Below are 72,089 nucleotides of genomic sequence, written 5' to 3' on the forward strand. Positions count from 1 at the left end.
TAGTTGTTGGAGTAGAGGACCTTGTGCATTTCAGGTAAAATAACAACTCAATGTTTATATCCCAGGACAAATTAGCTAGTAACAGCAAGCTAGCTAGCTAAATTGGCATAAATGTTTAATGCTTTTCGACCTGTTCCCAAAATCAATGTAATTGGTTCAGATTTTGTTTTGATATTTTAACCTGCGAGTCGTGATCAAAATGGGGGAACAAAATAAATTTATGCACGATGGCGCACACGTGCAGACGGTTTGGGTTCCGTGTTAGGATCGGGGTATTTTTATCAATTTTCGCCTAGAATGACATACCCAAATCCAACTGCTTGTAGCTCAGGACCTGAAGCAAGGATATGCATATTCTTGATATAATTTAAAAGGAAACACTTTGAAGATTGTGGAAATTTGAATTTAATGTAAGAGAATTTAACACATTAGATCAACTAAAAGATAACACAAACAAAAGAACCATGTGTTTTCTATTATTATTTGTTTTTCATCATCTTTGAAATGCAAGAGAAAGGCCATACATTCTGATAGGATTTTGGGTGTAATTTAGATGTTGTCCACAAGATGGCAACCGTGTGTGTGGAAGGTTTCAGGCTGATCCAGTGAAGAATTACATCACTACACAAAATGTTGTATCAAGTCTGCCAAAAGCTTGCCCAAATGTGCCGAACTGGTCAATTTATAATCTCTCAAGTACATAAGTACATAAAATGCTATGGTAATAAAACATTTACGTTTACACACTCCCAGGAATGTAATACATGATGGATAATTAGCTTACTTACAGAAAATACATTAACCTTTACAAATCTAGAAGGCCGGGAGGGGGGGGGGGGGGGCAGAGACAGCAGTAGGGTCAAACTGTAGAACCCAGTTTCTACATTTGAATATAAACATTTATTTTTTTTAAACAGAACTAAAGTACACTACATTTTATCTCTGGGACCCTCAGGATGACAAATCAGATCAAGATTACTGAATATAAGTACATTATTTACCTTCACAGGTGAATGTATCAAAACAGTTGCCATGATAAAAGTGTTGTGTTGTTGTGCACTATCCTCCAACAATAGCATGGTCTTTGTTTATGTAATAGCTAGTGTAAAATGGACACTGCAGTTAGATTAACAAGAATGTAAGATTTCTGCCAATATAAGACATGTGGTTGCTCAACTAAAAGTTTTGAGATTATGCTGCGGGATTTAGAGTTAATTTATGGTTTAGTACGGTACCCTGCGTCACTTCTTCATTGCTCCAGACCAGCGCAAGGGGGACCTAACTGTCAATGAATTGGCAGCATAAACCAAATAGAAACTGATAATTGTGCACGACTTCAAAATTAAATTTCAATAAACTGAATGAGGATGAAGGTGATTGAATTTAGAACAATAGTGTAAGAATTGCTATTCCTCTGTCTTGCATGCGCACACCCTGAAAAATACACTCAATTGTTTGTTTCTACTCATCAGTATTACTTACTAAAACGGTTGTTACACTACGGTTTTTATTCTAAGAGAAATAAAATGTTAAATTCTTTTCCATGATATTCTTAAGATATGTGTTGATTGAATATAAGCAAGTGATGCCTGCTAAATAATCAAGTTAATGGCGCAGTCATATATCCTCAGCACCTACATAAAGCTGAGTGACTCACTCATACATGGCATTGGATCAAAATAAATAAGTACCAACATTCTTTCTGATAGTCTTTAATAAAGAAATGTTTTGGTTATCCTGACCTGGACACCATGTATTATAATAGCCCGTTATGGACTATTAAACACGACAATAGACTCTTGCATTTTGATACTTTGTGCAAGGCAATTGATCAGCATTAAAAACTTTCTGGATAGAGCGCTGTGCCACTCGAGAGGCCCTAAGACACTGTATCACAGTGCAAACTGCATTGCTACAGATGCTGGTTCAATAACCGTGCCGGCCGCAACCGGGAGACCCGTGAGGAGACGGTGGGCTTTTGGTTTCTCTCTCTAAAAACAGAAATAAATCATTCTAAATAACAAACTGCCTTTTATTTACAAATTAATAAGAATGCCTCAGTCCATGTTCAAGAATGGCCTTTTTTCCTCGCTCAATTTAGGTTATTTGAAAACAAAATCTCCAAAATATAGTTATTTTTTAACCTTTCTGATCTCCCCATCCCGGATCCGGGATCGTGAATACAGACTCAAGCTCATTACCATAACGCAACGTTAACTATTTAATGAAAATCGCAAATGAAATGAAATAAATATGCTAGCTCTCAAGCTTAGCCTTTTGTTAACAACACTGTCATCTCAGATTTTCAAAATATGCTTCTCAACCATTGCAAAACAAGCATTTGTGTAACAGTATTGATGGCTAACGTAGCATTTAGCATTAGCATTCAGCTGGCAACATTTACACAAAAAAACAGAAAAGCATTCAAATAAAATCATTTACCTTTGAAGAACTTCAGATGTTTTCAATGAGGAGACTCTCAGATAGCAAATGTTCAGTTTTTCCTGAAAGATTATTTGTTTAGGACAAATCGCTCCGTTTTCTGCGTCACGTTTAGCTATGAAAAAACCCCTGTATCCAGGATTGTGTAAATCTATCAGCAAGCTCATTAGCTTAACACAACGTTAACTATTCATGAAAATCGCAAATGAAATGAAATAAATATGCCATCTCTCAAGCTTAGCCTTTTGTAAACAACACTGTCATCTCAGATTTTCAAAATATGCTTCTCAACCATAGGAAAACAATCATTTGTGTAAAAGTAGCTAGCTAGCGTTAGCATTTAGCGTTAGCATTTAGCGTTAGCATTTAGCGTTAGCATCCAGCATGCAACATTTCAACAAAAACATAAAAGCCTTCAAATAAAATAATTTACCTTTGAAGAACTTCTGATGTTTTCAATGAGGATACTCTCAGTTAGATAGCAGATGCTCAGTTTTTCCAAAAAGATTCTTTGTGTATTAGAAATAGCTCCGTTTTATACATCACATTTGGCTACCAAAAAAAATCTGAAAATTCAGTCCTCAAAACGCGAACTTTTTTCCAAATTAACTCCATAATATCGACTGAAAACATGGCAAACGTTGTTTAGAATCAATCATCAAGGTGTTTTTCACATATCTCTTCATTGATACATCGTTCTTGGACACATGGTTTCTGCCCTATATCAAATGGAAAAGTACGAGCAGCTGGCAATTGCGCACCGAATTCCACGCAGGACACCAGGCGGACACTTGGAAAATGTAGTCTCTTATGGTCAATCTTCCAATGATATGCCTACAAATACGTCACAATGCTGCTAAGACCTTGGGCGAACGACAGAAAGTGTAGGCTCATTCCTTGCGCAATCACAGCCATATAAGGAGACAATGGAAAACAGAGCTTCAGAAATTCTGCTAATTCCTGGTTGATGCATCATCTTGGTTTCGCCTGTAGAATGAGTTCTGGGGCACTTACAGACAAAATCTTTGCAGATTCTGAAACTTCAGTGTTTTCTTTCCAAAACTGTCAAGAATATGCATAGTCGAGCATCTTTTCGTGACAAAATATCGGGAACGTTTTTTATCCAAAAATGAAATAGCGCCCCTAGAGATCTAACAGAGCCAACAGCCAATCTAACGAGCCAACATCACCGGATGTTTTGGAATCAAAACATTACTGCACGTAAGGCGCCAAAGTAAACTGAGATTGTGTAAACTGTGTAAACCAATGTAAACTGGATATAAATATGAACATTATCGAACAAAACATGCATGTATTGTGTAACATGATGTCCTATGAGTGTCATCTGATGACAATCATCAAAGGTTAATGATTCATTTTATCTGTATTTCTGCTTTTGTGACTCCTCTCTCTGGCTGGAAAAATGGCTGTGTTTTTTCGACTTGCCGGTGATCTAACAATCATATGTTGTGCTTTAGCTGTAAACCATTTTTAAAATCGGACACGATGGGTAGATTAACAAGATGTTTATCTTTCATTTGCTGTATTGGACTTGTTAATGTGTGAAAGTTACATATTTCTAAAAAATATCTTTGAATTTCGCGGAATGTTGTCGAGGTGTTCCGCTAGCGGAACCCCTGCGCTAGAAAGGTTAAACTTGGAACATTCCATTGTTCCAGTATATTATCTGAGGAGTGAAAGACTGTTTTTTACATCAGAAGATAATGGTTATCTGTAGGAGCCAGATGGCTTTGGAAATTGTTGGGTGGAAGGGAGGAAGTCACAGGATTGCTATAGGGGATATGGGTGGAGATCTTTGGATTCGGCATCAAGGGGGTTGAGGTCAGGTCAGATCCCCTTAAGGGAGAAACAATGGTGTATTACCCTACCACTTCATCTTCCTGTTGAACCATAAAAGATGTAAGGATTGGAGAAAAGGAGGAGTACCTAAATTGGAATATATACAGTGGCTTGCAAAAGTATTCACCCCCCTGGTATTTTTTCCTATTTTGTTGCCTTACAACTTGGAATTCAAATTGATTTTTGGGGGTTTGTATCATTTGAAGATTAACATTTTTTGGGGGTTGAAACAAACAAGAAATAAGACAAAAAAACTGGACTTGAGCGTGTATAACTATTCACCCCCCAAAGTCAATACTTTGTAGAGCTACCTTTGCAGCAATTACAGCTGCATGTCTCTTGGGGTATGTCTCTATAAGCTTGGCACATCTAGCCACTGGGATTTTTGCACAATCTTCAAGGCAAAACTGCTCCATCTCCTTCAAGTTGGATGGGTTCCGCTGGTGTACAGCCATCCACAAAAATATCAATTAGATTGAGGTCTGAACTTTGACTGGGCCATTCCAAGACATCTAAATGTTTCCCCTTAAACCACAAGTATTGCTTTAGCAGTATGCTTAGGGTCATTGTCCTGCTGGAAGGTGAACATCCATCTCAGTCTCAAATCTCTTGAAGACTGAAACAGGTTTCCCTCAAAAATGTCACAGTATTTAGAGCCATCCATCATTCCCTCAATTCTGACCAGTTTCCCAGTCTCTGCTAATGAAAAACATCCCCACAGCATGATGCTGCCACCACCATGCTTCACTGTGGGGATGGTGTTCTCGGGATGATGAGAGGTGTTGGGTTTGTGCCAGGCATTTTCCTTGATGGCCAAAAAGCAACATTTTTGTCTCATCTGACCAGAGTACCTTCTCCATATGTTTGGGGAGTCTCCCAAATGCATTTTGGCGAACCCCAAATGTGTTTGCTTATTTTTTTCTTTAAAACTTGTTCAGGATAGGGTGCAGTATTTCCCCTTTGGATGAATTGCATGCCCATAGTGAACTGCATCAAAATCTGTCCTAAATTGCTAATATATGCATATTATTATTATTATTGGATAGAAAACACTCTGAATCTTCTAAAACCATTTGAATTATGTCTGTGAGTATAACAGAACTCACAGGGCAGGCAATCTTCCAAACTAGTTTTGGAATCCTGAAAGTTGGGGCAACTTTCTGGAAACACTTCCTATGTCTTCCACTAGATGTCCCCATTCAGTAGAAAGTGTAATCGAGCATTTGCTGTGAACTTTGACCTAATGGGGAGGAATTTGCTACGGTGTCACAAAAGATTCATGTGCTTGAGGGTGCATATATGCGTTAGAGGGCTTTGTCTGTTCCAGTCAGCCCCAGATGAACTAGGATTGTCCGGTTGGAATGCCATTCGTTTTGTACGTTTATAACAAGCTGAAGATTGATTCTGCACTTAGTTTGACCAGTTTCGTCGACCTGTAATATGTAATTTCGAAGTTTTGATGCAAAATTATCCTGGACCAGAAGTCATTTTTTGGGCATTTGAGCTGAAAGTTGTAGCAGGTGCTGCTACATGGACACTAGAATTGAACATTATGAAACAAAACAATTTATTGTTGAAGTAGGACTCCTTGCAGTACATTCTGATCGAAGACCATCAAAGGTAAGGGAATGTTTATGTTGTAATTTTGTATTTCTGTTGACTCCAACATAGCGGAGAAATATTGTTACGTCTGAGCGCCGTCTCAGATTATTGCCGTATTTTCGCCGTAAAACATGTTAAAAATCTGACATGCTGGGTAGATGAACAAGGTGTTTATCTTTCATTTGAGGTATTGGACTTGTTAATGTGTGGAGGTTAAATATTTCTAAGAATATTTTTGCATTCCCTGCGCAACCGTTTCAGCTGAACGGGTGGGGGGAGTGGGGGGGGGGGGGGGGGGGAGTTCCTGTAGGGGAACCCATAGTCTTAACACGTCCCTGATCACTCTTTTGAAGCAAAAAAAACACTGTTCACTTTCAATATAAAATGCGACCCCTGTCAATACACAATGGTGTATTATAGTTTAGGGTTAGGGTTACCCTAACCCTAACCCTAACCCAAACTATAGTTTTCCTTTACAAAAAATACATTAGTCCAGAAAAAAAAGCTTCATTTTCTTCAGATGACAACAGAAGTGCAACACTATTTGGCTGGCAGCCACACAAGTAAATTAGCTTACAATGAAAAAGCAAGGTCTTGTTCGCAAAAACGGTACCGGTACCCTCTGTATATAGCCCCGCTATTGTTATTTAATGCTGCTCTTTAAATGATTTGTTATTCTTATCACTTACTTTTTTAGGGATTTTCTTAAAACTGCATTGTTGGTTAAGGGCTTGTAAAGTAAGCCTTTCACTATAAGGTCGACACCGATTGTATTCGGCGCATGTCACAAATAACATTTGATTCGTCTGCTGATAGAAATAACGAACTGGATTCTCATCCGACTTTAGAAGTGCAACTGAAGCACAAAATTTGTCTGATGCTGAGCAGAAACGACAATAAAAAGCATTTTAGATCTGCGTTTACAAAACGCAGCAAGATATTTATTTTGCGTTTCATCTTTTTTTTACTGCGTGAAAAACACAGAATTCTGCATTAACATGACCCTAAATTGAACTTACTAAGTACGTGGCTGAATTAATAAGGTGAAGGGGCATTATATTGTGATATCTTTCTTCCATGTTTCAGAAGTCAAAAAGCCCTTTGGATGAGTTATTTGAATAGCTGACACTGCTCTCTCTATTTCCTTGCATTTTTTCTCCTCTCCGTTCTCGCCTGTCTGCCCCTCCCCCTCTTTTCCACGCAGGGTAGGCAGGCCTGTTGCCTTAGTGACTCCACACAGACACAGCGTGTAGACTTGCTGCTGGAGAGCCAGTACTTTTCTTCCTTCAGACAAGCATGTTTCAAAACTTTGTTAATTTGCACAATGTCTCTCATTCACATCCGCTTGTAAATGTCTAAACTCACCAACAATGACATTCGGTAGCTCCTACCTATATATGTATAACTTTATGTGCTGCATTGTCTATCTTTACAATTACTTTATTTTTGTTTACACTCATTAGCATATTTAGCTAGCAGCCTCCATGGAAATTCGCTATGACTTGTGCACATTTTGTGAGCATTCTGGTAATAGACATCCAATGGGTATGTTTGCATTTTTTGTGTACTAAACCGGTAATACCGTAAATCCCAGGGTGAGCGATTTTTATATCATCATACCATCCTTCTATCATTCGAATATCATTGCTTTATATCAGTGCACGCGCGAGCACTCTCTCGGTCTGTCTCCCTCAACTCCACTTCCTACCATTGTGTGGCTGAATCATCATAATGCTTTAGCAAATGCACATTATACCAGGGGCATTGGTAGACACAATGTAAGTAACCTAATTTGCCCCTCTAACTGCCCTGAATGCCTCTGCTGATCCTACAGCTATTACATGCCGCAATCATGTGTTTATGAACCAGATTTATGATATTAGGGCACACCGCCTCAATACTAACAAGAAATCCACTATGTGCAGCTCACCCTGCACTAACATAAATAACATGAGCATATCTACTTCTGCTAAAGCTTTGCAGTAAAGCAAGGAAAACAAGCAAGCATCCCAGAAAAAGTACTCAAAATAGCATACGTTAACATATGTAGCTTAAACCTTAACCTCAACTAAATCTTGTAATAAATCATGTGGAAATTGAGCAAGTTGAGGTGACTAAACTGCTAAACTGTCATGGTCAAACAATACTGATACAACAGTAGCTAAGATGGGGAGAAGTCTGTCCATAATAAAGTGTTGTTCTACCTTCTTAGCAGCACTATCAACAAGGCAGGTCCTAGACTCTAGTTTTGTTTTCTGGACTACTGTTCAGTTGTCTGGTCAGGTCCCACAAAGAGGGACTTAGGAAAATTGCAATTGGCTCAGAACAGGGTAGCACGGCTGGCCCCTTGGATGTACACAGAGAATAATAAGCATTTCAATCTCTCCTGGCTCAAAGTAGAGGTGAGATTGACATCATCAGTACTTGTATTTGTGAGAGGTATTGACATGTTGAAAGCACCGTATTGTCTGTTTACATTACTAACACACAGCTCAGACATCCATGGATACACCACAGGAAATGCCACAAGAGGTCTCATCACAGTCCAGAACAGACTATGGGAGGTGCACAGCACCACATAGAGCCATGACTACATGGAACTCTTTCCACATCAGGTAACTGATGCAAGCATTAGATTCAGAAAAACAGATAAAAATATACCTTAAGGAACAGTGGGGCCTGTGAAGCAACAAACATAGGCACAGACACATACATACACACATGATAACATACACACATGTGGATTTTGTGTTTTAGATATGTGGTAGTGGAGTATAGGCCTGAGGGCACACAGTGTGATGGGAATTATGTAATGAATGTATTGTAATGTTTTAAAAATTGTGTAACTGCCTTAATTTTTCCGGGCGGACGGCAGGAAGAGTGGCTGCTGCCTTGGCCTGTAGACCTGCACAAGGCTGGGATGGGCTACAGGGCAATAGTTAAGCAGCTTGGTGAGAAGGCAACAACTGTTGGCGCAATTATTAGAAAATGGAAGAAGTTCAAGATGACGGTCAATCACCCTCGGTCTGGGGCTCCATGCAAGATCTCACCTCGTGGGGCATCAATGATCATGAGGAAGGTGAGGGATGAGCCCAGAACTACATGGCAGGACCTGGTCAATGACCTGAAGAGAGCTGGGACCACAGTCTCAAAGAAAACCATTAGTAACACACTACGCCGTCATGGATTAAAATCCTGCAGCGCATGCAAGGTCCCCCTGCTCATGCCAGCGCATGTCCAGGCCCGTCTAAAGTTTGCCAATGACCATCTGGATGATCCAGAGGAGGAATGGGAGATGAGACAAAAATAGAGCTTTTTGGCCTAAACTCCACACGCCGTGTTTGGAGGAAGAAGAAGGATGAGTACAACCCCAAGAGCACCATCCCAGCATGGAGGTGGAAACATCATTCTTTGGGGATGCTTTTCTGCAAAGGGGACAGGACGAATGCACCGTATTGAGGGGAGGATGGATGGGGCCATGTATCGCGAGATCTTGGCCAACAACCTCCTTCCCTTAGAAAGAACATTGAAGATGGGTCGAGGCTGGGTCTTCCAGCATGACAAAGACCCGAAACACACAGCCAGGGCAACTAAGGAGTGGCTCCGTAAGAAGCATCTCAAGGTCCTGGAGTGGCCTAGCCAGTCTCCAGACCTGAACCCAATAGAAAATATTTGGAGGGAGCTGAAAGTCCGTATTGCCCAGCGACAAAATCCCTGCTGCAGTGTGTGCAAACCTGGTCAAGAACTACAGGAAACGTAAGATCTCTGTAATTGGAAACAAAGGTTTCCGTACCAAATATTAAGTTCTGCTTTTCTGATGTATCAAATACTTATGTCATGCAATAAAATGCAAATTAATTACTTAAAAACCATGCAATGTGATTTTCTGGATTCTTGTTTTAGATTCCGTCTCTCACAGTTGAAGTGTACCTATGATAAAAAATTGCAGACCTCTACATGCTTTGTAAGTAGGAAACAGTAGGAAGGTTATCAAATACTTGTTGTCCCCACTGTATATTGATGTCCTAGCCTACCTCTTTCAGGTAATAAATTAAATTCAGTATTAGCCTTATAATTAGCCAATTAATGATGGGTTATGCATAATTACCTTATAACTTATAGCCTCGGTCTCTTGCGCAATATGCAAGCACCTGTGTTCTGCTGGCCTCTCCTTAAAAAAAGTTTAGCTCTTGGAGTCCCATGTAGTAAAAGCTAGACTAGAATAGCTCTAAAATAGCTTGCTGTACCTTATTACTTTTTTTGTTGCATTTCTTATACCAATTGACTATTTGAAGAGGAACTTAACCTCTTTTTTTCTGAATGTTAAATATAGCAGCCAATAGAACTCACGGGCAGTTTGAAAGAAGAGCGAACACGCTATGGGGGTAAGCTATACATAGCAGTTATTTATTCAGACCCATAACCACTCAATCAATCTTCGTGAAGACAAGTGAAAGTATTCTGCATCTAAATCTAGTCCTTTATTATTCAAGGATATCATTAGAATGATGAAGATAAGGAAAACTAAACGTATTTTGTTGAATGCGAGGAAGGAATGAAGCAACAAGAGAGAGAAAGAAGAGGTACACTAATAACATTAGGGGAAATATACACTATATTTAGAAAGTATTCAGGCCCTTGGATTTTTCCACATTTTGTTACGTTACAGCCATAATCTAAAGTGGATTACAATGTTTGTTTTCCTCATCAATTTACACACAATACCCCATAATGACAAAGCGTAAACAGATTTTTGGAAATTTTTGCAAATATATTAAAATAAAAAAACAAATACCTTATTTACATAAGTAGAAATTGAGCAAACACCGAGCCATGAGATCAAAGGAATTGTCCAGAGAGCTCCAAGACAGGATTGTGCCGAGGCACAGATCTGGGGAAGGGTACCAAAACATTTCTGCAGCACTCTGATAGAGCTCTAGAGTTCCTCTGTGCAGATGGGAGAACCTTCCAGAAGAACAACCATCTCTGCAGCAATCTACCAATTAGGCCTTTATGGTAGAGTGGCCAGATGGAAGCCACTCCTCAGTAAAAGGCGCATGACAGCCCACTTAGAGTTTCCCAAAAGCCACCTAAAGAATCTCAGAACATAAGGAACAAGATGCTTTGGTCTGATTAATCCAAGATTGAACTCTTTGGCCTGAATGCCAAGCGTCATATCTGTAGGAAACCTGGCACCATTCTTACGGTGAACCATGGTGGTGACAGCATCATGCTGTGGGGATGTTTTTCAGTGGCAGGGACTGGGAGACTAGTCAGGATCAAGGGAAAGATGAGCGGAGCAAAGTAGAGAGATCCTTGATGAAAACCTGCTCCTGCGCACTCAAGATCTCAAACTGGGTCGAAGGTTCACCTTCCAACAGTTCAACAACCCAACAAGCACAAAGCCAAGACAACGCAGGAGTGGCTTTGGGTCAAGTCTCTGAATTTCCTTGAGTGGCCTAGCCAGAGCCTGGACTTGATCCCGATAGAACATCTCTGAAGAGACCTGTGCAGCAACCGTGTTATGCCAGGTTCTTGAATTATACATTGAGAATGCCGCAGAAGGTGCACTGAAAATAACAGCACTGGCCTGCCTACAAATCTAAATAACAAGGGATAGAGTACCACATTATGAGTCATAATAACCATAAAGCCTAGGGGTCAAACAAGGAAATGGCTCCAATCGCTTGTCCACCGCACATTTTTCCCATAGGGGATTTTAGAAATACTTAAAATAAGGACTGGCATGACATTTTGATAACTGTGTAAATCTCTCTAGGACAAGGTGACTTTTATCAATATATTCGACTGTATTTACTCCCTAAAAATTCAATGCTAACTAGCTGCTAATGTGGCTATCATAAAGAACTACAAATGCCTTGATGATCTGGACAAGACTGCCGAAACGAGCCAAAGGTTAAGACTCTGGATCTAATGTTAGCTAAATGTATTAATTCATTAATTGGCTGCATTTCTTTAAATGGACAATTCTGTGAACTGTCTTGTGCAAGTTTTAAATTGCCACAATACCTGTTAGCAAAGGTGTCAACTAGAAATTATGTGCAGGAACCAACAGCCTTGCATGTCTACTTTGATGCCAATTAGCATTCTGAGAGAAATAGAGCTGAATATGTTGATGAAGCCACCTTGTCCGATAGAGATTTACATGGTTATCAAAATGTCACGCCAGGGAAAGCCTACAAGAAACACAGCCCTTATTTTAAGTGTTTCTAAAATGTATTATGGGAAAAATGAATGGTGGAAAACCATTGGAACCATTTCCCTGTTTGACCGCTAGGTTTTATGGGTATTATGACACCTCCACTGGGACTCTATTGCTCTTATACTGTATCATTCATTGTACTTTGTCACCCTATCAACAACTAATATGTTTGTCCAGGTCAGAGTCATCAGTGCGTGTCCACTTTCCACCAAGATATTACAAGTACCCCTCTCGGGAAGACATCCCCAAAATAGTTCCATATCCCTAAATTACATTATTCTATTTAGAGCAGCATTGCCTTCTGCCTGGATTGCACCCAAGCATGTCTAAGGTGAAGGCAACTGTTTGAGTTCCTAGGCAAAACCTTGAAGAGTTTTACAGGTTATGCTACTCCTGAAAGTTCTCTGGATGTAAAATAAACATGGAAAATCAATCAGGTCCATTTGAAAAAAAAAAAAAAAAAAAAAATGTTATTTATATAGCCCTTCATACATCAGCTGATATCTCAAAGTGCTGTACAGAAACCCAGCCTAAACCCCCAAACAGCAAGCAATGCAGGTGTAGAAGCACGGTGGCTAGGAAAAACTCCCTAGAAAGGCCAAAACCTAGGAAGAAACCTAGAGAGGAACCAGGCTATGTGGGGTGGCCAGTCCTCTTCTGGCTGTGCAGGGTGGAGATTATAACAGAACATGGCCAAGACGTTCAAATGTTCATAAATGACCAGCATGGTCCAATAATAATAAGGCAGAACAGTTGAAACTGGAGCAGCAGCACGGCCAGGTGGACTGGGGACAGCAAGGAGTCATCATGTCAGGTAGTCCTGAGGCATGGTCCTAGGGCTCAGGTCCTCCGAGAGAGAGAAAAAAAGAGAGAAAGAGAGAATTAGAGAGAGCACACTTAAATTCACACAGGACACCGAATAGGACAGGAGAAGTACTCCAGATATAACAAACTGACCCTAGCCCCCCGACACATAAACCACTGCAGCATAAATACTGGAGGCTGAGACAGGAGGGGTCAGGAGACACTGTGGCCCCATCCGAGGACACCCCCGGACAGGGCCAAACAGGAAGGATATAACCCCACCCACTTTGCCAAAGCACAGCCCCCACACCACTAGAGGGATATCTTCAACCACCAACTTACCATCCTGAGACAAGGCCGAGTATAGCCCACAAAGATCTCCGCCACGGCACAACCCAAGGGGGGGCGCCAACCCAGACAGGAAGATCACATCAGTGACTCAACCCACTCAAATGACACACCCCTCCTAGGGATGGTATGAAAGAGCCCCAGTAAAGCCAGTGACTCAGCCCCTGTAATAGGGTTAGAGGCAGAGAATCCCAGTGGAATAACTTTGGCAGTGCACGAATCACTCTCAGATGACAGAGCAAATAATTGGATAATGTAAACACAGTTTGTAGCGGTCCTTGACAGGGGAAAGGATAGCACCATATTTTATCACCTATGCAGTATGATAACAGAGGTTGCGGAAACGGTCCTACTATTCTATTAAAATCTTGAGAAGCCCACTGATCTAATTGTCTTCTGAGGGGAACTACTGCACCACAACTGTCTGTTGGCTCTATCAGCACAGATTTACATTGGTAGTGGTTTGTGTTTTCTTAATCTTCCTCTTTCCCATAACTTTGACTCCTTAAACTATTTAAAAGACAGCACTAAAATGTATTACATTTCTCCTAAACAGTCGCAGGACATTCATGCAAAAAACATTTTAGTTTTCTTCATACTGTGTGTACCATTCCAGATGTATGACGACGTTAGTTTGTAGCGAAATTACATGCTGGATTATTATTGTACACCTGCTATTTGACTTTTGATGCTAATACTATTGCATGATCAAAGTCATGCTCCAAAAACGCAAATGATAGCTTGTCGTCGACACAAGCCCACAGTATAGCCTACTAAACCGCATCGATGATGCAGCAAGATGTCCCCACCATATGAGTCATTTGGTAAAACAGTGGATGTTTTTATACTCACGTTAACAACCTTGACTGCACTGGTCCAACCGCGGTACCTCTCCACGACTTGTTATACATCCATAAATACCGCTACCTGGTTGACTTGCGAATGTCCGCCGGCCCGTTTCACAAAATCCCTGTTTAAATTTAAAGAGCCTTCGAAAGGCAGCGCCTTGGTCTGTATCCGGCATTGGGATGTTTAAAAAGCTGGTGAGTCGAGAGGCTCGGTGAAGATGACCTGCTTTGCTGAATCTGCACTGCTAGCGGAAGCCACACACCACCCGCCAAGTGATGATTGAATCAAGCCATGTAAAGTATATACAGTGCCTTGCGAAAGTATTCGGCCCCCTTGAACTTTGCGACCTTTTGCCACATTTCAGGCTTCAAACATAAAGATATAAAACTGTATTTTTTGTGAAGAATCAACAACAAGTGGGACACAATCATGAAGTGGAACGACATTAATTGGATATTTCAAACTTTTTTAACAAATCAAAAACTGAAAAATTGGGCGTGCAAAATTATTCAGCCCCCTTAAGTTAATACTTTGTAGCGCAACCTTTTGCTGCGATTACAGCTGTAAGTCGCTTGGGGTATGTCTCTATCAGTTTTGCACATCGAGAGACTGACATTTTTTCCCATTCCTCCTTGCAAAACAGCTCGAGCTCAGTGAGGTTGGATGGAGAGCATTTGTGAACAGCAGTTTTCAGTTCTTTCCACAGATTCTCGATTGGATTCAGGTCTGGACTTTGACTTGGCCATTCTAACACCTGGATATGTTTATTTTTTAACCATTCCATTGTAGATTTTGCTTTACGTTTTGGATTATTGTCTTGTTGGAAGACAAATCTCCGTCCCAGTCTCAGGTCTTTGGCAGACTCCATCAGGTTTTCTTCCAGAATGGTCCTGTATTTGGCTCCATCCATCTTCCCATCAATTTTAACCATCTTCCCTGTCCCTGCTGAAGAAAAGCAGGCCCAAACCATGATGCTGCCACCACCATGTTTGACAGTGGGGATGGTGTGTTCAGGGTGATGAGCTGTGTTGCTTTTACGCCAAACATAACGTTTTGCATTGTTGCCAAGAAGTTCAATTTTGGTTTCATCTGACCAGAGCACCTTCTTCCACATGTTTGGTGTGTCTCCCAGGTGGCTTGTGGCAAACTTTAAACAACACTTTTTATGGATATCTCGAAGAAATGGCTTTCTTGCCACTCTTCCATAAAGGCCAGATTTGTGCAATATACGACTGATTGTTGTCCTATGGACAGAGTCTCCCACCTCAGCTGTAGATCTCTGCAGTTGATCATGGGCCTCTTGGCTGCATCTTCTGTTCAGTCTTCTCCTTGTATGAGCTGAAAGTTTAGAGGGACGGCCAGGTCTTGGTAGATTTGCAGTGGTCTGATACTCCTTCCATTTCAATATTATCGCTTGCACAGTGCTCCTTGGGATGTTTAAAGCTTGGGAAATCTTTTTGTATCCAAATCCGGCTTTAAACTTCTTCACAACAGTATCTCGGACCTGCCTGGTGTGTTCCTTGTTCTTCATGATGCTCTCTGCGCTTTTGACGGACCTCTGAGACTATCACAGTGCAGGTGCATTTATACGGAGACTTGATTACACACAGGTGGATTGTATTTATCATCATTAGTCATTTAGGTCAACATTGGATCATTCAGAGATCCTCACTGAACTTCTGGAGAGAGTTTTCTGCACTGAAAGTAAAGGGGCTGAATAATTTTGCACACCCAATTTTTCAGTTTTTGATTTGTTAAAAAAGTTTGAAATATCCAATAAATGTCGTTCCACTTCATGATTGTGTCACACTTGGTGTTGATTCTTCACAAAAAAATACAGTTTTATATCTTTATGTTTGAAGCCTGAAATGTGGCAAAAGGTCGCAAAGTTCAAGGGGGCCGAATACTTTCGCAAGGCACTGTATATTAGGTAGCATTGTTTAAAGTGGCTAGTGATATATTTTACATCATTTCCCATCAATTCCCATTATTAAAGTGGCTGGAGTTGAGTCAGTGTGTTGGCAGCAGCCACTCAGTGTTAGTGATGGCTGTTTAACAGTCTGATGGCCTTGAGATAGAAGCTGTTTTTCAGTCTCTCGGTCCCAGCTTTGATGCACCTGTACTGACCTCGCCTTCTGTATGATAGCGGGGTGAACAGGCAGTGGCTCGGGTGGTTGTTGTCCTTGATGATCTTTATGGCCTTCCTGTAACATCGGGTGGTGTAGGTGTCCTGGAGGGCAGGTAGTTTGCCCCCGGTGATGCGTTGTGCAGACCTCACTACCCTCTGGAGAGCCTTACGGTTGTGGGCGGAGCAGTTGCCGTACGAGGCGGTGATACACCCCGCCAGGATGCTCTCGATTGTGCATCTGTAGAAGTTTGTGAGTGCTTTTGGTGACAAGCCAAATTTCTTCAGCCTCCTGAGGTTGAAGAGGCGCTGCTGCGCCTTCTTCACGATGCTGTCTGTGTGAGTGGACCAATTCAGTTTGTCTTTGATGTGTATGCCGAGGAACTTAAAACTTACTACCCTCTCCACTACTGTTCCATCGATGTGGATAGGGGGGTGTTCCCTCTGCTGTTTCCTGAAGTCCACAATCCTCTCCTTAGTTTTGTTGACGTTGAGTGTGAGGTTATTTTCCTGACACCACACTCCGAGGGCCCTCACCTCCTCCCTGTAGGCCGTCTCGTCGTTGTTGGTAATCAATCCTACCACTGTTGTGTCGTCCGCAAACTTGATGATTGAGTTGGAGGTGTGCGTGGCCACGCAGTCGTGGGTGAACAGGGAGTACAGGAGAGGGCTCAGAACGCACCCTTGTGGGGCCCCAGTGTTGAGGATCAGCGGGGTGGAGATGTTGTTGCCTACCCTCACCACCTGGGGGCGGCCCGTCAGGAAGTCCAGTACCCAGTTGCACAGGGCGGGGTCGAGACCCAGGGTCTCGAGCTTGATGACGAGCTTGGAGGGTACTATGGTGTTGAATGCCGAGCTGTAGTCGATGAACAGCATTCTCACATAGGTATTCCTCTTGTCCAGATGGGTTAGGGCAGTGTGCAGTGTGGTTGAGATTGCATCGTCTGTGGACCTATTTGGGCGGTAAGCAAATTGGAGTGGGTCTAGGGTGTCAGGTAGGGTGGAGGTGATATGGTCCTTGACTAGTCTCTCAAAGCACTTCATGATGACGGAGGTGAGTGCTACGGGGCGGTAGTCGTTTAGCTCAGTTACCAGAGTCCCCAATGAAGTCCCCTTGAGATATGAGTGATGTTGCACTGGCTAAGGGTTTCACTAGATGTCAACCATCAATATAAATCATAATGAAACTTCTATGATGTTCTGGGAGTGAATGATAGCAGAATCAGTCAGGTGTCTGGCAGTCAGCCATTCTCTGATCATGCTTATTCCTCATGGTAGTCACTTGCGTTCCATTGCTCACGAAGACAAGGAGTACTCCAGTTGGAACTTTAATTAAGCTATATGTTAAAAACATCCTAATGATTGATTCTGTACTTAGTTTGAAATGTTTCTTCGACTGGTAATATCACTTTTTTAAGTTTTGTCCGATATAACGCTGACCAGAATTAGCGTTTGGATATGTATACCAAACGCGCTAACAAAAGAAGGTATTTGGACATAAATAACAGACATTTTCGAACAAAACAAACATTTATTGTGGACCTGAGATTCCTGGAGTGCCTTCTGATGTAGATCATCAAAGGTAAGGGAATATTTATCATGTAATTTCTTGTTTATGTTGACGCCATCTTTGCGGCTGTGGTGTTTTTACTTCTGAGCACTGTCTCAGATTATTGCATGGGTTTCTTTTTCCGTAATTTAAAAAGAAAATCTGACACAGTGGTTGCATGAACTTTATCAAACAAAACATGCATTTATTGTGTAACATGAAGTCCTATGAGTGTCATCTGATGAAGATTATCAAAGGTTAGTGATTAATTTTATCTCTATTTGTGCTTTTTCTCTCTCTTTGGCTGTGTATTTTAGTGAGTTGTTGGTGACCTAACAATCGTTTGTGGTGCTTTCCCCGTAAATCCTATTTGAAATTGGACACTGTGGTGGGATTAACAACAAGACTACCTTAAAATATATAAAATACATGTATGTTTGAGGAATTTTAATTATGAGATTTCTGTTCTTTTGAATATGGCGCCCTGTACTTTCACTGGATGTTGTTATATCGGTCCCGGTAATGGGATCTCAGCCATAAGAAGTTAACAAGTCACACCTGTTAAATGAAATGCAGACTACCTCATGAAGCTGGTTGAGAGGCCAAGAATGTGCAAAGCTTCATCAAGGCAAAGGTTGGCCACTTTGAAGAATCTAAAATATTTAGATTTGTTTAACACTTTTTTGCTTACTAAATTATTCCATATGTGTTATTTCCTAGTTTTGATGGCTTCACTATTATTCGACAATGTAGAAAATAGTCAAAACAAAGAAAAACCCTGGAATGAGTAGGTGTGTCCAAAGTTTTGACTGGTACTGTAGATCGCATCGGGGTTAGAACGTAAAAAAAAAATGTATCTTCACAATTATACAATGGTCAGAGTTTTTCAATTTGGTATCTGTAAGCAATTGGGCAGTGTTCACTGATATCATTTGCAAAACCACCACTAGCCAAATAATTATGGGGACGGAGGAGTTTACTAGGTATTTTACAGTCATCCAAGGGTAGGTTTCATTATCAGCGTCAAGTTGAACTCAAGACAGATATTCTTAAACTGATCTGTGGCATGTGTAAACCAATCAAGATTGAGATCTAACACAATCAGTTCAGTTACCAGAAGGGGTTTAAATAATCATAAATAATACCAACAGCTTCCGCCAAAGCGGCTGGGGGGGCGGTAGACTGCAGCAATTAATGTATGCATATTTTGGCTTATGGACACTTTTATAACCAACAGCTCAAATATTTTGGGGCAAGAGAAAGCATGATGCAATACAGAAGGTCTTACATAAATAAACTTTAAAAAAAGAGGGAGGGGTGGCTATCACATTCAACACCATAAATGGCAACGTCCTTATCCATATTCAAATTATTCAGCCAGGTCTCTGAGATAACCAGAACGTCTGGCCTAGTGTCATGCACCCAAACATCCAGAAAGTCCAGTTTAGAGATTAGGCTTTGCACATTTAATGGAACAGTCCAAGCCCTCTGCGAGATTTGAAAACATCAGGAGTATCCATGGTGACACAGGAGTCAATAGACCTGGATGAGCTTGCCAGGGCACAGGGCCAGCGAGGGCACAGGGCCAGAAATGATAGGACGTTTTTAGTTATCCAGCAGAGACCCAATCAGTTATTCAAAGTCCTGTTTCAGCCATTCAGAGCTATCATTCCTAATGTCATTAAATCCCACATGGACTACAACAGGATCAATTTCCGTGTGCTGACTTAGAACAGTAGGGAGCAGTCTAGTAATATCCTGTACTCAATCCCAGGGGTAGCACAGGGTTTTTGCTCTAGAAACCAAGGCGTTTCTTAACATAGAGCTGCTTAAGACAAGGGCCGGCGAAATGAAAGAGAAAATCTGCCCATTCTCACGCCTGGCATGATGATTCGGGAGGACGTGCGAGAGGCGGAATCTCGCACGCCTGCAACTCTTGGCACACGGTTCGAGCCTCCCATAACCAACAAAACCTAATTTACCACAGAAGCAACAGGGAAGCATCCGAACCCAACGCGGAAGCCCCCAGGGGTGAAGGCACCGGAACTTCTGTATCCAGGGCGGCGAAGCTGTTTGAAGTTTGTATCCTGCCAAAGGCTGCTGCTTTTGACTTCTATGGTGAGTGATGTGCCTCCCTGGCTGGTTGGCAGGGTCATGAATCGGAACATCCACTAACTCATCAAAAAGGATTCAATTTTCCAGGGAAGGGGGAGACCCCTTCGGGGAGGGATCCCTGCAGAGCACCAGCCGGTCGGTTACGGAGAGACGACGCGGCAGCAACACTCCCATCATCAGGTCAGATCGGCGTTCAGCTACCTGAGTAGACGAGAAAGTAGGCACAAGTGGATTCCCCAGTAGCTTGTGTAAGTTTGCTACTTGTTTGCTAAGAGTAGCCACTTCACCTCTATGTCTCCTCTGCGAGCAAACATTTGCCACATTGAAAGTCCGGACGGTCCACATTGTCCCGTAATAAATATGTAAATATCACACCCACGTGTTGTATGATATTTCCATCCTAGTGTGAAGTCACTCCAGGGTGTGATATTCAAAACCTTGGCGGAAGTCCCGCCCCCCTTATAAATGACAAGATATGATTGACAGTTTGACAGAAGCCATCCTATATAAACTTACTGATGCTGTTCTGCACACCACTGTTGTATTGCGCAGTTATTTGCACAAATCTTGCCATTCTCCTTCGACCTCTTATCACAAGCCTTTTTCGCCCACAGGACAGCCTCTGACTGGATGTTTTATTTGCCGCATCATTCTCAGTGAACCTTACACACTGTCGTGCGTGAAAAGCCCAGGAGGACGGTCGTTTCTGACATACTGGAACCAGCGCACTTGGCACCGACAATCATACCATCCTCAAAGTTGCTTAGGTCACCCGTTTTGCCCATTTTAATGTTCAATCGAACCGTAACTGAATGCCTTCAAGCCTGCTTTATATAGCAAGCCACGTGCCTCAATGTCTGTAGAGGCGAACCATTTGTGAACAGGGTGGTGTACCTAATAAACTTAGTGTATATGGGCACATCCTATATTGATATCACCATTACGCAAGCAATACTGTTTCAATTTATCCTTCTCTTACCCAGGCATGTCAAAATAGGAAAGGAGTAAGCAGAAAAGCGTGCCTAGGGGCCTGGTCTACGTGCCTAGGGGGCCTGGTCAAAAATGGTGCCTTATTAAAGGAATAAATAGAGTGCCATTTGGGACTCAGCTTCTGACATCACAAGGCTTCCCACCGGCCCACTCCTTCCTTGTTCTTGATTGATCAATTAAGGTAATTGATTAGTTATAAAACGGTTGACTAGGTCTTAAATTGGACACAAATTGAAAGGAAATAACAAAAATCTGCAGACACATGGTCCTCCAGGAATTGAGTTTGACAGCCCAGGTATAAAGGTACAAAACTCATAACGTTGTTTGGTTTTAATGGAATATTTTCATTACATTCTGCTTCTATTGGTCAAAGCTTCTGAGGGCATAAGTTAATGTGAGAACATGAATCATACTACATTTGGGCTCCTATACAGTGTCAACACCAGTAGGATATTCATAGAATAACTTACAAATATGAAGACAGACATTTGAAAGTGTAGACATATTGCTGACAGATCAGACCCCTACCACAAATGACATTACACTACCACACTTACTATAGGTTCTAGATACACTCCTTTTACTTTGTGGAATGGTATAGCTCTGTCTCAGGGGTGGACAGTGTGTATGGTGGATGGAAACATTCTAAGGGGCAAATTCCCAGACACAGATTAAGCTTAGTCCTGGACTAAAATGCTATCTCAATGGGGATTCTCCATCCCGGATGTGTCCGTAAAACTGGCCATAAAAGTAGTCCCAGATCTAATTGTTGATCTTCAGAACAAATAGGTTGTTAGAGGTCAGGACGAACAGTCTCTCATTGGTGGCTCTGAAGCCAAGGACAATGTTGTTTGACTCCAGGCTGGCCACCTGTTGCTTAGCGACCTGGCCCACCTGACGACCCTGCATCCTGTTGAACAGGACTGTGTCCACCGGCGACGGCTGCCGGTAGATGAACACCCGGCGAAGACACTCCCCCAAAGCGGCATAGGAGAAGTTTGGGGGGCAGGTGGCAAATTTCTTGTCACGTTTCGACGCCTGGACGTAGCCTAGGAGATCCGAAAAATGAGAAAGAAAATTAGTAAGTTGGAAGAAAACCTTCTACTCATCTCCAAAGACACTGAGAAACACAGGGCTTGTTGTGACAAACATCAGCCACACAGGAATTAGCATTGAACTAGCTCAAGATGGCGCCGAAAGACATGGCAGCTCTGCTTCTAGCTCCTAAGCAACTTTGCAGTATTTTCTTTTTTTGTGTTATTTCTTACATTATTAGCCCAGAACGTTTTTTTTTTGTGTCATTACATACAGCCGGAAAGAACTTTTGGATATCAGAGCGGCCATAACCAGCATTACGACCAGCAATACGACTTTCCCGAATTGGATCCCCCAGGGCAATTGAACTTATCCCAGAGGCTGCACCAAGACACCACCGGCAGAAAAAAAGGTATTCGGAGTGGACTTCTAGTCCAACTCAGGAGACGTGCACACCATCCACTGCTTCAGAGTATATTAGGGTAGCAGGGTAGCCTAGTGGTTAGAGCATTGGACTAGTAACCGGAAGGTTGCAAGTTCAAATCCCCGAGCTGACAAGGTACAAATCTGTCGTTCTGCCCCTGAACAGGCAGTTAACCCACTGTTCCTAGGCCGTCATTGAAAATAAGAATTTGTTCTTAACTGACTTGCCTGGTTAAATAAAGGTCAAATAAAATAAAAATTAGTCGCTAATGTTCAGTCTCTGGACAATAAAGTAGACAAACTCAGGGCAAGGATCTCCTTCCAGAGTGACATACTCTGTTTCACGGAATCAAGGCCCTCTCCAGATATACTGTCCCCGTCTGTACAGCCAGCGGTGTTCAGTACATCGCGCAGACAGGAATAAAGAACTCTCCAGGAAGAAGGCAGGTCGTGCTGTATGTTTCATGATTCATGGTGTGATTGTGATAACATACAGAAACTCAAGTCCTTTTGTTAAGCTCTCTGGGATATGTGGGCCAGGTACGACACAACACCTCCACTTCGCTGATCCTCAACACTGGAGCCCCACAACGGTGCGTGCTCAGCCCCCTCCTGTACGCCCAACTAAATCATAAAGTTTGCAGACGATATAACAGTATTAGGCCTGATTAGCAACAATGACAGGACAGCCTACAGGGAGGAGATGAGTGCCCTGGCGAAGTGGTGCCAGGAAAATAACATCTCCCTCAAAGTCGACAAAACAATAGAGCAGATCGTGAACTTCAAGAGACAGCAGAGGGAGCATGCCCCCATCCACATCGAAGGGACCGCAGTGGAGAAGTTCCTCGGGGTACACATCACTGACAATCTGAAATGGTCCACCACATAGACACTGTGGTGAAGAAGGCACAACAGTGCCACTTCAACCTCAGGTGGCTGAAGAAATTTGGCTTGGCCCCGATGACCCTCACAAACTTTTACAGATGCACAATTGAGAGCATCCTGTATCACCGCCTGGTACGGCAACTGCCTGCCCTCCAGGACACCTACAGCACCCGATGTCACAGGAAGGCCAAATATATAATCAAGGACATCAACCACCCGAGCCACGACCTGTTCACCCTGCTACCATCCAGAAGGCGAGGTCAGTACAGGTGCATCAAAGCTGGGACCGAGAGACTGAAAGAGAGCTTCTATCTCAAGGCCATCACTGCTAAATAGTAATCACTAGCCGGCTACCACCCAGTTACTCAACCCTGCACCTTAGAGGCTGCTGCACTATATACATAGACACGGAATCACTGGTCACTATAATAATGTTTACATACTTCTTTACTCATTTCATATGTATATACTGTATTCTATTCTACTGTATTTTAGTCAATGCCACTCCGACATTGTTACTCCTAATATTTATATATTTCTTAATTCCATTCTTTTACTTTTAGATGTATGTGTATTGTTGTGAATTGTTAGATACTCCTGCACTACTGGAGCTAGGAACACAAGCATTTCACTACACCCGCAATAACATCTGCTAAATATGTGAATGTGAACATGTTAAATAAACTCAGTCTGAGGCAATGTATTAGCACAAAGATGCCATCTGAAAACAAATTTGTTTCCCTGATTTAGAGTTGTAAGAGGTGTGTCTGAGGTGTTGACAGAACTGCCAGTACTAATAATTACTCATCTAAAAAGTTTCTACACGTACCGAGGGCGTTGAAGGTGGCGATGTGTTCCCACATGTTGCTGGGCTGGTCCGGGCGGGGCTGCCACAGCAGGGCATCCACGTCATGACGCAGGCAGAAACTAGGCATCTCAGATGGGTTCAAGTCCACCGTGAACAGGTACTGATGGCTCCCCAAGTTCACCTGGAGAAAGAGATATACTGTAGTAAGACTTTATTAGTCCCAAATAGATGGTTTGTAGATGTAGACATTTCAACTAACTTTCCACTAACCCTAACCCTTATCCGTAACTTAAAGATATGCAGTTCTTCATCTGGCATCTCTCTTCATCCCTCCAATCATAGCTTTTAGAGCTCAGTGAATCTCAACTCGATTAAAAAAAAGAAAAAAAGTAAAATAGTTCCCTCAAACAAAACCATTATGGTTCCTTTTAATCAATTATGCATTAACACCATCCATGAAACATACACAACATTCCAAATTAAGTGTCTATTAACTGGAGGACAGAAAAACAATCAATAGGGACAGAGAATGAAAGTATTCTAATCAGGAGAGGACATGGAACCAGTGCATGCAACCAGTTTTTCTGAATGCATCAGTCTGCCTTCATTATTCCTCCCGCAGCGGAGGCCGGAAGAGAGAAGGCGAAAGTAAAAGAAAGAGAGCGTGACAGAATCAGAGAAAAAGAGAAATTTAGAAAGACAAAGAGAAAGCCAGAGAATGATTGAGTCACATTTTGAAGCACATGTTCAGACAATTTATACCATGACCTTGTTCTCTTTATACACAACCTTGTGCTATTATTGTATTGAAAGGTCTGATCATCCAGTGTTTCACATGTGAATCTCTTTGCCAACAAGTTTTATTGGTAGACAGTTCTCCCCTCCAGTTTCCATGCTCACTTGACATCTATTTAACATTTGAATCATAAACAGGCCTGTAAGTGATTGATAGTTGGCGGTTGGTGACAGTTTCACGGACGTGGAACAATCCTCAAAGCTATAGTTCCCTTTTTTGTGGCTGCGTCCCTCACATTATGTCAAATCAGCCAATTGGGATTTCAGAAGTCTTGTTTGTGTAAATAGAATGACAATGAATGTTGTCGACAATAGCTTTGGCCGTAATTTAAAGTCTGCAACGACGTTCAAACATAATAAATTATGTAAGAGTAGAGTAAAGCACTACCCTCTGCTCGGTTGGATGCCGAGCAGTTGCCATACCAGGCGGTGATGCAGCCGACCAGGATGCTTGCGATGGTGCAGCAGTATAACTTTTTGAGGATCTGGGGAACCATGCCAAATATTTTCAGTCTCCTGAGGGGGAAAAGGCGTTGTCGTGCCCTCTTCACCAATTTCTTGGTGTGTTTGGACCATGATAATTTGTTGCTGATTTGGACACCAAGGAACTTGAAACTCTCGACCCGCTCAACTACAGCCCCTTCGATGTGAATGGGGGCATGTTCGGCCCTCCTTTTCCTGTAGTCCACAATCATCTCCTTTGCCTTGCTCACGTAGAGGGAGATGATATTGTCCTGGCACCACACTGCCAGGTCTCTGACCTCCTCCCTATAGGCTGTCTTATTGTTGTCGGTGATCAGGCCTACCACTGTTGTCGTCAGCAAACTTAATGATGGTGTTGGAGTCATGCTTGGTCACACAGTCGTGGGTAAACAGTTGGTCACACAGTCGTGGGTAAACAGGGAGCACAGGAAGGGACTAAGTACGCACCCGAGGGGTCCCCCGTGTATAGAATCAGCGTGGCAGATGTGCTGTTTTCCACCCTTACCACCTGGGGTGTTCAAATAAACCTACCATTAAAATTATAGACTGATCATTTCTTTGTCGGTGGGCAAACGTACAAAATCAGCAGGGGATCAAATACGTTTTCCCCCTCACTGTAGCTATTACAGACTCGGTCAGGTTGAAAATGTCAGTGAAGAAACTTGCCAGTTGGTCCGCACATTCTCTGAGTACACTTCCTGGTAATCCGTTTGTACCTGCGGCCTTGTGAATGTTGACCTGTTTAAAGCTACCACACAGTCGTCCGGAACAGCTGGTGTTCTCATGCATGCTTTTGTGTTGTTAGGCCCTAATCTATGGATTTCACATGACTGGGAATACAGATATTCATATGTTGGTCACAGATACCTTAAAACAAAGGCAAATTGTGTACAGATCCTTGCGACACAGGAGCGTTCATTAGCCTGCTGAAACATGAGGTGATGGTGGGGGATGAATGGCACGTCAATGAGCCTCTGGGGTCTCATCAGGGTATCGCTGTGCATTCAAATTTCAATCAATAAAATGCAATTGTGTTCGCTGTCTGTAGCTTATGCCTGCCCATACATCACAACCCCAAAGCCACCATGTGGCACTATGCTCACAACGTTGACATCAGCACACCACTTTTTTTTGACGAGTATGGCCTTATTTGTATTACAGCATATTGGATGAATGTCATTCTCATTCCAATCACCCAGTTCAACATCGATAGGTTTAGGCTACTACATGATACTCACATTATCCCTATACCCATCATCATAAGGTTGCTACAACCTAGTCTATGAATGAATGTTTACAATGTAGGTGCACACAGGTCGAGAGAAAAATATGAGGTGACAGACAGTGACACACATGACAGCATCTAGGGTGTAATCATCAGTCCAACAGTTTCAAACGAGAGTTTCTATTGGACAAATTCAGGGATGTTTATCCCCATTTCAGAAACGTTTTTCAAAAGAATCAGCAGAATGAATACACCCGTGATAACACGTAAACACAGTTCACTTTCATAGCAGCCATGTTGTATTCCTTCTTGCATCTTGGCCTATCCACAGGGAGTACTAGAAATACCCATGAGACCATAGGCTAACTGGTAAAATTAACATGGAGGGGGTACTTCAGGGGTACTCTGGGCAGAGCAACAGTTTGTGGTACAGTAGCCGAAAAAAGTTGAGAACCATTGGCCTAAATCATTGTCATCATATTTGCTAAAGTAACGTCATAATCAACATACAGTGCATTCAGAAAATATTCAGACCCATCAACTTTTTCCACATTTTGTTTTCCGTTTACAGTCTTATTCTAAAATAGATTAAATAAAACATTTTCTTCATCAACACACAATACCCCATAAAGCGAAAACAGGTTCAGAATTTCTTTATTTATGAAAGGATTCAAGTGCAGCCTGTTTCCATTGATCCTTGAGAAGTTTTTACAACTTGATTGGAGTCCACCTAGGGTAAATTCCATTGATGGACATGATTTGGAAAGGCACACACCTGTCTATATAAGGTCCCACAGTTGACAGTGCAGGCCAGAGCAAAAACCAAGCCACGAGGTTGAAGGAATTGTCCATAGAGCTTAGAGACAGGATTAAGTCGAGAGACAGATCTGGGAAAGGGTACCAAAACATTTCTGCAGCATTGAAGGTCCCCAAGAACACAGTGGCCCCTATCATTCTTAAATGGAAGAAGTTTAGAATCACCAAGACTCTTCTTAGAGCTGGCTGCCCAGCCAAACTGAGCAACCAGGGGAGAAGGGCCTCACAAAATTCAGAATGAGACTGATATGAGGAAATTATTAATTGGTGACTGATATGATATCTATATATTCTTGATTTAATTCGGGAGACGGTAACTCATTAATAAACAAACTTTTCCCATGGTGCCCCACATTTCTAATGAGTTAATTGTTACATGATTCATTTAAATTGAGTAAACATTTTACGTAGTAGGTAATTATTCGATAAATAGCAGTCATCACGCGACAGTAGCTAAGATGGGGAGAAATCTGTCCAACTACAACTGGCTCAGAACAGGGTAGCACGGCTGGCCCTTAAATGTACACGTAGAGCTAACAATAATATGCAAGTAAATCTCTCATGGCTAAAAGTGGAGAAGAGATTGACTTCATCACTAATTGTTTTTGTAAGTGAATGCACAGAGGTGTCTGCCTAAACTACTAGCACACAGCTCGTACACCCATGCATACCCCACAAGACATGCCACCAAAGGTATCTTCACAATCCCCAAGTCAAGAAAAGACTATGGGAGGCACACAGTATTAAATAGAGCCATGGCTACATGGAACTCTATAAAACATCAGGTAACTGATGCAAGAAGTAGAATCAGATTTTTAAAAACAGATAAATATACACCTTATGGAACAGCGGGTACTGTGAAATGACACACACAAAGGCACAGACACACATACACATGATACAGATATGCACTCTACACACACGCACACATGGATTTTGTAGATATGTGAGTAGAGGCCTGAGAAGCCACACTTAATGTGTTATGAAATGTAATGTCATGTAATATTTTAAATTGGCTGTTGCCAATGTGAATTTCTGGATTTTTTTTCTCATTTTGTCTGTCATAGTTGAAGTGTACCTATGATGAAAATGACAGGGCTCTCTCATCTTTTTAAGCGGGAGAACTTGCACAACTGGTGGCTGACTAAATTTTTTTTGACCCACTGTATATGTTTATTATACCGGTTGATACAGGGCTCATATGTGAAACTATTCTAACTGAAAATTTTCTTTCACAGTGGCACTGACTCCGACTGGAAAGCCCTTCCTCTCACAGAAAGCCTTCAGAGAGCAGCTCATCAAGGAGCTTGCTGGCTACAGCACCACTGCACCAAGCCCTGTCCCTTCTGCTCCTGCCACAAGTGTTCATCTGCCCAAATATATTTGTGCAGGCATGGATGTGCCTAAGGGCCAAAAGGGCACAGCATGGAGGTGTTGCTGTGTTGTTTGCAAGATGAAGTCTCCCATCACATGCACCACATGCTCAGTGACCCTCTGCTTTACATCAGAAAGAGACTGCTATAACATCTGGCATCAGCAGCAGAAGAGTTTTGGCAAAGTTGGTGGGGTTATATGGCAAAGTGGGTGGGGGCTAGGGTCAGTATGTTATATCTGGAGTACTTTTCCTGTCTTATCCGGTGTCTTGTGTGAATTTAAGTCTGCTCTTTCTTTCTCTCCGAGGACCTGAGCCCTTGGACCATGCTTCAGGACTACCTGCCATGATGACTCCTTGCTGTCCCCAGTCCACCCGGCCTTGCTGCTGTTCCAGTTTCAACTGTTCTGCTTGCGGTTATGGAACCCTAAACTGTTCATTTTTACTCTTGAGGTGCTGCCCTGTTGCACCCTCTACAACCACTGTGATCTCCACCCGGCACAGCCAGAAGAGGACTGGCCACCCCTCATAGCCTGGTTCCTCTATAGGTTTCTTCCTAGGTTTTTGCCTTTCTAGGGAGTTTTTCCTAGCCACCGTGCTTCTACACCTGCATTGCTTGCTGTTTGTGGTTTTAGGCTGGGGCTATATAAATTGATTTGATTTGATAGACTGAGGGTCTTCCAAATATTGAAAGTGTGTAAATAGTTACCCATGTTATTTTGTAAATGTATATATATATATTTTTTCTTTCAATTTTTTGGTATTTTGTATATAGTTATTTGTTTCAAAATGTATACCTTCACCAATTTGGCCACTTGGGTACATTTGGGCTACTTGTGTGGGACACCTGGGTGACTTCATGATAAATGTCATGTAGCACACTCATTTAGGAAGTTATCATTCTGAAACTTTGCACAAGTACTGTTGCCCTCTTATATTTTTCACTGAAATTGTCCCCATCATCCTATCTGAATGTTTATTTTATCTTGTTCATTTTAAAGATACAAAAATAAAAAATAAAAAACATATGTTTTTTTTCATAGTTTTATCTAAACCAGATCTATTGTGTTATATTCTCCTACATTCAATTCACATTTACACAAACTTCAGAGTGCCGTCTTTCAAATGGTACCAAGAATATGCATATCCTTGGTTCTGTGCCTGAGCTACAGGCTGTTAGATTTGGGTATGTCTTCAGGCGGAAATTGCACAAAGTAGGGGGGTAGTAGAGGTTTTAATGGAGGCCAACTTAAATCTGTTTTACCTCATTTCTACCAGAAAGGCAAATAGTACCAGTGCCTCGCTCAATACGGAAGAAGTCAGATGATGCGACTACACCTGTAAGACCCACATAGGTCTCAGCTGTGGCATAAATCCAGAAAAAAAACATTAACAGCAGGATTCTACCAGCAGCTTGTTAATTCTTACGTGTCTTTTCTGTGGCCTGGAGTTTTTCCTTATCTCATGACCTGGTCAGGTAAAACTCTGGGTCCTATTTATAGGATATGACAGTCCAACATTTTTACTAATGACCCGACCGGGCAAGTTGGCCAAATATCTACTGGCCGAACAGAATTTGTGTTTAATATAATTTAGCAACGTAAGTCATTACTCCATTCTTAAGAATTGCATTGTCTTAATTACATTCATTTTTGTTTCTAAAGTATGTAATTTTGAGAATATCCTCCCCTCTCAAAATAGAATGCTGCCCCTTTAAGACAATTCCGTTTCTGAAAGAGATATCGACCTGGCTGCAGTAGGCTAGCCAATGCTAAAGTGTAAAGAGTGACCAGCATATTGCTGCTATGTTAACTATTGAAGGTTTAACTTTTGTAAATCACTTTCCCTAAAATAAATAACATCAGTGAGTAGATTGATGGGTGCTGCTTTTTTGCTCAGGACAGCTCGCAGGTGCTGTGTGAATGTAGCTATCAACTTCTGTACCGATTGAGAAGTTGTGACTTGCAGTAGAATGCTGTATTTGAATGAACGGCCAAACATATTGCTCAAATACAAAGAGCACGACTATTCTTTGTGTAGTCTTCAATGGTTTTCCATGGTAGACTGCGACAGAGCAGGTAAATGTTGAACTGGACCGCAAAATGCGCTGAGAAGTAAATAGCCCGGTCGCTGCCACTGCTTTGAAAGTGGTGTGGCGGCGCAGCACCAAATATAAAATTACTGTGGCAAATGCTGTCTCGCCACATGTTTTCTGGTGGCTCTGAGGCAATGCCAAGTGTACTCAATTGGTTCTACTCACACAGCAGCCTGGGAGACATTATAGGCATCTGAATTGAGACATTCTAGCCATCCTAATTGAGCCTAATGGATAGCTCTCTTCATTTCAAATAAAGAACCCCAAGATATTTGTGTGGTCAATTCCATGTTCATTAAATCAAGACAAGCGTCACTGACAACGCAAATGGAGAAGGTGTGCATGTCTACTGCGCCACTGTGGATATGACCAATAGGGGCTGGCTGATAACAATGAAGGAGGGAGTGGAGTAAAGGTGGGTGGTGAAAAGGGTCTCACCACGTGAGTGGGCTTGAGCGACTCTCCATCGAAGCGTGTCAGGTTGGAGCTGTCTTCTGGGAAGCCATCGCAGTCCTCCAGCTCCTGGGCGTTGCACGGGGGCTTGCCCTTGTCTGGGTTGGCATTCTGAACTCAAGAGAGATGGAAGCAGAGAGATTGGGTAGCGTTAACAGTGAGGTAGCATTCAATGATGCATTGAATTCATTCATTAGAAGCTAATGGCGATGGGAACGCTAAATCCCTAAATGAGCAGTGAGTGGTTAAACAAGTTGGGACTGAAAATATCATAAAAAATAGGAAGCTGAGACTGAGGCAGCTCAAGAGAACTGAACATGATGGTGTGAGGGAGAAGTAGAGCTGCTTTCAGAAACTAAAGAGGGAGGGGTGAGAGTGAGAAGACCTGAAGGTAGGGGAAAGGGGCAACAAAGAGGCTAAAAGTGAGGGCTCAGAGAGGGGGTTGGAGGGGGGTCAATTTAGGGGAGATTAGATGCATAGAGGCACAGAAAGTAACATCAAGATTGGAGGTAAAAAGGAGAATAGAGAGATGAACAGCAAATGAGGCGTTCATAAAGGATAAATAAAGACTGAGGGGGTTGAGGAGAGCACAGGATAGGATTCATCATCAGTAACCCAGGGTCATGTTCATTAGAGCAATGGAAAATGGAAAGATGCATTTCCGGTAAAGAAATCACTCCCTGTTTCACTCCTTTTTCTTCCATTTTATGACTAATGAACACTACCCAAAATTAAAAGACCAGGCTCAGCGTATGTCAGTGAGTCTCACCATGTCCTCAGTAGTGAGGTATGTCAGTCTCTCGTGGAGCAAGGCTGTCTGCTCCTCACTCATCAGGAACTCTCCTCTCCCGTCTCCTCCAGTCAGCAGCTCTGGCCACATGGGCCCCTCGCTCCTCTTCTGGAGAGTCACCTCCAGGCTAGGAACACACACACACAGAGACAGACAGGGCGGTAGGACTATACTGGGTGAGGGGTATGGTGGAAAATTGCAAGATTATGTTATAATACTTTTATTGCATCAAATGGTTGTTTTATGCAACAGAATAGAGGATTCTCATAAATATTGTGTGTGTGTTCTACTGAGGATTGACCTCTGGGAGATAACACTGACAGGAGATTTAAGATGTCTTTTGGGTGGTAAAACCTAAAGAGCATTCCAGAGCATGAGTTAATGTTTCTCTTCTATATGGTACCAGGGAGAGATGACCTCAGGGCCAGACTCTGGTCTATACACAAAGATGACTGTTTTTACAGCAGATACTGTCTGCTATGAATTATAGGTATATTTCATACAAATCTTAACCTTGTGACCCATTCTATACTAACCTTGTGACCCATCTGTTGTTCGTCATGTACAGTTGAAGACGGAAGTTTACATACACCTTACATACATTTAAACTCAGTTTTTCACAATTCCTGGCATTCAATCCTAGTAAAAATTCCCTGTCATAGGTCAGTTAGGATCACCACTTTATTTTAAGAATGCGAAATGTCAGAATAGTAGTAGAGAGAATTATTTATTTCAGCTTTTATTTCTTTCATCACATTCCCAATGGGTCAGAAGCTTACATACACTCAATTAGTATTTGGTAGCATTCCCTTTAAATTGGGTCAAACGTTTCGGGTAGCCTTCCACAAGCTTCCCACAATAAGTTGGGCGAATTTTGGCCCATTCCTCCTGACAGAGCTGGTGTAACTGAGTCAGGTTTGTAGGCCTCCTTGCACACACGCGCTTTTTCGGTTTACCCACAAATTTTCTATGGAATTGAGGTCAGGGATTTATGACGGCCACTCCAATACCTTGACTTTGTTGTCCTTAAGCCACAACTTTGGAAATATGCTTGGGGTCATTGTCCATTTGGAAGGGCCATTTGCAACAAAGCTTTTACTTCCTGACTGATGTCTTGATATGTTGATTCAATATATCCACTTAATTTTCCTTCCTCATGGCGCCATCTATTTAGTGAAGTGCACCAGTCCCTCCTGCAGCAAAGCACCCCCACATGATGCTGCCACCCCCGTGCTTCACGGTTGGGATAGTGTTTTTCGGCTTGCAAGCCTCCCCCTTTTTCCTCCAAACATAACAATGGTCATTATGGGCAAACAGTTCTATTTTTGTTTCACCAGACGGCATTTCTCCAAATGTATAATCTTGTCCCCATGTGAGGTTGCAAACCGCAGTCTGGCTTTTTTTATGGCGGTTTTGGAGCAGTGGCTTCTTCTGTGCTGAGCGGCCTTTCAGGTTGTGTCGATATAGGACTCGTTTTACTGTAGATATAGATACTTTTGTACCCGTTTCCTCCAGCATCTTCAAAATATCATTTGCTGTTGTTCTGGGATTGATTTGCACTTTTTGCACTTTTCGCACCAAAGCACATTCATCTCTAGGAGACAGAACACATCTCCTTCCTGAGTGGTATGACAGCTGCGTGGTCCCATGGTGTTTATACTTGCATACTACTGTTTGTACAGATGAACGTGGTACCTTCAGGCGTTTGGAAAATGCTCCCAAGGATGAACCAGACTTGGAGGTCTACAACTTTTCCTCGGAGGTCTTGGCTGATTTCTTTAGATTTTCCCATGATGTCAAGCAGGGGCACTGAGTTGGAAGGTAGGCCTTGAAATACATCCACAGATACACCTCCAATTGACTCAAATTATGTCAATTAGCCTATCAGAAGCTTCTAAAGCCGTGACATCATTTTCTGGAATTTTCCAAGCTGTTTAAAGGCACAGTCAACTTAGTGTATGTAATATTCTGACCCACTGGAATTGTGATACAGTGAATTATAAGTGAAATAATCTGTCTGTAAACAATTGCATGACAAGTAATTTGTCCAACACAAAGTAGATGTCCTATCTGACTTGCCAAAACTATAGTGTGAAAGGGGTGTATCTTGGCTATAAAATACCTTTGTAATTTTGTCTCGGGGCTCTTAACGAATCATCTGAGCGTGAATCGTCGACCAGCCATCATTATCGTAGAGCATGTGTGCGTTGTATTGACCTGCTCCCTTATTAATAAGTATTTAAATATTTAGTGTAAGTATAACTCTGACTTGTGTGATAAGTTTGTCTCTCCTCATTTGATAATAAAGAAATTAGCCATCACAGGGGGAGGACTGTGAGCTCTTGTTCTCTGTGGCAGAAATGAGTAAGACATTTAAGAGTGTCAACCAATAGGGGCTCACTGGCCCAGCGTCGTCCGGGTTTGGCCGGCGTAGGCCGTCATTGTAAATAAGAATTAGTACTTAACTGAAATGCCTTAAATAAAGGTTAAATAACATAAATAAATAAAAAGCCTTGCAAGGCTGCCAGCCCAGACAGCATCCCAAGCCACGTCCTCAAAGCATGTGCCAAACAGCTGGCTGGTGTGTTTACAGACATTCAATCTCTCCTGAACCCAGTCTGTTGTCCCCACTTGCTTCAAATGTCCACCATTGTTCCTGTACCCAAGAATGCTAAGGTAAGTGAACTAAATGACTAGCACTCACTTCTGTCATCAGGACATCCCAGACCCACTACAATTTGCATAGCTCCCCAACAGATCCACGCACTGCACACTGCCCCATCGCACTGCACACTGCCCTATTCCATCTGGACAAGAGGGATACCTATGCAAGAATGCTGTTCATTGAATACAGCTCAGCCTTCAACATTACAGTGCCCTCCAAGCTCATCGGTAAGCTCAGGGCCCTGGGTCTGAACCCCACCCTGTGCAACTGGGTCCTGGACTTCCTGACAGGCCGACCCGAGGTGGTGATGGTAAGCAACAACACCTACGCTACACTGATCCTCAACACAAGGAGTAAAAGTACTCAAAAATATGAATAGTAAAAGGTACAGATAAGTAAAAATACTACTGTAGTATTTTTACTTAAGTACTTTACACCACTGCAATGACATAGCCACCCGAGCCACGGTCTGTTAACCCCGCTAGCATCTAGAAGACGGAGACAGTACAGGTGAATCAAATTTGGGACCGAGAGACTGAAAAATAGCTTCTATTTTGAGGCCATCAGACTGTGAAACAGTCACCACTAGCCGGCCTCCGCCCAGTAACCTGCACTGAACTAGTCAGTCACTGTTACCAGCCTGCTACCACCAGGTACTTTATCCTGCACCTTAGAGACTGCTGCCCTATGTACATGGTCATTGAACACCTTAATGTTTACATACTGTTTTACCCACTTCACTGTTTTACCCACTTCGTACAGTGCATTCGGAAAGTATTCAGACCCCTCAAATTTTCCACATTTTGTTACGTTACAGCCTTATTCTAAAATGGATCAAATAAAATCCACAATAATCTACACACACTACCACATAATGACAAAGCAAAAACTGCAAATTTATCAAAAATAAAAACCAGAAATAACTTATTTACATAAGTATTCAGACCCTTTGCTATGAGACTCGAAATTGAGTTCAGGTGAATCCTGTTTCCATTGATCATCCTTGAGATGATTCTACAACTTGTTTGGAGTCCACCTGTTGTAGATTCAATTGATTGGACATGATTTGGAAAGGCCAAGTTATAGCATCATACCCAAGAAGACTCGCTGCCAAATGTGCTTCAACAAAGTACTGAGTAAAAGATTCTGTATACTTGTGTAATTGTGATTTCAGTTGTAATTTTTGTTTGTTCTTTGTCGTTGTGGTATTATGTTTTATTTTTTTATTTAACCTTTATTTAACTAGGCAGATTGATAGATTGATGTGGGAAAAAAAATGTATACATTTTAGGCTATGACCTAACCTCAAGGGGTCTGAATACTTTCCAATGCACGTTCTTCCTATTTCCACTTAGTGCTACAACAAGCACTGCAGCAGTAATGAATGAGTAGGAAAGTATCTATAGGCTTGCGTTGTTATTATTAGCGGCTTGGGTCTTTTTTAATATCAAGGAATATTTAACTTTCTCTGTTCATAGGAGTAACATGAATTTGTGCACGAGGCAGAAATAATGAAGCCCCATAAGTTGGAAGACGCTGTCCCTTTTTGGTCAGTGTCAGTGGAGGAAAGGGACAAGGGAGGGATGTTGAGAGGTGGACCAGCAGTGTGCTGCTAATATGCTAATACTAACCATCAGATGCAGGCACCATCACCCCAGTAAAATAAAAATACAATTATTGAAATGTATGCTGGCTCTGCTATGCTTCACAAATAATACAACAATGGATCTATTACCGGATTCATCATATAGCCTAACTCAAATATATATTTTTTTAAAGATATATACACTGCTCAAAAAAATAAAGGGAACACTAAAATAACACATCCTAGATCTGAATGAATTAAATATTCTTATTAAATACTTTTTTCTTTACATAGTTGGATGTGCTGACAACAAAATCACACAAAAATGATCAATGGAAATCAAATTTATCAACCCATGGAGGTCTGGATTTGGAGTCACACTCAAAATTAAAAGTGGAAAACCACACTACAGGCTGATCCAACTTTCATGTAATGTCCTTAAAACAAGTTAAAATGAGTCTCAGTAGTGTGTGTGGCCTCCACGTGCCTGTATGACCTCCCTACAATGCCTGGGCATGCTCCTGATGAGGTGGCGGATGGTCTCCTGAGGGATCTCCTCCCAGACCTGGACTAAAGCATCCGCCAACTCCTGGACAGTCTGTAGTGGATGGAGCGAGACATGATGTCCCAGATGTGCTCAATTGGATTCAGGTCTGGGGAACGGGCGGGCCAGTCCATAGCATCAATGCCTTCCTCTTGCAGGAACTGCTGACACACTCCAGCCACATGAGGTCTAGCATTGTTTTGCATTAGGAGGAACCCAGGGCCAACCGCACCAGCATATGGTCTCACAAGGGGTCTGAGGATCTCATCTCGGTACCTAATGGCAGTCAGGCTACCTCTGGCGAGCACTGTGCGGCCCCCCCAAATAAATTCCACCCCACACCATGACTGACCCACCGCCAAACCGTTCATGCTGGAGGATGTTGCAGGCAGCAGAACGTTCTCCACGGCGTCTCCAGACTCTGTCACGTCTGTCACATGTGCTCAGTGTGAACCTGCTTTCATCTGGGAAGAGCACAGGGCGCCAGTGGCGAATTTGCCATCCTGGATGAACTGCACTAACTGAGACACTTGTGTGGGTTGTAGACTCCGTCTCATGCTACCACTAGAGTGAAAGCACCGCCAGCATTCAAAAGTCACCAAAACATCAGCCAGGAAGCATAGGAACTGAGAAGTGGTCTGTGGTACCACCTGCAGAACCACTCCTTTATTGGGGGTGTCTAGGTGGTACCACAGACCACTTCTCAGTTCCTATACTTCCTGGCTGATGTTTTGGTCACTTTTGAATGCTGGCGGTGCTTTCACTGAGTAGAAGCACTTGTTTTGAGATCAAAGCGAGAGCAGCATTTTGTTCAAATCCTTTGCTAATTATTGCGTTATTAGCCCAGTTTTAGATCATTTGCAGTCAGCAATAAGGGAGTGATTGCTTCCAACAAGAGCGTTTCCAGACATCTTTGTAAAAGTAACAGTGTTGTATTTTAGTAAAGAGCTTTGTTTGTCTTAAAGGGACAGTGTTGTATTTTGAGACAGGCTTGAATAAACTAAGTAGACAACAGGCAGAGGGTAGCATAAATTGTCGGATTCTCTGTAATAATGGTATGAGAATAATAACTTAAAGCGGGTACAGCCTGTGTTCACAGTAAATGCACACTAGAAACGCACACTAAATACTGACTTCAATTACCTTGTACCCCTTGCACATTGACATTGTACTGGTACCCCCAGTATATAGCCAAATTATCGTTATACTAATTGTGTATTTATTATTACATGTTATAACTTTTCCTTTATTGCTCTATTTTCTCCTCTGCATTGTTGGGAAGGACCCGTAGAAGGAATTTCACTGTTAGTCTACACTGTTTGTTTACGAACCATGTGACAAATAAAATCTAATTGTATTTGAATGGTATCTAACAAATAGAGAACAAAAACGAACTCTCATATGAGTCAAACTATAGTTTCCTGTTTGTTTGTAGATAGTGGTAATGCTCTGATATTTTCACAAAAGCGAATTCACCATTAAAGGAAATCCGACTCATGACTCTGGGCTGAGTAAAAGCAGATGTGTGCCTGCATCCGAAATTGCACCCTATTCCCCATGTAGTGCACTACTTTCGACCAAGGCCGCTAACCTTTTCTCATCTTTGATGATCCAAGCACTGGCTTCGGGGTCCACAGGGGCATGCAGCTGCCCCTCCAGCAAGGGGGCAAAACCCTGCACCCCCACACTCACATTTTCCATGTAGAGCTTGAAGACCACGTCGTCTTTGGTGATGCCCTCGGGCATACGCACAGATACTGTTACATCCTCTATTGTCTGCTGCCAGAAGTAGATTGGATCTGAATGGCATGGGGGAGAAAAATAAATGAAATGTCAATAATGTTGAGTACATTAAGATTTCTATAGACTCATATCTGATTAATATATAAATGAAACATGTAATAAAAAGCATGAACTGTATCAAATTACCCTGAAAACCAAGTCCGAAACTAAAACTATAATAAATGGTCATGCTGCAGTTTGAGGTTATTTTTTTCCTTGGGGAGGGGGGTATTCTCTCATGAGATCTGAGGCTCTTATCATCACTAGCCTAATGGGCGACCGTCCGCACCACACCAGCATGAGACAACACATTACTCTTATTAAAAAGGGCAATCTGCAGTTCAAAGCAACAGCAAAGCAGACTCCCTGCCACTATTTTGGTAAACCGCTGAGGGATGGGTCTAGAGAAATGTATGTAGCAATCACAGACTACCTTATTAGAGGGGTAATAGCTGGAACAGGCCGAGAATCAGACAGGTTGTAATTGTAGCCCATCCCTTTAAGGAACATTCAGGCATTGCCCTTTGGGTAAACCCTCCTCTATTTGAAAATGATTCAACAGCTAGGCATATATGCACAATGACAGACCTCAATGCCACACCCGTCCTGTCGGCCTCTGACAAACTGACAGTTCCATAATAGTCTTACATCAGTCTCTCTGAATCATAGCTGATTAAAAAGCAGTGTGTTACAAGTGGAACCATATATCCAAATATACATCAAATTTTTCTAAAATTGATTACATTGATTCCCCCTCCCAAAAAATAGAATTAAATATCTTATTTACATAAGTATTCAAACCCTTTGCTATGAAACTCGAAATTGAGCTCAGGTGCATCCTGTTTCCATTGATCATCCTTGAGATGTTTATACAACTTGATTGGAGTAAATTCAATTGATTGTACATGATTTGGAAAGGCACACGTCGGTCTATATATAGAGATATAGATATATATAGAAATAAAAGGCCGCCCAGCTAAACTGAGCAATCTGAGTTCCTCTGTGGAGAAATTTCCAGAAAGACCACCATCTCTGCAGCACTCCACCTACCAGGATTTTATGGTAGAGTGACCAGATGGAAGCCACTCCTCAGTAAAAAGGCACATGACAGCCCGCTTGGAGTTTGCCAAATGCACCTAAAGACTCTCAGACCATGAGAAACAAGATTCTCGGGTCTGCTGAAACCAAGATTGAACTCTTTGGCCTGAATGCTAAGTGTCACGTTTGAGGAAACACTGGTACCATCCCTACGGTGAGGCATGGTGGTGGCAGCATCATGCTGTGGGGATGTTTTTCAGCAGCAGGGACTGGGAGAGATTGTTGATGAAAACCTGCTAGAGTGCTCAGGACCTCAGACTGTGGCGAAGGTTCACCTTCCAACAGGTCAACGACCCTAAGCACACAGCAAAGACAATGTAGGATTGGCTTCAGGACAAGTCTCTGAATGTCCTTGAGTGACCCCGCCAGAGCCCGGACTTGAACCCATAATCGCTGACAAAATGTGCTTCAACAAAGTACTGAGTAAAGGGTCTGAATACTTATGTAAATGTGATATTTCAGTTAATTTTTAATAAATTAGGAAACATATCTAAAAACAAAAAAAAAAAATATATATATATATATATATCATTATTTTTTTGTGTGTGTAGATTGATGAAGAAAAAAAAAACGACGATTTTGAATAAGGCTGTAACCAAACAAAATGTGGAAAAAGTCAAGGGGTTTGAATACTTTCCAAAGGCACTATGTACTGTCTAGGCTACCAGTCTATTACTTTTGAGCATGCTTGGTTATTGAATGAGAGATGAATAAATGGTAGCCTAATATTTGTTGTGTAGAGGGAATAAACCAGTCAGAAAATATTATAATGATTTAGGCCCATATAATAAAACTCAAAGAAACATATTAGGCTACACGCAATCTCCTTAACAATGGCAAATGCATCTCGTTTAACATTAGCAAAAGTTTTTATTAGCCTATTATAATGGTGCCAGGTTTCCTCCATGCTTGAATCATGATTTCAAACACCAAAGGGCCACTTCATCACAAAACTCAGACACTGGAATGACAATGCATTCAGAATATTAAATCTATGAATTTAATCTATGAATTTAGTCTAATGTTGCCTGTCACCCATTTCATGATATTATTTCCCTATTTCACATACGTATTTCACATAGGCACGCCCATCCATCCAATCTCAAATACAAACTGTGATCATTCACAAACCCTTTTACAGCACCTTTCAATGTTCTATCCAATCCTGAGCAGTGGAAACAATGGCATACTTAAAAGTTTCTTCATATGTTATATTTCCTATGTAGCTTTTACCTATGACCTGTAGCATTGACCCACCAGCGCTCGACTCCATCTCCATGGCCTGTGCCGCAGGCTGCTCCAGCAGCGCCCCGTCCACATGTGTGAAAACAAAAGGTTTCTCCGAAGCCACCATTAGCCCTTTCCCTTGGGGCTCCAATGCTGCATAGTGGGGCACTGACTTCCCCCTCAGCATCTTCATCTTCCTTACCTTGTACTTCTTCTCCTGACCTGAAAATGGCCGATACAGCACACACAGAATACATGTGCAAGCATTATTAGACTGATCTGATTGCAATTTACAGGTTTAATTCTCATACAGAATACATGTATTTTCTCTGCAACTTCACTATTACCATTACACGTTTTTATTATTATTCAAGTTATTACCTCTAAATATTTGTCTAGTATACAAATTAAGAAAATACTTGTTACAGAGAGGATTGTTACATTTTCGTACTGACAAAAATTAACGCATAGGCTATCGGACTCAAAAGAAACATGCAATTTCAGAGGTGTGGACTCGAGTCACATGACTTGGGCTTGAGTCTCACATTTGATGACTTGAGACTCAACTTTACTTGGAGCCTCAAGATCGTCTTTGACTTGAGACTGATGACTTGAAATTATTTGGCCAGGTTTTGTAATGTTTTGTCACTCATTTTGTGGCACAGAGTCTCCGTGGATTACTCTTCCCCACGCAGCCAGAGACAGTAAGCCACAAAACACCAGTCTCAACATCAACAGTGAAGAGGCGACTCCGGGATGCTGGCCTTCTAGACAGAGTTCCTCTGTCCAGTGTCTGTGTTCTTTTGCCAATCTTAATATTTTATTGGCCAGCCTGAGATATGGCTTTTTCTTTGCAACTATTTCAGGTCGAATGCACAGAATTTTTATGAAGATTCTCCTTAGCAACATTTATTTTGGAAGACACAGATCTACAGTTGAGATATCAGAGCAAATTAAAGTCAATTAACGCATTTCGTTTTCCCAAACATTTCGTTTTCCCAAACACTAAGTAAATGTCGTTTCTGTAAGTCAACCTTTGATAATAGAAATTATGGCCATTGATAATAGAAATGATGGGCATGAAGGTGGTAAACATGCCACAAATGCTCACATAGCTAATCTGCTAATTAGCTAGTCGTCATCAACTTATTATGCTCTTTCACTGAGAAACAAAAAAAAACAACTGAGGCACAAAATTATCCTGAATGACTTAGTTACTATTCCCAACTCCCTCATTATACCATCATCCATATAAAAGAGTTAGGTTTCGTCATCCCCTAGTGTTATGAGCAGTATATGGAATATAGGGTGCCATTTGGGACGCAGACACAGTGCCCCACCCCACTCACCCTGTTCTGCAGTGTTAGAGACTGTGATCCATTCCAAAGAAACAGAGTAGCCACTTCCCTTTGCATGAGAGTCCGATGATGGGTCTTTCTGGATGCGGAGGAGCAGGACCTCCATGGAGTGGACCCCAGCCTGGACGTGAGATATGCTGTGGAGGATGGTGAAGGGCTCCCCTATCTCCTCACTGAACAAGGGCTGACAAACACACAAAATCAACAAGTCTAGTTAGTTCACAGACAGAAATGTGTTCTAAGTTTTAAGATCAATCCATGCACAGTGGGTACGAAATGTAGTATCTATAAGAACAAGATATTAGGTACACCCGTTTATTAGGTACACCCATCTAGTACCGGGTCGGACCTCACATCGCCTCCAGAACAGCCTGAATTCATCGGGGCATGGAAACGTTGCACAATTGGTATCAAGGGATCTAATGTGTGCCAGGACACCAGGCAGGATGGCACCATGGACTCAGGCTGCTTACGCCAAATCGTGACTCTGCCATCAGCATGACGCAACAGGTAGCGGGATTCGTTTTTCCACGCCTCAATTGTTGGTAATTGTGTGCCCACTGGAACCACTACTTCTTGTTTTTAGCTGATACGAGTGGAACCCGGTGTGTTCGTCTGCTGCATTAGCCGACCCGTGACAAGGACCGACGAGTTGTGCGTTCCGAGATCCCATTCTGCGCCGTTATTTGTCGGTTTGTGGCCTGTTTGCTTTCTCCTTCGACCTCTCATCAATGTAACGTTTTCGCCCATTGGGCTGCCGCTAAATGGATGTTTTTGGTTTGTCGGTAAACCCTAGACACTGTCGTACGTGAAAAGTCCAGGAAGCCGGCCATTTCTGTGATACTGGGACTGGCGCCTGGTACCGACGATCATACTACGCTCAATGTCACTTAGGTCGTTTTGCCCATTCTAACATTGAACAGTAACATAATGTCTTGATGCCCATCTGCCTGCTAAATATAGCAAGCCACGACCACGTGACTCACACTGTAGGAGCTAATCATTTTTCATGAATGGGGTGGTGTACCTAACAAACTGTCCACTGAGTATGTGACATAGCGTTAGTAAAGCTTCATATAACAAGCTACATCTTTTGTGCATTTATACCATAAATAATCATGTCAAATACATTATAAAGCTTTTATAAATTATGGTGTATAATGTTAATTTAATGTGAATTTCCTGTCGCTGGGTAACCTATGTTATTAATGCGGATAAAGTTAATGTAACGCTTTACCCAAATGTCTAACTGGCTGGAATTGCTGGGCTTGTGATTAAGTAGAGGTTATTAATTTCTTTCAAGCTTATCAACATACTAAACCTGATCTTCAGAATGGTATATAAAAGAGGACTCAAGATAAAACAGGCCTGGATTAATATATTCCACCATGGGTTTATGGTAGGTTAATTTGACAAACACTATAAGTAACATTGAGATATATATCTCTTTTTCAAGCGAGATATAACTGCTGACCTTTATTAAAATGGGATGTAAAAATAGTCTGGGAAAAAAACTAAAAGGAAAGTGGATGCAATGTTGTTGGTAAATATCTGAACATTGATTATGACAGAGTATATTGCATGTCCAAGTCTTCTTACCTCCCACTTCAGACTGCAATTCTCCCTTCTCATGCTGGTTCTGAGGAGGTAGAGTCTGCCCGCACCGTCAGAGAGAGATGCCCAGGTGGCAGAGGTGAAGCTAAGAGAGGCACAGAGACGTTCCTCACACACAGTGGGGTCAGAGGGCATGTGGAAGACCTCTATGGGCTTCCCCAGTGCCGTGTCCTGTCAACAAAATACAAAGACCTGTCAGTCTCCTGTCATCAATGGAGGACTTCTACAGAACCTCATCTCTGTTATGAATTCTCTTTATGAATGAAATAGTATAAGCCAGGGTTTATTTGGCCCCCAAGTTTTTTTGTTTTACCCTCTATTGCGCATCGTAAGTATTCAGACCCTTTGCTATGAGACCTGAAATTAAGCTCAGGTGCATCCTGTTTACATTGATCATCCTTGAGATGTTTCTACAACTTGATTGGAGTCCACCTGTGGTAAATTCAATTGATTGGACAAGATTTGCAAAGGCACACACCTGTCTATATAAGGACCCACAGTTGTCAGTGCATGTCAGAGCAAAAACCAAGCCACGAGGTCAAAGGAATTGTCCGTAGAGCTCCGAGACAGGATTGGGTTGAGGAACAGATATCGGGAAGGGTACAAACAATTTCTGCAGCATTGAAGGCCCCAAGAACACAGTGGCCTCAATCATTAAATGGAAGAAGTTTGGAACCACCAAGATTCTTGAGAGCTGGCCACACGGCCAAACTAAGCAATCGGGGAAGAAGAGCCTTGGTCAGGGAGGTGACCAAGAACCCGATGGTCACTCTGGCAGAGCTTGACAGTTCCACTGTGGAGATGAACCAACATCTCTGCAGAACTCCACCAATACAAATCAACGTATTTATATAGCCCTTCTTACATCAGCTGATATATCAAAGTGCTGTACAGAAACCCAGCCTATAACCGCAAACAGCAAGCAATGCAGGTGTAGAAGCACGGTGGCTAGGAAAAACTCCCTAGAAAGGCAAAAACCTAGGAAGAAACCTAGAGAGGAACCAGGCTATGAGGGGTGGCCAGTCCTCTTCTGGCTGTGCCGGATGGAGAATATAACAGAACATGGCCAAGATGTTCAAATGTTCATAAATGTTCATAAATAATAATAATCACAGTAGTTGTCGAGGGTGCAACAAGTCAGCACCTCAAATGTCAGTTGGCTTTCAGGCCGTTATGGCCGGTCAGGCCGCTATGGTAGAGTGGCCAGACAGAAACCACTCCTCAGTAAAATGGCACATGACAGCCCGTTTAGAGTTTGCCAAAAGGCACCTAAAGGACTCTGACGATGAGAAACAAGATACTCTCATTGAACTCTTTGACCTGAATGCCAAGCGGCATGTCTGGAGGACACCTGGCACCATTCCTACGGTGAAGCATGGCGGTGGAAGCATCATGCTGTGGGGATGTTTTTCAGCGGCAGGGACCTGGAGACTAGTCAGGTTGGAGGGAAAGATGAACGGAGCAAAGTACAGAGAGATCCTTGATGAAAACCTGCCCCAGAGCACTCAGGACCTCATATTAGGGCGACGGTTCACCTTCCAACAGGACAACAACCCTAAGCACACAGCCAAGACAATGCAGGAGTGGCATTGGGACTGGGATTCGGTGTTCGCTGCCTAACTTCTCCCCACATACACCAAACTCCAAAAATAATATGTAGGCCACCAAGCGGTATTGTCTGTAAAAGAATTACAAAAAAAATGCTATTAGACTTTCATGGGCAATCGTTGTGTACTGTCTGTATTGCTTCTGTCACAGCACGATGGGAGTATATTACACATCTCACAGACACCCGTTGGCTAGAACACACAGGTATAAACTTTGATTTGAGTCGAAGCCAAAGTCATTCCTTTACTCTTCGTCATCATCGTCAAAACATTTCTCCAGTTTTGCTACTAATGAGATGCATAGCTACAACATTAGGCTACAATCTCCCCTTGTATCAAAGTGACTATGAACACCTCACTGCACCCCCCACACCAAATGCAAGTATTCCCTTTGTATACATTCTGGGTATAGCAAACAAAGCTAGCTGGCTCAACTTGCTTGTAGTGGTACTAGCAAGCCACGTTATGTCCAAATCTATCACAAAATTATACTGTACTGACTGAACAACACTGCATTGTGTGAAAAGAAAGCGTATATTGCTAGCTAGCTCCTGACAGCCAAATACAGTGGGGCAAAAAAGTTTTTAGTCAGCCACCAATTGTGCAAGAACTCCCACTTAAAAAGATGAGAGAGGCCTGTAATTTTCATCATAGGTACACTTCAACTATGACAGACAAAATGAGAAGAAAAAAAATCCAGAAAATCACATTGTAATCTTCCAATCTTCTTCTGGATCATCTCTAGCAAAATTCAGACGGGCCTGGACATGTACTGGCTTAAGCAGGGGGACACGTCTGGCACTGCAGGATTTGAGTCCATGGCGGCGTAGTGTGTTACTGATGGTAGGCTTTGTTACTTTGGTCCCAGCTCTCTGCAGGTCCTTCACTAGGTCCCCCCGTGTGGTTCTGGGATTTTTGTTGACTTGAATGGGAATATCGCTGTTTTAAAGTATACTGTCAATCCACCATAGGAAACCCTAGAAATATATATAATAGAATAGACATGACCACTTAAGTTGACATTTGACAGTGGGTGGACCGGCGGCCATCTTTGTGGTAGTAATTAGAAGTAAAAATGTCAATTCAATTTACATTTCAATGGGGTACCAACTAAATTGCAGTGGTTTGAAGGGATAGTCAATTCTATGAATTCTATTTCTATGACTGAAATGAGACCCACCCTGTTTTCAAGAGCATGTTGTGTCTCAACCGATGGCGGGCACAATACAAAAACCTCAGATGATGTAAAGTAGGGTCTAAGCTTCAACATATGTGAATTAGTTTATGCTTTTTTAGATAATTGATGTTCAAGGTTCAAACGATTCATTCTTTTTTTATGAAAAAAAAAGTTTAAATAAGGACAACCCTGTTTGTAAGCTTAGAAATTATATAAAACTCAACTGTATACCTTTTCCAGTGATGAAGACATGGATCTCACAATATGGTGGAGTGTGCAAAATGGGTCAAATTTGAGCAGCTTTATCTACTGAATGTTTTGGCACTCAGGTACAAAAAGTCATTTTCTGACAACTTCTTCCATGGGAAAATATATGGAAAGTGTTGTTGGAATCAAAAGGGATACTGTCAAAATGTGATTAAATTCAAATGGATTTACCCAAAACAAATTGTATTGGTCACGTACACATATTTAGCAGATGTTATCTCAGGTGTAGCGAAATGCTTATGTCCCTAGCTCCAAAAGTGCAGTAATAACAATACAAACTAATCCAAAAAATGTAAAACAAAGAAATTCAAAAATATAGAAATATTAGAACGAGCAATGTCCGGAATATAAATATATACAGTGCATTTGGAAAGTATTCAGACCTCCACTTTCTGCACATTATAATGTTACAGCCTTATTCTAAAATGTAATAAACTGTTTTTTCTCCTCATCAAATCTACACACAATATCCTATAATGACAAAACAAAAAACAGTTTTTAAAATAGTTTGCAAATGTAAAACAAATTCTAAACGGAAATACCACATTTAAATAAGTATTCAGACCCTTAACTCAGTACTTTGTTGAAAGACTTTTGGCAGCAACTACAGCTTTGAGACTTCTGGGTATGACGCTACAAGCTTGGCACACTGTATTTTGGGAGTTTCTCTCATTCTTCTCTGCAGACCCTCTCAAGCTCTCTCAGGTTGGATGTGGAGCATTGTTGCACAGCTATTTTCAGGTCTCTCCAGAGATGTTCGATAGGGTTCAAGTCCGGGCTCTGGCTGGGCCACTCAAGGACATTCAGAGACCTGTACCAAAGCCACACCTGTCAGAGTGACCATCAGGTTCTTGGTCACCTCCCTGACCAAGGCCCTTCTCCCCCAATTGCCGGGGGCCTGCTCTAATAAGAGTCTTAGTGGTTCCAAACTTCTTCCATTTAAGAATGATGGAGGCCACTGTGTTCTTGGGGATCTTCAAAGAAGCAGAATTTGTTTTGTACCCTTCCCCACATCTGTGACTCGACACAATCCTGTATCAGAGCTCTACGGACAATTTCTTTGCTCTCGACAGCTCTACGGACAATTCATTCGATCTCATGGCTCGAAGATAAAGGCCTTGATTGGTGGAGAGTTGCAGAAATTGTTCTCCTTCTGGAAGGTTCTACCACCACAGAAAATAACTTTGGAGCTCTATCAGAGGGACCATCAGGTTCTTGGTCACCTCCCTGACCAAGGCCCTTCTCCCCCGATTGCTCAGGTTAGCTGTGTTCTTGGGGACCTTCAATGGTGCAGACATTTTTTGGTACCCTTCCACAAATCTGTGCCTCGACACAATCCTGTATCGGAGCGCTATGGACAATTCCTTCGACCTCATGGCTTGGTTTCTGCTCTGACATGCACTGCACTGTCAACTGTGGGACCTTATAGACAGGTGTGTGCCTTTCCAAATCATGTCCAATCAATTGAATTTACCACAGGTGGACTCCAATCAAGTTGTAGAAACATCTCAAGGATGATCAATTGAAACGGGATGCACCAACTCTAAAAAACAGTTTTTGCTTTGTGTGTAGATTAATGACGAAAAACATTGAATACATTTTAGAACAAGGCTGTAACGTAACAAAATGTGTAAAAAGTCAAGGGGTCTGAATACTTTCCGAATGCCCTGTATGTATATGATGGTGTGTATAGATAGACATGGGCAGTATAGGAATATAAAAAGGTATGTACAACACTAGTTATATAGGATAGGCCTTGACTGGAATACAGTATATACATATTAAGTGGGTTACCCATGTGCTGTTTTACCAGTGCATTGAGTGGACAAGTCAGAATATTAGTATCAGATAGCTTTTGAGAAGTATTATTAGTGGAGCAAAGTCTATGCATTATGGAGGCATCAATTTCAAGTTGGATGGAGGTATAACGGAAGCAATGTCCTGAGAGGTGTTGGGATCTTGGTATAAAAATAAAAAAAACATTTCCACTGTGAAGCAGCATTCATTTTTCAGAACAAATTTACAAGATACCCATCAAGCATTTTGAGAGACTAACTTACCAGGGTAACCGTAAGATTCAGCACTCGCCCTTTGCAGTCAACAAAGAAAACACTGTCCTCATACCAGGGGTCTATATGCAGGTAGTTGTACATGCCAAAAGCACGCACATGGTCCAGGGTGTATTGACTGTCCTTCAGTTTCACCTCCGCCACAGCTATAGAGAGGAGGTAATGTAAATTTGTGAAATGTAATTTTAAAAACTGGGTGCTATACCATTGATGAATATTATCTAGGCTAGTGTTATGGCATAACCAATAAAAAGGTACAATCATTCTGCATAGATGATGTTGCAACTCTTAGCTGTGAAGCTAAGAGTTTTCCAGCATACACTTCTTATTTTTTGAGTATATGCCAAATAGTGTGAGCAATCTGAAGTGAATAAACCCCAGAAATAAATCTACAGCCCAGATTTGTTTCAGCAATACTTTGCCATTGACTTAAAGGGATAGTTCGGGATTTTGGCAATGAAGCCCTTTATCCACTTCCCCAGAGTCTGATGAACTCATGGATACCATTTTATGTCTCTGCGTTCAGTTTGAAGGAAGTTGCTAAGTACCTTTAGCTTCTATTGACGATCTTCTGGCTGGTGGAGTTTTTGTTAAGAGCCCCGACATTTGATTTAAACATTAAAACGCATCGCTTGCAGCACGGTTTTGGAAACATCTTTCATATCAGCGAGAAATAATATCAAAAAAAGGTTAAATTACTACACATCTTCATAGGGGTAGGGTTCCCGCACAGCCATATTTCCACGTTACAACGTTTGTTTATGCAAAACAGGCGGAAGACAGAGACCTGTGCTATTAATAACCTCTTTGGGCTGACATCCCGTTACCGGGATGATATCTGCGTCTCTGAACACCTATGTATGAATAGACACCACAAACGTGTCATCGCAGAAAAAAAATACTGTGTTTTGTTAAAACTGTGTACAGTAAGTGTATATTTTGCATTTGTGAAATTATTATCAGTTAACATGGCCTTTATGAATTATTAAGCCTGTGTGCTTTATGTGCTTGCTTTTATTATATAAATGCTTCAACATTCGCTAAAAGTGACTAGCTGAGGAAAATTCTCAGAACAAAACGTAGAAAATCTCTTAAGGCTGTTTACCACAGATCTTATTTTTGCCATTAATCCAACAACAACAAAACATGATTTCCATAGGCTTTGGCCAATGAGCCATGGCGGAGTGGGAGCCTATAGTCGCCATTGATCTCTATTGGCTCGCGAAACTACCTCCTACTTCCTTTAAACCGGGCTCAGATACATACAAGTGGCTCTGGGGAAGTACTCTTAGATAAAGGGCTTCATTGTCGAAATCACGGACTATCCCTTTAACATTGACAAATGATTTTCAAAGACCATGTCTTTAGTATTGCATGTGCATTTGTTGTAATACTGTATATAGTCAAACAATGGGAAAAAAATTGCCAGCTATAGAGCTGCCAATTCTTACCCATTGGCCGTGAGACACGCATTTGACCCTCTTCTCACAACATACCTCATATTTCAAACATTGAAAAGTACTGTTTTTATTTGTCCATTGTACTGTATAGTCAGCGCGTTAACTTTTCAACTGTGCTCCAAATCATTTTGAAATTGCAGCATCTGGGCCTGCAATTTAACATCACGAGCGGAACTTCTATCATTGTCCTGTCTTGGGGCGGCACATTGGTCTAGTTATGTAAGGAATCATGTTGTAAAGAAACGCCCCTCAAGATTAGAGTGAAACTGAATGGCGAGCTAGAACGTTCTCCACTGAGTTTCTAAAACTGTAAAAAGAGTAGCACGGTAGTGCTGTTTTATGTAGAATGTTGTCGACAAAATTAGGTTGCTTTTACTCCCGTCCTTATTGCAGAATTGCAGCCCTTTGTCAGCATGTACTAAAGTTGTTCCACATTTACATTAGTCCCCTCGTTTGGGGATTGGCATTTAGCCTGTGACGAAAAGGCAGCAGACAGACCTACAGTATGTTTTAGCAGGGAGGTTTGGTAGGGTGACCTGATTTGTAACTATGAAAATAATTTTGTTAAACAGATTGTGAACACAAAAGTGTACATTTGATTCTAGATGGGGGACAATAGGAAAATAATTTGGTTAAGGGCAGATTTGTCATCAATGGATGTTATTATCCATTTACTATATTTAGTCTGATCAGTGGAAAAATGTGCATTCCTAACAATGGGCTAAAATATAGGGTAATTACTGTGCTTGTCAGCAAGAACACTGCTGTTATTCTCCACACGTGTTTTATTATTCCACTTCTTCCCAATTTTGCCAGTGTAATCACATATTAGAAATCTCATATGCCTACTTGTGTCTTTGGAAATTAATTATGGCGCCATGTATTTTTGCAGGTATTCATGAACAAGTCATACAAATAAGCATTGGATAGTAAATGCTCCAAGAATCAAATATAATTTGACATTTTACTATTGTGCACATTCTAGGCAACGCATAAAGCATAATATTGTGTCTAGGTAGAGTAAGATGATGTCAAGGATCTTCACCCAGTAGCTATAAACCACCCAAATTCATCAGATTTTTCTTCAAGGTTTGGTGATTTTGAGAAATTAATTGTAATAAGAAAAACATTTCAATCACCCCGCACTTGGGAAACATAGATCAGGGGTGGTGGCCAACCCTCCTGGAGAGCAAGCAGGATTTTCTTAGAGACCTTTCTTCAAGAGAGTTCACCCAAATTACAAAATGTTTGTGTCCTTATCTTGAAAGCAGTATATAGAAAAGTCAACTGCAATCTATGATTTGGTTACCCACTGCCATTAAACATGAATGTTTCCTGTGCAGAGCCTTGGTGTATTGGTAACACTCCCTGACACGTGTTGCATTAGAAAAGGGATCAATCTCTGCTTCCAATCTTCCCACCGTTTTTAGTATTTAATTACTGCCTGAAGTGTAAAACCACAAAACAATTGAAATAATATTAGCATACTTTATTAGCAAATTTCATCCCCCCCAAAAATCGCTAAGTAACAAAGTCATCCAATTTTGAGTGTTCATTTAATGTTGAAAGCACCCTGAACACTCCTGACCTGTGATTATTTTTTTTTCCACCCTGGTTTTAGGCTTAAGCCATGTAAGAATAAATAGAATTGCAGGAAATGACATTTAAAACATGGGTTGTGTTAGGGGAAATTAAATTCACATAGCAAATCTCACTCACGCCAAGCTTTCTTCAAAAGTTAGCAGCCCTCTAGCTAAATCAAAAAATAATGGCAATATTAGCATGCTCTAAAGATAATGCGACGTGGCGGGCAGTTTCTCACCAGCATCTAGCTCTACGTTGTAAATTGGTATGGGCTCCAGAGACAGTCTGTAACTCTCAAAGCTGGGATCCAAAAGCTGTCTGTTGACCTTCAATGAATAATTCGATACAGCCATGTTTCAGAATTATTGATAAATTGACAATATGTTTCAGATGAAATATATAGGAGCTGAACTGCACGCAACTTAATGTGCTTCCTGTATGAATCAGTCGGAATATTTTACGGACGGACATATAGGGAGGTATGGGAAATTGAAATCTTGCAGGACGAGAAAAATTATGAAAATAATTCACTTATAAATAAATAAAAAAGTGTCTGTTGAGTTTTAGACACCATTAATGGATCATGACTGATAAAAAACGAATGCAAACAACCATGCGTGGTTCAACACTCTCGAAGGCAGAACCTTCGCGCTTTCGTGTTCTTCACCGGAAGGTTTATGTGTAGGGACTGCTTGCTTCGTTGGTCTTTATTAGCGTCATGGCAGCAACATTAAAACTTCCGGTTTTCCGATTTGCCTTCAAAATAAACATCTGTTGTTTAAACGCTGTGTATGATAAGAAATCAATATTTTTTTTGCAGTTTTGCATAGTCATAGTGCACTAAAGAGAATGACAACTTTACATAAGATAAATAATATTGTAAGGTGGAGCACATTGAAAAAATGCTATGTTAGTATATGAGTGGTTCTGTGCTTAAAGGTGTTTCTTGGTTCTTACAGATCCTATCACAGTTTAAATGTCTTTCCAGTTTTCTTGAGATGTATTCCTGGATGATTATATGGCCCTAGTGGTGGGGCTGAAGGAACCCTAGTGGTTAGAACGTTGGGCCAGTAACAAAGGTTGCTGGATTGAATCCCTGAGCTGACAAGGTAAAACAAATCTGCAGTTCTGCCCCTGAACAAGGCAGTTAACCCACTATTCCCCGGTAGGCTGTCATTGAGAATAAGAATTTGTTCTTAACTGATCTGCATATGTACCGGATGTGAAATAGCTAGCTAGTTAGCGGTGGTGCGCACTAAATAGCGTTTCAATCGGTGACGTCACTTGCTCTGAGACCTTGAAGTAGGTCTCACAGTGCTTCTACACCTGCATTGCTTGCTGTTTGGGGTTTTAGGCTGGGTTTCTGTACAGCACTTTGATATATCAGCTGATGTAAGAAGGGCTATGTAAATACATTTTATTTTATTTTATGTTTAAGTATGACAATGCTCCCGTCCATACAGACATGGTTTGTATAGGGGGAACTACTACTTCAAGGTCTCAGAGCAAGTGACGTCACCGATTGAAACGCTATTTAGTGCGCACCACCGCTAACTAGCTAGCTATTTCACATCCGTTACATATGCAGATCAGCTAAGAACAAATTCTTATTCTCAATGACAGCCTACCGGGAATAGTGGGAACTACTACTTCAAGGTCTCAGAGCAAGTGACGTCACCGATTGAAACGCTATTTAGTGCGCACCACCGCTAACTAGCTAGCTATTTCACATCCGTTACACCTAGTTAAATAAAGGTTCAATTAATAAAATAATAGTGGTTATCTTTATCCTAGTGGCTTAAAGCCTCGTGTCTTATCCTAGTTCTGTGAAACCATAACACTATGTACTGTGTCCAGCAGTTGTCTTACTATATTTTGCTAATAAATGCTAATTATTTGGTCTTTCAGAGTGTGTGACTATTTACCCACGCAACAGAACATAGAACATAACAATGGAACACATATTGAGCTGTAGAGCGCTAAAGTGAGGTGGAAAGGACTCCGAACGGAAACATCAAGGAGCAACAACAGCTCAGCTGTGAAGTGGTAGGCCAAACAAGCTCACAGAATTTGACTGTGGAGTGCTAAAGTGCTTAGCATGTAAAAATTGTCTGTCCTCAGTTGTAACACTCACTACCGAGTTCCAAACTTCCTCTGGAAACAACGTCAGCACTGTTCGTCTGGTTTCCATGGCCGAGCAGCCGCACACAAGCCTAAGCTCCCCATGCGCAATGTCAAGTGTTGGCTGAAGTGGTTAAAAACTCACCGAAATTGGACTCTGGAGCAGTGGAAGTCGTTCGCTGGAGTGATTAATCAAGTTTCACCATCTGGCAGTCCTACGGACAAATCTGTGTTTTGGGAAAGCAAGGAGAACGTAAAGTTTGGTGGATTAGGAATAATGTCTGTGCTGTTTTTCATGGTGGGGGCTAGAGCACTTAGTTCCAGTGAAGGGAAGTCTTAACGCTACAGCATACAATGACATTCTAGACGATTCTGTGCTTTCAACTTTGTGGGAACAGTTTGGGGAAGGCCCTTTAACGAGCTCAATTTTTGGTCTTTTAACGAGTTCCATTTTTATGGAATGGTCTGCCGACGCATGTGAGAGACGCAGACTCAGTCTCAACGTTTAAGTCTTTACTGAAGACTCATCTCTTCAGTAGGTCATATGATTGAGTGTAGTCTGGCCCAGGAGTGTGAAGGTGAACGGAAAGGTACTGGAGCAACGAGTCGCCCTTGCTGTCTCTGCCTGGCCGGTTCCCCTCTCTCCACTGGGATTCTCTGCCTCTAACCCTATTACAGGGGCTGAGTCACTGGCTTACTGGTGCTCTTCCATGCCGTCCCTAGGAGGGGTGCGCCACTTGAGTGAGTTGAGTCACTGACGTGGTCTTCCTGTTTGGGTTGGCGGAGATCTTTGTGAGACAGCCTTGTCTCAGGATGGTAAGTTAGTGGTTGAAGTTATCCCTTTAGTGGTGTGGGGGCTGTGCTTTGGCAAAGTGGGTGGGGTTATATCCTGCCTTTTTGGCCCTGTCCTGTCGGATGGGGCCACAGTGTCTTCTGACCCCTCCTGTCTCATTCTCCAGTATTTATGCTGCAGTAGTTTGTGTCGGGGGGGCTAGGGTCAGTCTGTTATATCTGGAGTATTTCTCCTGTCTTATCCGGTGTCCTGTGTGAATTTAAGTATGCTCTCTCTAATTTTCTCTTTCTCTCTTTCTTTCTCTCTCTCGGAGGACCTGAGCCCTAGGACCATGCCTCAGTACTACCTTGCATGATGACTCCTTGCTGTCCCCAGTCCACCTGGCCGTGCTGCTGCTCCAGTTTCAACTGTTCTGCCTGCAGCTATGGAACTGGTCATTTGTGAACATTTGAACATCTTGGCCATGTTCTGTTATAATCTCCACCCGGCACAGCCAAAAGTGGACTGGCCACCGCACATAGCCTGGTTCCTCTCTAGGTTTCTTCCTAGGTTTTTGCCTATCTATGGAGTTTTTCCTAACCACAGTGCTTCTACACCTGCATTGCTTGCTGTTTGGGGTTTTAGGCTGTACAGCACTTTGATATATCAGCTGATGTAAGAAGGGCTATGTAAATACATTTTATTTTATGTTTAAGTATGACAATGCTCCCGTCCATACAGACATGGTTTGTCTAGATCGGTGTGGAATAAGTTTTGTTAAGCACACGAGAAAGAAGAAAAACACGAGAAAGTAAGCTATAACTCTATTTTTTCTTTGTCGTTATGGGATATTGTGTGTAGACTGACGAAGGGGGGAAAAAAACAATTTAATCGATTTCAGAATAACGCTGTAACAAAATGTGGAAAAGGGGGTTGAATACTTTCCGAATGCACTGTATTAACATCTACATTACATGGATGATACGAAGATAACCATACATAATGACTAATAGTTATTGATAATTGATTTCACATAGTGGTAACCACAACTGGTTACCATATAAAAAGGTGTGTGAACACTTGCAATTTCTTTCAATATGGAACAGGATAGATGGCAAGGGAGAGGAAGAAATCATAGAGCTCATGGACAAGGGGCCTGTTTACAGTGCCTTGCGAAAGTATTCGGCCCCCTTGAACTTTGCGACCTTTTGCCACATTTCAGGCTTCAAACATAAAGATATAAAACTGTATTTTTTTGTGAAGAATCAACAACAAGTGGGACACAATCATGAAGTGGAACGACATTTATTGGATATTTCCAACTTTTTGAACAAATCAAAAACTGAAAAATTGGGCGTGCAAAATTATTCAGCCCCTTTACTTTCAGTGCAGCAAACTCTCTCCAGAAGTTCAGTGAGGATATCTGAATGATCCAATGTTGACCTAAATGACTAATGATGATAAATACAATCCACCTGTGTGTAATCAAGTCTCCGTATAAATGCACCTGCACTGTGATAGTCTCAGAGGTCCGTTAAAAGCGCAGAGAGCATCATGAAGAACAAGGAACACACCAGGCAGGTCCGAGATACTGTTGTGAAGAATTTTAAAGCCGGATTTGGATACAAAAAGATTTCCCAATCTTTAAACATCCCAAGGAGCACTGTGCAAGCGATAATATTGAAATGGAAGGAGTATCAGACCACTGCAAATCTACCAAGACCTGGCCGTCCCTCTAAACTTTCAGCTCATAGAAGACTGATCAGAGATGCAGCCAAGAGGCCCATGATCACTCTGGATGAACTGCAGAGATCTACAGCTGAGGTGGGAGACTCTGTCCATAGGACAACAATCAGTCGTATATTGCACAAATCTGGCCTTTATGGAAGAGTGGCAAGAAGAAAGCCATTTCTTAAAGATATCCTTAAAAAGTGTTATTTAAAGTTTGCCACAAGCCACCTGGGAGACACACCAAACATGTGGAAGAAGGTGCTCTGGTCAGATGAAACCAAAATTGAACTTTTTGGCAACAATGCAAAACGTTATGTTTGGCGTAAAAGCAACACAGCTCATCACCCTGAACACACCATCACCACTGTCAAACATGGTGGTGGCAGCATCATGGTTTGGGCCTGCTTTTCTTCAGCAGGGACAGGGAAGATGGTTAAAATTGATGGGAAGATGGATGGAGCCAAATACAGGACCATTCTGGAAGAAAACCTGATGGAGTCTGCAAAAGACCTGAGACTGGGACGGAGATTTGTCTTCCAACAAGACAATGATCCAAAACATAAAGCAAAATCTACAATGGAATGGATCAAAAATAAACATATCCAGGTGTTAGAATGGCAAAGTCAAAGTCCAGACCTGAATCCAATCGAGAATCTGTGGAAAGAACTGAAAACTGCTGTTCACAAATGCTCTCCATCCAACCTCACTGAGCTCGAGCTGTTTTGCAAGGAGGAATTGGAAAAAATTTCAGTCTCTCGATGTGCAAAACTGATAGAGACATACCCCAAGCGACTTACAGCTGTAATCGCAGCAAAAGGTGGCGCTACAAAGTATTAACTTAAGGGGGCTGAATAATTTTGCACGCCCAATTTTTCAATTTTTTGATAAAAAAAAAAGGTTGAAATATCCAATAAATGTCGTTCCACTTCATGATTGTGTCCCACTTGTTGTTGATTCTTCACAAAAAAATACAGTTTTATATCTTTATGTTTGAAGCCTGAAATGTGGCAAAAGGTCGCAAAGTTCAAGGGGGCCGAATACTTTCGCAAGGCACTGTATAAGGTGAGCATGGGCCCCATCATATAGTTGGGCATGGGCCATATCAAAGAGGTGGAGATCAGAAAGAGCGAGGCAGGCGGCAGGGAACTGTTGTGTCTAATGAAGTCTGGCCATCGTTTTTGACCACGTAGCAAACCGAGGCCTTACCATGAACTAACCAAAATATATTTTTAGAGAGTGATGGTGCTTGATGCTGCTGTGAACCATCACAAGCGTATATTTGATGAAGCAGGCTTCAACCTGGCCAAAACTCATTGCTGTGGCAGAACCTCATTGGCCAATGGCTGACCATCCAAGTGCCTAGACAATATGGGGAAAACATCTCCATGTGCGCAGCTATCTCTGAAGATGGTGTGGTAGGACGTAGGCAGTGGTGAAAAAAGTATCCAATTGTAATACTTGAGTAAAAGTAAACATACCGTAATAGAAAATGACTCACGTAAAACTCACCCAGTAAAATACTACTTGAGTAAAAATCTAAAAGTATTTGGTTTTAAATATACGTATGTAGCAAAAGTAAGTGTAATTGCTAATCTATAATTAAAACTTCTTCAGGATTGGTGGTTCCCCTTAGGGACGGTTGAGCTAACGTAGGCTAATGCGATTTGCATGAGGTTGCAAGTAACAAGAACATTTCCCAGGACATACACATATCTGATATTGGCAGAAAGCTTAAATTCTTGTTAATCTAACTGCACTGTCCAATTTACAGTATCTATTACAGTGTAAGAATACCATGCTATTGTTAACAGACAGATTATTTCACTTATAATTCACTGTATCACAATTCCAGTGGGTCAGAAGTTTACATACACTAAGTTGACTGTGCCTTTAAACAGCTTGGAAAATTCCAGGAAATTATGTCACAGCTTTAGAAGCTTCTGATAGCCTATTTGACATAATTTGAGTCAATTGGAGGTGTACCTGTGGATGTATTTCAAGGCCTACCTTCAAACTCAGTGTATCTGTGCTTGACATCATGGGAAAATCAAAATAAATCAGCCAAGACCTCAGGAAAAAAATTGTCGACCTCCACAAGTCTGGTCCATCCTTGGGAGCAATTTCCAAACGCCTGAAGGTGCCACGTTCATCTGTACAAACAATGGTAAGCAAGTATAAACACCATGGGACCACGCATCCATCATACTGCTCAGGAAGGAGACGCGTTCTCCTAGAGATTAACGTACTTTGGTGCGAAAAGTGCAAATCAATCCCAGAACAACAGCAAAGAACCTTGTGAAGATGCTGGAGCAAACAGGTACAAAAGTATCTATATCCACAGTAAAATGAGTGCCATATCGTCATAACCTGAAAGGCCGCTCCGCAAGGAAGAAGCCACAGTTCCAAAACCACCATAAAAAAAAGCCAGACTACGGTTTGCAACTGCACATGGGGACAAAGATCGTACTTTTTGGAGAAATGTCCTCTGGCCTGATGAAACACAAATACAACTGTTTGGCCATAATGACCATCGTTATGTTTGGAGGAAAAAGGGGGAGGCTTGCAAGCCGAAAAACACCATCCCAACTGCGAATCACGGGGTTGGCAGCACCATGTTGTGGGGGTGCTTTGCTGCAGGAGGGACTGGAGCACTTCACAAAATAGATGGCATCATGAGGGAGGAAAATTATGTGGATTTATTGAAGCAACATCTCAAGACAATGACCCGAAGCATACTTCCAAAGTTGTGGCAAAATGGCTTAAGGACAACAAAGTCAAGGTATTGGAGTGGCCATCACCAATCCCTGACCTCAAACCCATAGAACATTTGTGGGCAGAACTGAAAAAGAGTCTGCGAGCAAGGAGGCCTCCAAACCTTAATCAGTTACACCGGGCCAAAATTCACCAAACTTATTCTGGGAAACTTATGGAAGGCTACCCGAACGTTTGACTCAAGTCAAACAATTTAAAGGCAATGCTACCAAATATGCCTCCAAAATGGCACCGGAAGAAACGGCAGCAGTTTTACAGGCACCCAACCAACTTATTTTGTACATAATGTTTCTACAACCATATCATATGCTAAAAATGAGCTTCTGGGTATGAGGACAGTGATCACTCACCTCGGATTAGACAAATATTTTTTTCTCTAGAAAGGAGGACATTCTCCAAACACCCCACAGGGCCAACATCCCAGTTATTTGCAAGAAGAAGCAACGCTGGTACAGAGGACAAAGAATCGGATGCCTGGTCAGGACCCGGAAAAGGCGAGTGGGAAAGCTGCCGTTACCGTCAATACTACTCGCCAACGTGCAATCATTGGACAATAAATTAGACGAGGTACGATCATGAATATTCTACCAACGGGACATCAAAAACTGTAATATCCTATGTTTCTTGGAATCGTGGCTGAATGACGACATGGATATTCAGCTAGCGGGATATATGCTGCACCGACAAGATAGGACAGCACACTCCGGTAAGACGAGGGAGGGGCGGTCTGTGCATATTTGTAAACAACAGCTGGTGCACGAAATCTAAGGAAGTCTCTAGATTTTGCTCGCCTGAAGTAGAGTATATTGTGATAAATTGCAGACCACACTACTTGCCTAGAGAGTTTCAGCTATACTTTTCGTGGCTATTTATTTACCACCACACTAAGACCGCACTCAGTCAGCTGTATAAGGAAATAAGCAAACAGAAAACCACCCACCCAGAGGCGGTACTCCTTGTGGCCGGATACTTTAATGAAGGGAAACTTAAATCAGTTCTACCAAATTTCTATCAACATGTTAAATGTGCAACCAGAGGAAAACAATTCTAGATCCCCTGTGCTCCACACATAGAGAAGCGTATAAAGCTCTCCCTCGCCCTCGCCCTCCATTTGGTAAATCAGACCACAATTCTATCCTCCTGATTCCTGCTTACAAGCAAAAATTAAAGCAGGAAGCACCAGTGACTCGGTCTTTAAAAATGTGGTCAGATGAATCAGATGCTAAACTACAGGACTGTTTTGTTATCACAGACTGGAACAAGTTCCGGGATTCTTCCGATGGCATTGAGGAGTACACCACATCAGTCACTGCCTTCATCAATAAGTGCATTGAGGACGTCGTCCCCACAGTGATTGTACGTACATACCCCAACCAGAAGCCATGGATTACAGGCAACATCCCCCCAAAGTTTCGGACTCCGGCCACAAAACCTGACTCTAAAGAAGAGGGTCTGGGTGGGCCTCTTTTACGGCAGCGGCTCTGGTGCGGGACGTAGACCCCACTCCGCCTCTGGCTCCCCTCACTTTGGTGGCGCCTCTGGTGCAGGGACCCTCGCCGCCGACCCCGGACTGGGCACCCTCGTTGCTGGAGGCTCTGGACTGGACTGGAGGCCGTCGTTGGAGGCTCCGGACTGGAGGCCGTCGTTGGAGGCTTCGTACAATGACTACTCACTGGAGGCTTCGTGCCATGGATCATCACTGGAGGCTTCTTGCCATGGATCATCACTGGAAGCAAGCTTCGTGCCATGGATCATCACTGGAGGCTTCGTGCCATGGATCATCACTGGAGGCTTCGTGCCATGGATCGTCACTGGAGGCTTTGTGCCATGGATCGTCACTGGAGGCTTCTAGCCATGGATCATCACTGGAGGCTTTGTGCCATGGATCATCACTGGAGGGAGGAGACGTATGGGCAGTCTGATACATGGAGCTGCCACAGGGCTCACCAGGCTGGGGAGACATACAAGAGGATTAGTTCTGGGCGCAGGCACAGGACTCACCAGGCTTGAGATACATACAGGGGGCCCTGTCCTTGGCAGAGGCACCGGATACACTGGGCCGAGGAGGCGCACTGGAGGTCTCGAGCTAAGAGCCTGCACAACCCATCCTGGCTGGATGGTGACTTTGGCCCAGGCACAGGACGCACTGGGCTGTGCAGACGCACTGGAGACACAGTGTGCAGAGCCGGCGCAGGATATCCTGGGAAGTAGAGACGTACTGGAGGTCTGGAGAGCAGGGCTGGCACAATCCGTCCTGGCTTGATCCTAGCCCGGCAGATGCGGGGAGCTGGGATGTAGCGCACCAGGCTAAGAACGCATACTGGAGACACCATGCGCTCCACCGCATAACACGGTGCCTGACCAGTGAGCACGGGGAGTTGGCCCAAGTCTCCAACCTGACTCAACCTCCCCCAAAAAAAACATTTTTGGGGGGCTGCCTCTCGGAATTCCTTGCCAGCCATGTTCCCTCATTGAGTCGCCTTTCAGCTTTAGCTGCTTCTAGTTCCTCCCGTGGACAGCGATACTCCCCAGCCTGCCTCCAGGGTCCTTTCCCATCCAGGATCTCCTCCCAAGTCCATGAATCCTGAACTCCTCCTTACCACCCTGCTTGGTCCGCTTGTGGTGGGTAGTTCTGTAACGCCCGTCTGAAGAAAAGGACCAAAGCACAGCATGGTACGCGTTCATGATAATTTATTCAAACTGAACACTGAAACAAAATAACAAAGTAGAACAAAACAAAACAGTTCTGTCTGGTGCAGACACAAAACAGTAAACAACTACCCACAAAACACAGGTGGGAAAAAGCTGCCTAAGTATGATTCTCAATCAGAGACAACGATAGACAGCTGCCTCTGATTGAGAACCATACCCGGCCATACACAAAGAAAAGAAACTAGACTGCCCACCCTAGTCACCCCCCGGCCTAACCAAAGTAGAGAATGAAAACCTCTCTATGGGCGTGACAGTTTCCACTACCATATACCCAATTCTCTTTGGATGAAGACGTCTGCTAAATTACATATATTATTTAAGTCTACTTTGACTCTGACAACTATCTGCCCAGTGTAGTTACCATTCCTTTCCAATCCAATGCTAGTTGAAGTCACTCCTCCAGCGACAGCGGCACGGGATTAGTGCGCACTGAAAGTAGTTTCATCTTCAAAGCAAGTTATTCTGGCTACGCTTGAACCTGTTGTTATAGTGGACAAGCTAACTAATACTATTTTTTACATAAGGCGCAGGCATTAGGTCTATGTCTTAGGCTAGGCAAGATTTACTAAATTAACTGGTTTTATTCAAACTTGTATTCAATGTCTTTGCTTCTGGCGCGAGCCTTATGGAAGAAACGACACACGCCTTACATCCTGACCAGACCGGACACGTGGGGTGCGCAAGCTTCACAAAATAAATGTAGAAATCCATGTTATTCAATTATCTCACCCACACTGCTCGTGTGCGCCAACGAGCGTCTGTGATGCCAAGGGCTAAAATAGAACTCCTTTCTATTTCTGATGCAGATCGCGCTGCAAGTCCTGTCTCTCCCATCTCCTTATTGGTTTATAGAAGCAGGTACTCATGTGCCATCTCCTCATTGGCTATACCCATGTGGGTGATTGAAAGACGAACTGTTTTGACGGTTGTCGTGGTAATACTATGAAAGTTTAGATGCCGATCACCATATAAGTTCAAAGATGAAAAAGCCTGGAAGGAGGAGAGATGACTAGAAACGATTTGGTTGGCCATTTTATGTGTGGATTGATTGTCAGAGTAGAAGACCTTGTGCATTTCAGGTAAAATAACAATTCAATGTTTATATCCCAGGACAAATTAGCTAGCAACAGCAAGCTAGCTAAATAGGACAAATTAGCTAGCAAGTGCAAGCTAACTAGCTAAATTGCCATACATGTTTAATCCTTTCGACCTGTCCCCAAATTAATGTAATTGGTTCAGAGTTTGTTTCGATATTTTAACCTGCGTGTCGTGATCACGTTTGGTGTAGAGGGACAAATGCACGATTTCCCACGATGTTTGGGTTTGGTGTTACACCTTGTCCAATTCTCTTTTGTGCCTATAGGGTGAACTGGCGATAAACTGCAAGCCTATATGCTCTGCAAACAAAATCATAAGAAAAGTTAGTCTCATACCGAAACTAAATCACAATGTGTTTATAATGAGCACGGCCCATTATTGGTTAGAATGAGATTTCATTAATCATGATGCTGAGTGAGATTAGAACTCTGTTCGTCTAATCTAAAGGTAAATGTGTTACCAACGCGCCAAACAGTGCTGATGATAAACATCGTTATAGGATACTGATTATATATATTGAGCATTTCTGGGGGGAATGGCCCTAGCCCTCCAACAGGTCCCAGATGTGCTCAATGAGCAGTATGCCTAGTGGCATTATCATGCTAGAGGGTCATGTCAGGATGAGCCTGCAGGAAGGGTACCACATGAGGAAGGAGGATGTCTTCCCTGCCACGCACAGCATTAAGATTGCCTGCAATGACAAAAAGCTTAGTCTGATGATGCTGTGACACACCGCCCCAGACCATAACGGACCCTCCACCTCCAAATCGATCCTGCTCCAGAGTACAGGCCTCGGTGTAGCGCTCATTCCTTTGACGATAAACGCAAATCTAACCATCACCCCTGGTGAGAAAAAACTGTGACTCGTCAGTAAAGATCACTTTTTACAGTCCTGTCTGGTCCAGCGATGGTGGGTTTGTGCCCATAGGTGACGTTGTTGCAGGTGATGTCTGGTGAGGACCTGCCTTACAACAGCCCTACAAGCCCTCAGTTCAGCCTCTCTCAGCCTATTGCAGACAGTCTGATGGAGGGATTGGTCGGTTCTGGTGTAACTCGGGCAGTTATTGTTGCCATCCTGCACCTGTCCCGCAGGTGTGATATTTAGATGTACCGATCCTGTGCAAAAGTTGTTACATGTGTTCTACCACTGCGAGGAAGATCAGCTGTCCATCCTGTCTCCCTGTAGCGCTGTCTTAGGCGTTTAACAGTACGGACATTGCAATTTAATGCCCTGGCCACATCTGCAGGCCTAATGCCTCCTTGCAGCATGTCTAAGGCACGTTCACGCAGATGAGCAGGGACCCTGGACCCTTCTTTTGGTGTTTTTCAGAGTCAGTAGAAAGGCCTCTTTAGTGTCCTAAGTTTTCATAACTGTGACCTTAATTGCCTACCGTCTGTAAGCTGTTAGTGTCTTAATGACCGTTCCACAGGTGCATATTCATTAATTGTTTATGGTTCATTGAACAAGCATGAAGGAGAGTTTAAACCCTTTACAATGAGTATCTGTGAAGTTATTTTGATTTTTACGAATTATCTTTGAAAGACAGGGTCCTGAAAAGGGATGTTTCTTTTTTTGCTGAGTTTATATGCTGTGTGTGCAATAGCCTGGGAATAACGTTACACCAAGAAACACTTACCTTGATGAAAATCCACAACCTAAATTAATTGAAAGTGTCTTACTTCTGGAACTAAGTTCCTCGGGACACAAACACGCAAACAACAAAAACGAGCCATACCGCACAGTGATGGGCCGAGTCAGGTCTTTGACACATTCACCCACTCCCCCACTGAAAGATCAACCACAAAATGTTGGCACCATTATAACAGGTTGTCATCAAGTCTTGGTCTCCAGCATGGGACAAGAAGGTGCAGTAGTCTCAGGTTGGACTACTCTAAATAATCTTGGTTCGGACACACACACACACACACACACAAACGCAAACTTTGCAGGTCCATCAACCCATTTAAATACCAGTCCCCACCCTAACAGTAACCTGTGGATCATGAGAGAACCTTCATAAGCAGAACGTTAATTAATAACCTATTTATTGACCCTTTCTGAAGTATCCTGTAATATGAGCTAGCGAAAGAATGGCTCTTGCCTCTTCCTGCTGGAGGTACTGCATGTTGGTTCCAATCTTAAAAGTAAAAACAAAAAGTGAACAGGTCTGTTAGGAAATGCTTTTGTCACACCATCTGTTAAATCCCCTTGCTGTTATCCAACTGTTAAATCCTCTTAGATTGATGAGAAATTGAAAAATGGTATGGTTGAGAGGGATGAGGCAAAAGGTATTTGGCAATTAAGTCTGGCAGCCCAAGTTTTTATTTTATTTTTTATTTCACCTTTATTTAACCAGGTAGGCTAGTTGAGAATAAGTTCTCATTTACAACTGCGACCTGGCCAAGATAAAGCATAGCAGTGTGAATAGACAACAACACAGAGTTACACATGGAGTAAACAATAAACAAGTCAATAACACAGTAGAAAAAAAGAGTCTATATACATTGTGTGCAAAAGGCATGAGGAGGTAGGCGAATAATAAAAATTTTGCAGATTAACACTGGAGTGATAAATGATCAGATGGTCATGTACAGGTAGAGATATTGGTGTGCAAAAGAGCAGAAAAGTAAATAAATATAAACAGTATGGGGATGAGGTAGGTCAATTGGATGGGCTATTTACTGATGGACTATGTACAGCTGCAGCGATCGGTTAGCTGCTCAGATAGCAGATGTTTAAAGTTGGTGAGGGAGATAAAAGTCTCCAACTTCAGCGATTTTTGCAATTCATTCCAGTCACAGGCAGCAGAGAACTGGAAGGAAAGGCGGCCAAAAGGGGTGCTGGCTTTAGGGATGATCAGTGAGATACACTTGCTGGAGCGCGTGCTACGGGTGGGTGTTGCCATCGTGACCAGTGAACTGAGATAAAGCGGAGCTTTACCTAGCATGGACTTGTAGATGACCTGGAGCCAGTGGGTCTGGCGACGAATATGTAGCGAGGGCCAGCCGACTAGAGCATACAGGTCGCAGTGGTGGGTGGTATAAGGGGCTTTAGTAACAAAACGGATGGCACTGTGATAAACTGCATCCAGTTTGCTGAGTAGAGTATTGGAAGCTATTTTGTAGATGACTTCGCCGAAGTCGAGGATCGGTAGGATAATCAGTTTACTAGGGTAAGTTTGGCAGCGTGAGTGAAGGAAGCTTTGTTGCGGAATAGAAAGCCAACTCTAGATTTGATTTTAGATTGGAGATGTTTGATATGAGTCTGGAAGGAGAGTTTACAGTCTAGCCAGACACCTAGGTACTTATAGATGTCCACATATTCTAGGTTGGAACCATCCAGGGTGGTGATGCTAGTCGGGTGTGCTGGTGCAGGGAGCGAATGGTTGAAAAGCATGCATTTGGTTTTACTAGCGTTTAAGAGCAGTTGGAGGCCACGGAAGGAGTGTTGTATGGCATTGAAGCTCGTTTGGAGGTTAGATAGGACAGTGTCCAAGGAAGGGCCTGAAGTATACAGAATGGTGTCGTCTGTGTAGAGGTGGATCAGGGAATCGCCCGCAGCAAGAGCAACATCATTGATATATACAGAGAAAAGAGTCGGCCCGAGATTTGAACCCTGTGGCACCCCAATAGAGACTGCCAGAGGACCGGACAACATGCCCTCCGATTTGACACACTGAACTCTGTCTGCAAAGTAGTTGTTGAACCAGGCAAGGCAGTCATTAGAAAAACCGAGGCTACTGAGTCTGCCGATAAGAATATGGTGATTGACAGAGTCGAAAGCCTTGGCCAGGTCAATGAAGAAGGCTGCACAGTACTGTCTTTTATTGATAGCGGTTATGATATCGTTCAGTACCTTGAGCGTGGCTGAGGTGCACCCGTGACCGGCTCGGAAACCAGATTGCACAGCGGAGAAGGTATGGTGGGATTCGAGACGGTCAGTGATCTGTTTGTTGACTTGGCTTTCGAAGACCTTAGATAGGCAGGGCAGGATGGATATAGGTCTGTAACAGTTTGGGTCCAGGGTGTCTCCCCCTTTAAAGAGGGGGATGACTGCGGCAACTTTCCAATCCTTGGGGATCTCAGACGATATGACAGAGAGGTTGAACAGGCTGGTAATAGGGGTTGCGACAATTGCGGCGGATAGTTTCAGAAATAGAAACGGGTCCAGGTTTTGCAGCTCTTTCAGAACATCTGCTATCTGGATTTGGGTAAAGGAGAAGCTGGGGAGGCTTGGGCAAGTAGCTGCGGGGGGGGGGGGGGGGGAGTAAGGAGGTAAGGCAATAAATAGGCCATAGTGGCGAAGTAATTACAATTTAGTAATTAACACGAGTGAGTGATAGATGTGCAGATGAGGACGTGTAAGTAGAAAGATACTGGTGTGCAAAAGAGCAGAAAAACAAAAACAAATACTGGGATGAGGTAGGTAGTTTGATGGGCTACTTACAGATGGGCTGTGTACTGTATTGCTGCAGCGATCGGTAAGCTGCTCTGATAGCTGATGCTTAAAGTTAGCGAGGGAGATATACAGTATATCACAAAAGTGAGTACACCCCTCACATTTTTGTAAATATTTGAGTATATCTTTTCACATGACAACACTGAAGAAATGACACTTTGCTACAATGTAAAGTAGTGAGTGTACGGCTTCTATAACAGTGTAAATTTGCTTTCCCCTCAGAATAACTCAACACACAGCCATTATTAAATATTGACTGGCACTCATCAAGCTGCCCACTCAAGAAAAAACGTCAAACTGTAACCAGTGCCTGCAATCTGGTTCAGGTTGTCAGTCAACCTACCAGGCTATTTACAAACAGCACAGGAATGAAATCAGCATGTATTTATCACACCTTTACTAATGCTGCAGAAATTTCCTTTAAAGCAGTATCCAAATCCATAGGCTGGGCCTAATATAGTGTATAAGAGGTCATACAATAAGTTTTGTAGTGATTCATATGTTGATGATGTAAAGAATATTTGCTTGTCTGTAGTATGTAATGAGGAGCAACCAGACGCTGCACTTGACACATTTATGAAATTGGTTATTCCAGTTACTAATAAGCACGCACCCATTGAGAAAATGACTGTGAAAAACACCATCTTGGTGGGTTCTCCAATATTGGAGTTGGGGGAACTCAATCACTTATCGTCTACCCTCAGATGTCGATGAGTCTTATTATGACCTCAATTAATCTCAGACATTATCAAGTATAGAATCAGTGTAGATGAGATCAATAATTGGTGTACAGTAATCTCCTTGTTGCTATGTGTCCTTCCCTATAAGCATGCTGAAATTCTGTTGTCAGTTTGTTTACTGTAAAATAGCATTGTATCTGGTCAAACACAATTCTTTCCAGAAGTTTACTAAGGGTTGGGAACAGGATGATTGGTCACTATTTGAGCCAGTAAAGGGGGCTTTACTATTCTTGGGTAGCGGAATGACTTTAGCTTCCCTCCAGGCCTGAGGGCACACGCTCTCTAGTAGGATTAAATTGAAGATGTGGCAAATAGGAGTGGCAATATTATCCTCAGTAGTTTTCCATCTAGATTGTCAGACCCTGGTGGCTTGTCATTGTTGATAGACAACAATATGTTTTTCACCTTTTACACACTGACATTATGGAACTCGAAAGTACAATTCTTGTCTCTCATAATTTGGTCTGATATACTTGGATGTGTAGTGTCAGTGTTTGTTGCTGGCATGTCATCCCTAAGTTTGCTTAGCTTGCCAATGAAAATGTAATTAAAGTAGTTTGCAATATCAGTGGGCTTTGTGATGAATGAGCCATCTGACTCAATGAATAAAGGAGCCAAGTTGGCTTTTTCTCCCAAAATTGTATTTAAGGTGCCCCAAATCATTTAGGGGCTTTTCTCTGCTGTTAAACATAGGTGACGGGTCATTTTTGACCCTTAACCTCTCTGGGATATGTAACCATTTCAGGTGTGTTCATTAAATCACACATGCAAGATAGCAAATTAAAGCTCCACTTGTTGTGAATCCAGCCAACATGTCAGATTTCAAAAAGGCTTTTCGGCGAAAACAAATGATGCTATTATCTGAGGATGGCACCTCCGTAAACAAAGAGAGAAAAGCATATTTCAACCCTGCAGGCGCAACACAAAACACAGAAATAAAAAAATAATGAATGCCTTACCTTTGACAAGCTTCTTTATTTGGCACTCCAATGTATCCCATAAATATCACAAATGGTCCTTTTGTTCGATTACTTCCGTCGATATATATCCAAAATGTCCATTTATTTGGCGCGTTTGATCCAGAAAAACACCGGTTCCAACTTGCGCAACGTGACTACAAAATATCTCAAAAGTTACCTGCAAACTTTGCCAAAACATTTCAAACTACTTTTGTAATACAACTTTAGGTCATTTTTAACGTAAATAATCGATAAAATTGAAGACGGGATTGTCTGTGTTCAATACAGGAGGAAAACAAACTGTAGCTAGCTTTCTGGTCATGCGCCTCTTTCTAACAGTACACTTCAAGTTAACCTCGTTCAAGATGGCCGTACTTCTTCATTACACAAAGGAAAAACCTCAACCAATTTCTAAAGACTGTTGACATCCAGTGGAAGCGATAGGAACTGCAAAAAGGTCCCTTAGAAATCTGGATTCCCAATGAAAACCATTGAATAGAGAGTGACCTCAAAAAACAAAATCTGAATGGTTTGTCCTCTGGGTTTCGCTTGCTAAATAAGTTATGTTATGCTCACAGACATGATTCAAACAGTTTTAGAAACTTCAGAGTGTTTTCTATCCAAATCTAACCGGACGTGAAAATACTGCCCCCTATCAAGAAGTTAAGACAGCACAAGGGTTAAACTGGTCAGTATGTCTAGGTAATCCTGTGTAAAGCAGCTTTTATTTTTACGTATCGCGTAGTAAAAGTGTTGCTCTCCACTTTCTGGAGGACCGAGTTTTGAAATCAGTGGAATTCGAGTATGATAGCTAAGGAGATAGAGAAAACACCTGTCTCCGGATTACATCTTCAAACTAATTGCAACCATGTAATCCGACAGGAGACGCATCCATCTTTGATGGATAGTCTAAGATAGTCTAGCTAGCTACATTTTCAGATATTACATGTTTCAAATTTTGACAGAAAGTGGTTTAATTTCAAGTTATGGTGTACTGTTAGTTGGTTAGCTAATGTTATGTGTATGATCTTATTATTTGTATCTGAGAGCCATTTGCTTGGCTAGTTACAGCCTGATGTTAGCTAGCTAACATTAAACTTGGTTAGTTAGCTACCTGTAGATTCATGCAGGTTAGTAACATCATGAGTTGGGTCTATGCTAGGTAAAGCCCCGCCTTATCTCAGCTCACTGGTCACCATAGCAGCACCCACTCGTAGCACACGCTCCACTGGTCACCCCCAAACCCCGAGCTGACAAGGTACAAATCTGTCGTTCTGCCCATGAACAGGCAGTTAACCCACTGTTCCTAGGGCGTCATTGAAAATAAGAATTTGTTCTTAACTGACTTGCCTTGTTAAATAAAGGTAAAAAAAAACATGTCTTAACAAAAAGACTCCACTATGCAAGTATCCATTTCAATAGAATGCCAATGCATTAACTGTTTATAGATTAATTATAATTCGATCTGGCTATCTACTCCAATTGCAGACCACGGTAAGATAGTCCACCTAGCTTCATTTTCAGATATTATAAATTTCTAATTTCGACATAAAGTAATGTTAGCTGGATGGCTCACTAGCTAATGTATGATCTTATTATTCATATCTCAGAGCCATTTGCTTGGCTAGTGTAAGTGTAATTAGTGCCTAATTTAAGCTAGCTAACATTGAACCTGGTTGGTTAATGACTTGCATATTCACGCAGGGTAGTAATGAGTTGGGATTATGGTTCATTGTTTACCTAACTACATGTCTTAACAAAAGACTCCACTATGCAAGTAACCATTTCAGGTGTGTTCGTAAATTCAGTCTGGCCATCTACTCTGATTTCAGAGCACTCTCATCTGAGTGTGCCAGAGTGCAGTGTGCCAGAGTGCAGAATTATGATTTTACGAACGCTCAACTACAGTTGGATGGCTGATGTTGGCAAAAAAAGAGTAATTAACCTCTCAGGGTATGTGGGACGCTTAGCACCCCACCTTGCCAACATCCAGTGAGATTGCAGAGCGCCAAATTCAAATGCAGAAATACTCATTAGAAAAATTCAGAAAAGATACAACTATTTTACATAGGTTTAACGATTAACTTCTTGTGAATCCAACCACGATGTCAGATTTAAAAAATGCTTACGGCAAAAGCATACCTTACGATTATTTGAGAACATAGCCCAGCAGACAAATCATTACAAACAGTAACCAGCCAAGTAGAAGAGTTACACAAGTCAGAAATAGAGAGATAAAATTAATCACTTACCTTTGATGATCTTCATATGATTGCACTCAGAAGACATTCCTTTATTCAATAAATGTTCCTTTTGTTTGACAAAGTCTCTCTTTATATCCGAAAACCTCCGTTTTGTTTATGCGTTTTCTTCAGTAACCCACAGGCTCAAACGCAGTCACAACAGGCAGACAAAAAAATCTAAATTGTATCCGTAAAGTTCATAGAAACATGTCAAACGATGTTTATATTCAATCTTCAGATTGTTTTTAGCCTAAATAATCGATAATATTTCAACCGGACAATAACGTCATCAGTATAAAAGGTAAACAAGAAAGGCACTCTCTCGGTCGCGCGCATGAAAAAACTCTGTGACACGGCA

General features: G+C 42.2%; 1 protein-coding gene and 1 long non-coding RNA gene across 3 annotated transcripts in view; both read right to left on the reverse strand.

The window, feature by feature from the left end:
- Positions 1–3,152, reverse strand: part of LOC149970311 (uncharacterized) — a 431,327-nt gene extending 428,175 nt beyond the window's left edge. The window contains exons 1-2 of the long non-coding RNA XR_016493693.1: positions 2,876–3,152; positions 2,443–2,504 (exon numbers count right to left, since the gene is read on the reverse strand). This is a non-coding gene — a long non-coding RNA (uncharacterized LOC149970311). The remainder of the gene's footprint in view (positions 1–2,442; positions 2,505–2,875) is intronic.
- Positions 3,153–21,222: 18,070 nt separating this feature from the next.
- On the reverse strand, positions 21,223–52,807 carry nudcd1 (NudC domain containing 1). Of its 2 annotated transcripts, none has more exons than XM_036970846.2 (10): positions 52,363–52,807; positions 49,072–49,226; positions 43,946–44,131; positions 42,338–42,530; positions 41,019–41,210; positions 38,473–38,680; positions 32,067–32,214; positions 31,283–31,408; positions 24,080–24,239; positions 21,223–21,956 (listed from the first exon to the last, which is right to left on the reverse strand). In XM_036970846.2, exons 1-10 carry the CDS (start codon positions 52,475–52,477, stop codon positions 21,670–21,672), a joined length of 1,770 nt encoding a protein of 589 aa, XP_036826741.2. In that variant the 5' UTR covers positions 52,478–52,807; the 3' UTR covers positions 21,223–21,669. The 2 variants fall into 2 exon arrangements, with proteins under 2 accessions (XP_036826741.2, XP_036826740.2); XM_036970845.2 differs by having other exon boundaries at positions 40,995–41,210; positions 52,363–52,591.
- Positions 52,808–72,089: the final 19,282 nt, after the last annotated feature.

This window comes from Oncorhynchus mykiss, chromosome 30 (genome assembly GCF_057628025.1).
Source record: "Oncorhynchus mykiss isolate SJ-2025 chromosome 30, ASM5762802v1, whole genome shotgun sequence".
In the NCBI taxonomy this organism is placed as follows: domain Eukaryota; kingdom Metazoa; phylum Chordata; class Actinopteri; order Salmoniformes; family Salmonidae; genus Oncorhynchus; species Oncorhynchus mykiss.

Coding starts and splice junctions, on each gene's coding strand:
- nudcd1 (XM_036970845.2), bottom strand. CDS start 52,477: ATGGCTGTATCGAATTATTCATTGAAGGTCAACAGACAGCTTTTGGAT. Junction 38,681..40,994: donor GTCAATGCTACAGGTCATAG/GTAAAAGCTACA, acceptor CATGCCATTCAG/ATCCAATCTACTTCTGGCAG. Junction 32,215..38,472: donor ATCATCAAAGATGAGAAAAG/GTTAGCGGCCTT, acceptor GTGTGTTCCTAG/CCTGGAGGTGACTCTCCAGA.